At 53.9% G+C, this 70,591-nt stretch overlaps 1 protein-coding gene and 5 pseudogenes across 3 annotated transcripts; all 6 read left to right on the top strand.

Moving 5' to 3' along the window:
- Positions 1-13,305: 13,305 nt before the first annotated feature.
- On the top strand, positions 13,306-13,737 carry LOC144273695 (ribonuclease pseudogene; annotated as a pseudogene).
- Positions 13,738-17,379: 3,642 nt separating this feature from the next.
- LOC144273835 (ribonuclease) lies at positions 17,380-17,811 on the top strand. The gene has a single exon (XM_077832532.1). The coding sequence runs from the start codon at positions 17,380-17,382 to the stop codon at positions 17,809-17,811; it is 432 nt and encodes a 143-aa protein (XP_077688658.1).
- Positions 17,812-23,152: 5,341 nt separating this feature from the next.
- On the top strand, positions 23,153-25,327 carry LOC144273517 (ribonuclease pseudogene; annotated as a pseudogene). Of its 2 annotated transcripts, none has more exons than XR_013347767.1 (2): positions 23,153-23,186; positions 24,005-25,327. The product of XR_013347767.1 is annotated as a ribonuclease pseudogene, transcript variant X1 (transcript). The 2 variants fall into 2 exon arrangements; XR_013347768.1 differs by lacking the exon at positions 23,153-23,186 and adding an exon at positions 23,326-23,363.
- A 4,789-nt stretch (positions 25,328-30,116) lies between these two features.
- On the top strand, positions 30,117-30,554 carry LOC144273858 (ribonuclease pseudogene; annotated as a pseudogene).
- A 4,537-nt stretch (positions 30,555-35,091) lies between these two features.
- Positions 35,092-35,523, top strand: LOC144273622 (ribonuclease pseudogene; annotated as a pseudogene).
- A 6,621-nt stretch (positions 35,524-42,144) lies between these two features.
- LOC144273685 (ribonuclease pseudogene) lies at positions 42,145-42,579 on the top strand (annotated as a pseudogene).
- The last annotated feature ends 28,012 nt before the right edge of the window (positions 42,580-70,591 follow it).

Genomic DNA, 70,591 nt, shown 5'->3' with positions numbered 1-70,591 from the left:
CCCAGAGCCCCCTCCCACAACCTGAACCTCTTATTTCTGGCCCCAACCCGGAGCCCGCACCCCAAGTTAGAGCCCTCACCCCCCACACCCCAACCCCCTGCCCCAGCCCAGTGAAAGTGAGTGAGGGTGGGGCAGAGCAAGCCACTGAGGGAGGGGCAATGTAGTGAGCGGGGGGCAGGGGCTCAGGGAAGGGGTGGAGAAGGGGGCAGGGCCTCAGGGAAGGCCTAGGTCTAGGGTGTTCGGTTTTGTGCGATTAGAAAGTTGGCAACCCTAGAGCTGGGGCTGGAGCAGTCTGGAGTGGGGTACGGTGAGCAGCTGGGGAGAGCGAGGGGGACCCTAGGCAGCAGGCCTAGCACAGGGAGACGCCCCCAGCCAAGAGAGGCCTTGTAGGCCAGACCTGGAGGGGGATCGTAATCCCAACGGGGGCGGGGGTGAAGGGGGCTGACGCTGGGAAGAAGGGTCCTGCCACCTAGACACGGAGGGTGTGTAGCCACCGCCAGAGCAAGTGTCCGACCCGCAGCATCCCTGCAGCACAGCCAGGGCCTGAGAAAAGGCCTGGGACTTGTTAGGAACAGACTGAACTCTCCTGACATCCCAGAAATGCTGGTTGTGACATCCCCATGCCACAGAGCAGGGTGACGGGTTTTCCTTTCACCTTTCCCATTTTTTCCTTATTTTTTTAATTGGTTGCTGTTTAATAAATTGTATTTGCTTTGAACTGTATTTGATGATCGGGGGTCAGGGAAGCATCCAGTGCAGAAAGAGCACCCCGGAGTGGGGACACCCTAGACCCCGCCCTAAGTGACCACAACAAGGTTGGGGGTCAAGCCCCCCAGGACTCCTGGGCCCAGCCTTGTTGGGGTTACGAGGACTCTGCCACACAGGAGAGTGGAAGGGGAGCCCTGGAGGTCAGGCCGGCCTCTGGCTAAAGGAAGTAGGAGCAAGGACTCAGATCCTTTCGCTAGTCCATTTCACTGGAGTAGTGTATAAGCCTGGAAAGTTCCCCACAATAGCGGGACCATTCCCCCGCTTACATAAACATTATTAATTCTTAAAAGACAACCACGAAATTTGAACAGCCATGACTGTCTCTTAATCATAGAATCATAGACTCATAGAATATCAGGGTTGGAAGGGACCCCTGAAGGTCATCTAGTCCAACCCCCTGCTCGAAGCAGGACCAATTCCCAGTTAAATCATCCCAGCCAGGGCTTTGTCAAGCCTGACCTTAAAAACTTCCAAGGAAGGAGATTCCACCACCTCCCTAGGCAACGCATTCCAGTGTTTCACCACCCTCTTAGTGAAAAAGTTTTTCCTAATATCCAATCTAAACCTCCCCCACTGCAACTTGAGGCCATTACTCCTCGTTCTGTCATCTGCTACAATTGAGAACAGTCTAGAGCCATCCTCTTTGGAACCCCCTTTCAGGTAGTTGAAAGCAGCTATCAAATCCCCCCTCATTCTTCTCTTCTGCAGACTAAACAATCCCAGCTCCCTCAGCCTCTCCTCATAAGTCATGTGTTCTAGACCCCTAATCATTTTTGTTGCCCTTCGCTGGACTCTCTCCAATTTATCCACATCCTTCTTGTAGTGTGGGGCCCAAAACTGGACACAGTACTCCAGATGAGGCCTCACCAATGTCGAATAGAGGGGGACGATCACGTCCCTCGATCTGCTCGCTATGCCCCTACTTATACATCCCAAAATGCCATTGGCCTTCTTGGCAACAAGGGCACACTGCTGACTCATATCCAGCTTCTCGTCCACTGTCACCCCTAGGTCCTTTTCCGCAGAACTGCTGCCTAGCCATTCGGTCCCTAGTCTGTAGCGGTGCATTGGATTCTTCCGTCCTAAGTGCAGGACCCTGCACTTATCCTTATTGAACCTCATCAGATTTCTTTTGGCCCAATCCTCCAATTTGTCTAGGTCCTTCTGTATCCTATCCCTCCCCTCCAGCGTATCTACCACTCCTCCCAGTTTAGTATCGTCCGCAAATTTGCTGAGAGTGCAATCCACACCATCCTCCAGATCATTTATGAAGATATCTTCTCCATCATGGTCTTTGGAGAGGAGGCTGTCGTCTTTCCCAGGGCTTGTCTGCACTGGAATCACTGAAGCTGCTCCAGTGCATTGTTTTAAGTGTAGATTCCCCAAGGATGATAAATAGCCCACACTCCAATGGCTTCTTGATTAGACCGCAGGCCAGTAGGGTCATTGGATTCCATGGCACATAAAGCATCCCACCATTGCCATAGCCGTGATATCAGAAGCTTTGCACTTAGGTAAAGTATTTGCAAACACGCATCTCCAAAGAAGCTAGAGCCGTCTTCAGGCATATAAGTAGCAATCAAAGCTTGCACCACTGGGAGGAAACAGGAGTTAGATGGAAATCACCCATATCCTCTGCAAAATATTTTCCAAGCAGCAGTGTCTGTCTTTAGATTGCAGGGATACAGCCTTTGAGAGCGCTCACAGAAGGTTTTACTTTCAGTCAGAAATAGGTAAGGGTCTAAAACAGGGTTGGGCAAACTGGCCAGTGAGCTACCACAGGGAACCGGGTTTTGGGGCCTGCACCGCTCCAGCCGGGGCGCAGGGGCTTGGGCTGCACCACACGGCTCCCAGAAGCCGCGGCATGGCCCCACTCCAGCTCCTACGCGCTCCAATGGCCCTGCTCCAATGGCCCCCTCCAGTACTCCAATGGGAGCTGTGGGGGCAGTGCCTGCAGACAGGGAAGCGTGCGGAGCTGCCTGGCTGCACCTCCATGTAGGAGCCGGAGAAGGGACATGCCACTGCTTCCGGGAGCCACTTGAGGTAAGCGCCGCTCGGAGCCTGCACCCCTGAGCCTCTCCCCACACCCCAACCCCCTGCCCCAGCCCTGATCCCCCTCCGCCCTCCAAACCCCTCGATCCCAGTCCGGCGCACCCTCCTGCACCTCAAATCCCCACCCCAGAGCCCGCACCCCCAGCCAGAGCCTGCACCCCTTCCCGCACCCCAACCCCATTCCCCAGCCCTGATCCCCATCCCGCCCTCCAAACCTCCTCAGTCCCAGCCCAAAGCACCCTCCTATACCCCACACTCCTCATCCTCAGCCCCACCCCAGAGCCCGCATCCCCCAGCTGGAGCCCTCACCCCCCTCTCACACACCCACCCCACTCCCCCATCCCAGCCCAGAGCCCCCTCCTGCATCCTGAACTCCTCATTTCTGGCCCCACCCCGGAGCCCGCACCCCCAACCAGAGTCCTCAGCCCCTCCCGCACCCCAACCCCAATTTTGTTAGCATTCATGGCCCGCCATACAGTTTCTATTCCTAGATGTTTGCCCACCCCTGGTCGAAAAGGAGGGTTATTACTAGAAAGAGAGAAGGAAGAAAGTCATAGATTCATAGATATAAAGGTCAGAAGGGACCATTATGATCATCTAGTCTGACCTCCTGCACAATGCAGGCCACAGAATCTCACCCACCCACTCCTGCGATAAACCTCTCACCTATGTCTGAGCTATTGAAGTCCTCAAATCATGCTTTAAAGACTTCAAGGAGCAGAGAATCCTCCAGCAAGTGACCTGTGCCCCATGCTACAGAGGAAGGCGAAAAACCTCCAGGGCCTCTTCCAATCTGCCCTGGAGGAAAATTCCTTCCTGACCCCAAATATGGCGATCAGCTGAACCCTGAGCATATGGGTAAGATTCACCAGACAGATACCCAGGAAAGAATTCTCTGTAGTAACTCAGATCCCACCCCATCTAACATCCCATCACAGGCCGTTGGGCCTATTTACCATGAATAGTTAAAGATCAATTAATTACCAAAATCATGTTATCCCATCATACCATCTCCTCCAGAAACTTATCGAGTTTAATCTTAAAGGCAGATCGGTCTTTTGCCCCCTCTGCTTCTCTTGGAAGGCTATTCCAAAGCTTCACTCCTCTGATGGTTAGAAACCTTCATCTAATTTCAAGTCTAAACTTCCCGATGACCAGTTTATATCCATTTGTTCTTGTGTCCACATTGGTACTGAGCTTAAATAATTCCTCTCCCTCTCCGGTATTTATCCCTCTGATATATTTATAGAGAGCAATCATATCTCCCCTTAACCTTCTTTTCGTTAGGCTAAACAAGCCAAGCTCCTTGAGTCTCCTTTCAAAAGACAGGTTTTCCATTCCTTGGATCATCCTAGTAGCCCTTCTCTGTACCTGTTCTAGTTTGAATTCATCCTTCTTAAATATGGTAGACCAGAACTGCACACAGTATTTCAGATGAGGTCTCACCAGTGCCTTATATAACAGTACTCCTTATCTTTACTGGAAACACCTCGCCAGATGAATCCCAAGACCACACTAGCTTTTCTCACGGCCATATCACATTGGCGGCTCATAGTCATCCTGTGATCAACCAATACTCCAAGGTCCTTCTCCTCCTCCGTTACTTCTAATTGTTGCGTCCCCAGCTTATAACTAAAATTCTTGTTATTAATCCCTAAATGCATGACCTTCCACTTCTCACGATTAAATTTCATCCTATTACTATTACTCCAGTTTACAAGGTCATCCAGATCTTCCTGTATGATATCCCGGTCTCTCTCTAAGTTGGCAATAACTCCCAGCTTTGTATCATCTGCAAACTTTATTAGCACACTCCCACTTTTTGTGCCAAGGTCAGCAAGAAAAAGATTAAATAAGATTGGTCCCAAAACTGATCCCTGAGGAACTCCACTGGTAACCTCCCTCCAGCCTGACAGTTCACCTTTCAATATGACCCGCTGTAGTCTCCCTCTTAACCAATTCCTTATCCACCTTTCAATTTTCATATTGATCCCCATCTTTTCCAATTTAACTAATAATTCCCCCTGTGGCACGGTATCAAACGCCTTACTGAAATCTAGGTAAATTAGATCCACTGTGTTTCCTTTGTCTAAAAAATCTGTTACTTTCTCAAAGAAGGAGATCAGGTTGGTATGACAGGATCTACCTTTTGTAAAACTTTTGTCCCACTTTTACAGCTTCTTTTTATGGCTTCTGATAAGGATCCTTTCTGATGCTGAATAAAGAGACATTCCTTTCAAGTCAGGACTCTCTTTAAACCACAAACATCCTGCTGGGTTTGTTCTCGAGATAATCTCATTCCTCTACCAGACTGCTGTCCTGGTCTTTGATAAGGTCCAAGTGGTTTGTTTGCCTTTTGACCCAAGTGGCTTTAACATCTGCCATTCACAGTGTATTTACAGCTTGCCACTAAAGACTTCAAGTAATTATTGCAGACAACAAACAATGCTTATCAACCTTTGCAAAACAGCAGAAAAGAAGATAGTCTAAACCGCCAAAGGAAGATACAAGTTATGTTTTAGAGCTTGTGTAAACACACTTGAGTGTCATAAAGATGGTTTTATGACCAGAGACATGCTGTCTTCCTCACACGTGGCTTATCCCTGGGTGACAGTGTGGTGTGGTAGAGAGCTGTCACTTCAAGTGCAAGGGGTTCCCTGATCCTGCTGACAGGCTAGGGAGCTCTGGAGGGGAGCATTTGATCTGGATCTTCAGCACCATCAGTCTGCAGAGAGCCTGCCTGGAGTAAGGTGGGGTGAATTGTTCCTTGGGGAGCAGCCTGTTGTTTCTCTCTCTGTGTTTTTGGATTCTTGTGTGTTGCGGTTCTGGATTCTAAGAAATATAGTTGCTACCTTCCAGCAAGAGTATTGTATGATTTTATCTAATTTCTCTGTGTGTGTGTCCTGAATGTAACAGACAGAAAGAAAAATCCTCTATTGAATTTCTTTATTTACCCTGAGCAATTAAAATCTAGGCATGCCAGTTGTTACATTCTCCAAATATCCTGGATAAAAATAATTGTGAGTGTCTCTTTAGTTCAGTGAAGGCACAGGCAAGTTTGTACTGAGGTAACATTCTAAAAAAATAGATAACCCTTTTTATGTCAGTACTGAGGTTTACCCGCCTCCTTCTGCTGGATATTCCCGCTAGGATTTGGTTCAGAGGGAAATCTGCTGCTCTGGCTGCAATAAAATGTTTTTACTGCAGATCAAAGGCAGATCCCAGATATCTGACAGCAAATAGGCAGATCCCAGATATCTGACAGCAAATATTTACCCAAAGTGGTGTCTACTTTTTATGGCCATTGATCAGGGAGGAGGGTGTAATTGTTGCAGAGCAAAGGGCCAGTGTACGTAAATGGCCGACACTCTGTCTCCTGGCAACTGATGGCCTGGGCCCTTCCCCCCTGCAAGGTGATAGCTAAAGGGTTGGAGAACAAAGGAATCAGGTGACCTCCTGGCCCGGGAAAGGGCACCCATAAGCAATTACTGGGAGATTAACAGGGTATCGCAGGTGGCTCCTTGTCCGAGGGGGGAGAGATTTCATTGCTGTGCTGTAGTCCCAGCATCGCCCGTCATGACTGGGTCCCATGTGCTCGGTGCTGGACAAACACAGCGCCAGGGACAATCCCGGCAGCAGAGACCCTAGAGTATAAAAGCCACCATTCAAGCAGGAGATTGCAATTTCAGAGTCAGCTGGTATTTACCTGGTTTCAAGTGGTGAGGTCGGGGCAGGAGGATTAGAAGCCAGGAGTCTGGAGTTCTAGCCTTCCTCTGGGGGGTCTAGTGGGCTAGAGCAGGGAGGGATGGGAGCCAGGATTTGTGGGTTCTAGCCCTATCTTGGGGTGGCTAGAAGGTCTAGTGGGTTAGACCAGGGAGCCAGGACTCCTGGGTAGAACAGGGCAAAATTTGTATGAATTTATTCACCCCAATTGTCAAGCATGGTGACGCTGAGTAGCCATTGTGCCTGGGACCGCCCTTGAGAATGACTCTGGTTAACGCCTGCACCTCAGATGTGGGTGACCCAGTTTCCAGGCCCTGCTCCAACAGCGATCCAGCCAAAGTGGAGCAGGGCAGCTCCAAGTGGAGCGAGTGAAGAGTCCCCAGCTGAGAGGGGGCAGATCTCTGGTCTAATCTCTTCCCCTTGGCAGGCAGAGGGGGGATTTGAACTGGGTTTTCCCACAGCCCTGGGTGAGTGCTCTAACTGCTGGGCTGAAAGTTACAAGGGAACCCGTCCCCACCGGCCATTTTGTGGCTTTAGGCCTCTGCTTTTGTCCAAATGCCCCAAACTGAAAAAAAAACATTTCCAGTCAGGTCAAACAGAAATCTTTTCTGTCCAGGTGACGTGGAATTTTTTGACTTTTTATTTCGCCAAAAATTTGGAATAATATGGGGTTTGGTTCAACCCAAGACAAAACCACAGTAGGGCCTCAGAGTTACAAACTCTTCGGGAATAGGGGTTGTTCATAATTCTGCAACGTTCGTAACTCTGAACAAAGTGTTTGGTGGTTCTTTCAAAAGTTTATAACTGAATATTGACATAATACAGCTTTGAAACTTTACTATGCAGAAGAAAAATGTTGCTTTTAACCCTCTTAATTTAAATGAAACAATTTAAAATTAACTTAATTGCTTTTAACCCTCTTAATTTAAAAGAAATAATTTCTTACCCTTGTCAAATACTAATTCTAAAACTTTCCCTTTTTTTTAAGTCATTTACATTTAGCACAGCACTGGATTTGTTTTTGTTTTTTGTCTCTGAGGCTGGCTGATTGCATACTTTCTGTTCCAAACGAGGTGTGTGGTTGACCAGTCAGTTTGTAACTCTGGCATTCGTAACGCTGAGGTTCTACTATCGTTTTCAATTGCTCGGAACCAAAAATTTCATTACTCACCCAGCTCTACTCCTGGATTCTGTTTCTGATTGCGGGAGATGGAGATGGAGTCAAGACTCCTAGGTTCTAGCCCAGCTCTGGGAAGAGAGTTGCGGGCTGGGAGTCAGGACTCCTGGGTTCCATCTCTGAGGTGAGGAACGGAATGGGCTGTAGTTGATTAAAAGAGGAAGAAAGGGCTGAAGGGCCCCGCAGAAGGACTAATGCTCACCACTCTGAGCATTAGAAACTTTTCCCTAATATACAACCTACATCTCCCTGGCTGCAGACTCAGGCCATTACTTCTTGTCCTGTCCTCAGTGGACACAGAGAATGGTGGATCTCTGTCCCCTCCAGAACAGCCCTGCACAGATTTGAAAGCTGTTCTGAGCTCCCCCTCCGTCTTCTTTTCTCAGGACTAAACCTGCCCAGTTTTTAACCTTTCCTCACAAGTCAGGTTTTCTAACCCTTTGATCATTTGTGTTGCTCTCCTCTGGACTATCTTCAGTTTGTTCACACCTTTCCTAAAGTTTGGTGCGCAGAACTGGGCACAGGACCCCAAGTGGGACCTCACCAGTGCTGAGTAGAGCAGGACAATTCCTTCCCGTGTCTTGCCTATGACACTTCTGGTAATCCACCCCAGGAGGACACCAGCCTTTCCTGCCACTGCATCACATTGTTAACCTGGCATCATTCCCTCCTCTGCCCCGCTCCCGACACCACAACGACACTCCATGTGGGAGCAGGGCTCTGCCGTTAACAGCGGGGAACGAGCAGCCGTTGGCACATCCCACCGGCCTATGGAGTCACCACCCGTTAGCCCGTTGCCCCATCCCAGGTTTTGAAACTTCCTCTGTACATGCAGGGTTTTGCCACCCTCCCCCCAGTCCCAGGGAGAGCAGCCTACCCCAGACCACACGGAGGGATCCAGCAACGGCCAAACCACCAACGGACACCCAGCATGCCAGCGGGGCTGGGCAGTGCAGATTGGGTGGGGGCCGGTCCAGGCTGACTGGGTCGTGGGCAGCCCTGTTGGGCCAGATCTGGGCTGGCCAGGGGATTGGGGGGTGTCAAAGCCCCGAGCCCATGAGCACCGTGAGACACTGCAGGGTGAATGGGACAGGATCTGGCACAGAGGGGCCTGGCAGGACCCCCATAGCTTGTGCCAGTGGAGACAGATCCCTCCTGGGCTCAGATCCCCCTGGGCCCAGCCAGCCCAGCCTAGCCTGCACCGGATCCCCCTGGGCCCAGCCAGCTCAGGCCAGCCCAGGCCAGCCCAACCCAGCCTGCTCCTGGGACCAGCCAGCACATGGTAGGGCTGGCTAGCTCAGACCTCTCTGCACGTTCCGTGTGATCTGTCTGGGGCATGAGCGTTAGGTGTGTTCGTTACCTGTCATGAGAGCCAAACTCTCTGTCTCGTACCATTCTCAGTTTTGTTCCCACAAAGGGCTAGTGTGCGGCCTGCCCTGTGGGTTTGGGGGGCCCCAAGACCCTGGGGTGATGGTCATGGTCTGGATTTGAGACCCAGCTCAGCACCAAGTTGGGAAATCCAGGCACTTTCAGCCAGGCTCTTTTGTTCAGGGATGGGGAACCCCTTCCTCAAATGACCCTAAGTTTGGGTCAGTCACCCCAGCTTCCCCCGCTCCCTAGGGGCCCACAGCAAATTTCTTGGCAAGCTGTCATAATATAAAGGGAAGGCTAACCACCTTTAAATCCCTCCTGGCCAGAGGAAAAAACCCTTTCACCTGTAAAGGGTTAAGAAGCTAGGATAACCTCACTGGCACCTGACCAAAATGCCAATGAGGAGACAAGATACTTTCAAAAGCTGGGAAGAGGGAGAACATCAAAGGATCTGTGTCTGTCTGGGTGAAGCTTTTGCCGGGGACAGAACAGGAATGGAGTCTTAGAACTTAGTAAGTAATCTAGCTAGATATGCGTTAGATTCTGTTCGTTTAAATGGCTGAGAAAATAAGTTGTGCTGAATAGAATGAATATTCTTGTCTGTGTGTCTTTTTGTAACTTAAGGTTTTGCCTAGAGGGATTCTCTATGTTTTGAATCTAATTACCCTGTAAGGTATTTACCATCCTGATCTTACAGAGGTGATCCTTTTCTTTTTACTGTTTCTTCTATTAAGATGTTTCTGTTCAAGAACTGAATGCTTTTTTTCATTGATCTAAGATCCAAGGGCTTGAGTATGTGGTCACCTATACAAATTGGTGAGGATTTTTACCAAACCGCCCCCAAGAAGTAGGGTGCAAGGGTTGGAGGGAAAGACTTTTCCAAACAACGCTTTCTCAGGAACCCAGATTAACGTTAGGTGGTGGCAGTGGAAAACCAAGGGCAAAGGGTAAAATAGTTTGTACCTTGGGGAAGTTTAAACCTAAGCTGGTAAAAGTAAGCTTAGGAGGTTTTCATGCAGGTCCCCACATTTGTACCCTAGAGTTCAAAGTGGGGAAGGAACCTTGACACAAGCCAAGTACCTGTGTGGATTTTAAAGCACTTAGGAGAGCTGAGGTATGAACGGGGAGCTGGTCTTAACCTTCGGTGTAGCAGGGCTGGCAGCCACTGTGACAGCACAGAGGGCGATGAGCAGGTGCCCCCAAAGGGACATTGTCTCATAACCTCCCAAACACACACGAGACCCCACTGCCCACCCAGAGCTGGGATAGACCCCAGGAGTCCTGGCTCCCAGCCCTCACCAGCAGTGGGCAGGCCCCAGACTCAGGAGAGACGACTCCAATCCCCAAGGCCAGACTGGTGCCGGCTGCCAGGCCCTGCCCCCTACATGTCCTGTCCAGCTCTCACCATTCCCCCCTGGGGGGGCCAGGCCGCGGCTCCCACTGGCTCTGCTGGGCACGGGCATTTCCAGCAGCCAGGCCTGTCCCTCCCCTGGCTGGGTCGCTGCCCCTTGCGATGCCCAGGACTAGGATTGCCAGTCGTCCTGTTTTCGACTGGAACACCCAGTCGAAAAGGGACCCTGGTGGACTGGGCCGTTAAAAGTGCGGTCAGTGGCACAGCAGGGGCCCGGGCCTAAGGCGGGTGCCAGGCTCCCTGCATGCCCTGGCTCCTCATGGTTCCAGGAAGCAGCCGCCAGGTCTCTGCAGCCCCTAGGTGCAGGGAGGCTCCGCGCGCTGCCCTCACCCTGAGTGCCGGCTCTGCAGCTCCCATTGGCCAGGAACTGTGACCAGTGGGAGCTGTGGGAGCAGCGCCTGCAGGTACGAGGGCAGCTCCTGGACGGAGCCTCCCTGCGCCTAGGGGCCACAGAGACCTGGTGGGTGCTTCCTGGGAGCTGTGATAAGTGCCGCCGGACCCCGGACCCCATCCCCCTGCCCGGAGTCCCCACCTGTACTCAAACTCCCTCCCAGAGCCTGCACCCCGGACCCTCCACTCCCCAACCCCGGCTCCACCCCGGAGCCCTCACCCCCAGCTGGAGCCCTCGCCCCCCCTGCATGCCAACCCCCTGCCCCAGCCCGGAGCCCCGTCCTGCACCCCAAGTCCCTCATCTCCAGCCCCACCCCAGAGCCAGCACCCTCAGACAGAGCCTTCCCCCTCCTCTCCCGCATCCCAACCCCCTGCCCTAGCCCAGAGCCCTCTCCCACACCCTGAACCCTTCATTTCTGGCCCCATCCAGAGTCCGCACCCACAGCCAGAGCCCTCATGCTCCCCCTGTACCCCAACCCTCTGCCCCAGCCTGGTGAAAGTGAGTGAGGGTGGGGGAGAGTCAGCGATGGAGGGAGGGGGGAAAGGTATGAGTCGGGGGTGGGGCCTTGTAGAAGGGGGGCAGGACCTCAGAGAAGGGCTGGAGCAGGGGGTGAGGGGTGTGGCAGGGTGTTCGGTTTTGTGCAGTTAGAAAGTTGGCACCCTACCCTGGGACCTGGGCAGGGAACGCACAGAGGGACTTGCCAGGTCTGGCGGTTGTGGTTATGGGGTATCCAGGGCACCCAATTAGGGGCAAAACCTGGAACAGGGCACCAGGACTGTGTGGTTAGAGAGGCTGGGAGCCAGGAATACTGGGTTCTAACTTGGCTCGGGGAGGGGAGTGGCGGCTAGTGGGTTAGAACAGGGGGTTTGGGAGTCAGGACTCCTGAGTTCTCTCCACAGCTTGGGGATAGAGTTGGGCTGAGGATAACAGGGGGAGATGCACTAGGCACTGTGGCTGTGGGGTTCACAGTGTCTCAGGACCCTGCCCTGTGCCCACTTCTCCCCTAACTCCCTGCCACACCCAGAATCTCTGGGGCCCTGGGTGGGAGGAGCTGCCCCATCCCACCCACAGCTGACTGGCCGTGCTCTATATAATGACACCCGAAGGGGAAGGAGACTTAGAGACTCTCAGCTCTGCTGGCAGCTGAATCCATCTCTGACGGAAGCCCCAGGAGTTGGGTGAGCTGAGAACAAACACAGCCAGGGGGAAAATGCAGAGGGAGGGTCACTGCGGATTGACCCCAGAGGGGCTGGGCGCAGAATCCGGCCCTGATCCCACTGCACTCAGGGGTGACTCAGGATTGACCCCCAGGCAGCTGAGATCACAATCTTGGCAAGAGGGTAAAAGAAAGAGGAGGTGAGATCCAGAGTCAGCACTCCTGGGATCTCTCCTGGGGCAGTGGGGTCTAGTGGTTAGAAACGGGAGGCTGGGAGCCAGGACTCCTGGGTTTTCTACTGGCTCAGCAGGGGTAGTGAGGTCTAGTGGATTGGAGCAAGGGGGGCTGGGAGCCAGGACTTCTGAGTTCTCTCCCCCGCTCTGGGAGAGGAGCAGGATCTAGGGTCGCAGAAGGGGGAGAGCTGGGAATGCGGACGAAGGACGCACTGTGGACAAACAGGTAAAGCAGAGAGTTAGTGGCAGGCTGGGGTCGTGGCCAAGGCTCCCCACTGGGGTTTAGGAAACCTGGGTTTCATTCTCTTTGTCTTAGGATGGGATTTTTCAAACCCCCTAAAGGGGTCCTCATGTACCCCCGTGGGACCCAAGTCACCAAATGGGAGCTGAAAAGCTGAGCCTTAACCATTCTGTGCCTCGGTTTCCCCATCTAACAAGGGAAGAACAACCCTTTCTCGGTGTGCGCTGCCCAATTAGACTGTAAGAGTTTCTCACTGGCCACTAGCCAACCAGAATCCACGTGACAAAAAGAGAGAGCTGGCTTAATCCATGGAGAAGGGCAATATCACACACCTGGGCTGCTGGGAAGGGTGTCTTCAGCTAGGCACAGAGATAGATAGATATGGGGAAAGAAAGAGAGAAAGAAAGAAAAGCCCTCAAATCTCTGGAACCTAGTAAATGCAGCCCAGCCCTGTACCCTTAACTCTGCCCTCTTTGAGTGATGGTTGTGGGGCGGAGCTGGTGTGCTCCACTTAATTCTTTAATTAGTGGTTTCAGGAGCATTTGACGTTCTGGCAGAGGCTGAGGCAATTCCGGGTAACTTTAAATGACATTTTGGAGTTTGGCACGAAGCGACTGCCTGCCTGGCAGCCTTAGCCTGCAATCTACAAGGAGCTCCCCGGCGGTGCGGGGGGCCTGGAGGGGATGAGTGGGTGCAGATCCCATGGAGCAAACAGGTCCCCTCCCCTTTGTCCATTCCCCCATTTCCTCCCCACTGCAGGGCGAGCCAGCAGCAGAGGTATCATGGCCCAGAGGGGACCCCACCCAACATTGCTGCTGGTCTTGCTGGCCACGTGCCTGGCTCTGGCCAGGGGGGAGACGCGCTACGAGAAGTTCTTGAGGCAGCACGTCGATTACCCAAAGACTGCCGCCCCGGACACCAGGACCTACTGCAACCAGATGATGCAGCGCAGGGGCATGACCTCGCCAGTCTGCAAGTTCACCAACACCTTCATCCATGACAGCGCTGCCAGCATCACCACCATCTGCGGCTCTGGGGGGACCCCAGCAGGTGGGAACCTGCGAGTCAGCAAAGCCTACTTCGACCTCACCACCTGCCGGCTGCAGGGGGGATCACAGAGACCGCCCTGCAACTACAACGGGGGTACCAGCACCCAACGCATCCGCATCGCCTGTGATGGGGGGCTCCCTGTGCACTACGACGGAGCGATATAGCTCGGGCCCATTGCACAGCACTGTCAGTCCCCCCAGACCCTGTTCCGCTGCTGCCCCAGTGCCCATGATACAGCATAGCCGCCCCTTCCCACCCCCACCCTCTGCTGCCCCCTAGAGCCCATGATACAGCATAGCCGCCCCTTCCCACCCCCACCCTCTGCTGCCCCCTAGAGCCCATGATACAGTATAGCCGCCCCTTCCCACCCCCACCCTCTGCTGCCCCCTAGTCCCCATGATACAGTATAGCCGCCCCTTCCCACCCCCACCCTCTGCTGCCCCCTAGTGCCCATGATACAGTATAGCCGCCCCTTCCCGCCCCTGCCCTCTGCTGCCCCCTAGTGCCCATGATACAGTATAGCCGCCCCTTCCCACCCCCGCCCTCTGCTGCCCCCTAGTGCCCATTATACAGTATAGCCGCCCCTTCCCGCCCCGCCCTCTGCTGCCCCCTAGTGCCCATGATACAGTACAGCCCCCCCTTCCCGCCCCCGCCCTCTGCTGCCCCCTAGTGCCCATGATACAGTATAGCCGCCCCTTCCCCACCCCCACCCTCTGCTGCCCCCTAGTGCCCATGATACAGTATAGCTGCCCCTTCCCCACCCCCGCCCTCTGCTGCCCCTAGTGCCCATTATACAGTATAGCCGCCCCTTCCCACCCCCGCCCTCTGCTGCCCCCTAGTGCCTATTATACAGTATAGCTGCCCCCTTCCCCTCCCCCAGCCTCTTCTGCCCCTAGTGCCGATTATACAGTACAGCCACCCCCCTCCCATCCCGCATCTACTAAATATTGGGGGCAGGTTGTGGGGAGAAGATTGTCCCAGGTGGGGCCCTGGAAGCTCTCCGTGAGTTTTGTTTCCTTGCTGCTTCTTCAAATAAAACACTTTCCTGCCAATGCAGAACGAGTCGGTGTGTTTGGGGGGCTGGGGCAGAGTCACTGCATCTGTAGATCTCAAACCCTCAGCCTATTTGGGAACTTGGCTAAGTTATTTAAAGGGATGAGTGAAGGAGCAGACATAGAATCATGGAATATCAGGGTTGGAAGGGACCTCAGGAGGTCGTCTAGACCAACCCCCTGCTCAAAGCAGGACCAAGCCCCAACTAAATCATCCCAGCCAGGGCTTTGTCAAGCCTGACCTTAAAAATGCATTCCAGTGTTTCACCACCCTCCTAGTGAAAAAGTTTTTCCTAATATCCAACCTAAACTTCCCCCACTGCAAGTTGAGACCATTACTCCTCATTTTGTCATCCGCTACCACTCGAGAACAATCTAGGGGAACCCCCTTTCAGGTAGTTGAAAGCAGCTATCAAATGCCCCCTCATTCTTCTCTTCTGCAGACTAAACAATCCCAGTTCCCTCACCTCTCCTCATAAATCATCTGTTCCAATCCCCTAATAATTTTTGTTGCCTTCCGCTGAATGTTTTCCAGTTTTTCCACATCCTTCTTGTAGTGTGGGGCCCAAAACTGGACACAGTACTCCAGATGAGTCCTCCCCAATGTTGAATAGAGGGGAATGATCACGTCCCTCGATCTGTTGACAATGCCCCTACTTATACATCCCTGTCATGGAGTCCCCGGGTGATGCTCTGGAACTGCTCCCCATGAAGCCAGTCAGGACTCTGGGGAAGTCTCCTTTCTGTGAGCAGCCTGTCTTCAGGACATACAGCTCACACAGCTTCCACCTTCCTGGGTCTGACCTCAGAGCATTCAGCATCCTCTGCCCCTTCGTGCTATTCCCACAGCAAGTCCGCCCAGGCAGGGTCTTGGGGAAGCCAGAGGGTCCTGCACCCCAACTCCGCAGTCAGACGTGACTCTCAGACAGCCAGTAAAACAGAGGTTTATTAGACGACAGGAACATGGCCTAACACAGAGCTTGTAGGTGCAGAGAACAGGACCCCTCAGCTGGGTCCATTTTGGGGGGCTGTGAGCCAGAGAATCACGTCTGCACTTCACTCCTCCTCCCCAGCCAGCCCCAAACTGAAACTCTCTCCAGCCCCCCCCCCCGCCCCCTCCCCCGGGCTTTGTCCCTTTCCCAGGCCAGGAGGTCACCTGAGTCTTTTGTTCTCCAACCCTTTAGCTCTTATCTTGCAGGGGGGAAGGGCCAAGGCCATCAGTTGCCAGGAAACAGGGTGTCGGCCATTCTGTGTCCAGACCCCTGCACACACCTGCCCTCTAGGGCTCTGCAATGATCATACACCCTTATCCCACCACCTAGATACTTAAGAACTGCCTAGGGGAAACTGAGGCAACCCCACAATATTCAGAGGAAACATTAAGAACAGTCCCGCTTCGTCACAATCCCAAAATGCTATTGGCCTTCTTGGCAACAACGGCACACTGTTGACTTATATCCAGCTTCTCGTCCACTGTAACCCTAGGTCCTTTTCTGCAGAACTGTTGCCTAGCCATTCGGTCCCTAATCTGTGCATGGGATTCTTCTGTCCTAATTACAGGACTCTGCACTTCTCCTTGTTGAACCTCATCAGATTCCTTTTGGCCCATTCCTCTAATTTGTCTAGGGCCCTCTGTATCCTATCCCTACCCTCCAGCGTATCTACCTCTCCTCCCAGTTTAGTGTCATCTGCAAACCTGCTGAGGGTGCAATCCACACCATCCTCCAGATCATTAATGAAGATATTGAACAAAACCAGCCCCAGGACCGACCCTTGGGGCACTCCACTTGATACCGGCTGCCAACTAGACATGGAGCCATTGATCACTACCCGTTGAGCCCGACAATCTAGCCAACTTTCTATCCACCTTATAGTCCATTCATCCAACCCATACTTTTTAACTTACTGGCAAGAATACTGTGGGAGACCGTGTCAAAAGCTTTGCTAAAGTCAAGGAACAACATGTCCACAGCTTTCCCCTCATCCACAGAGCCAGTTATGTCGTCCTAGAAGGCAATTAGATTAGTCAGGCATGACTTGTCCTTGGTGAATGCCTTCCAATTGGCAGAGTCTCCTTCTGTTCCCTTCGCTCAGATGTATCATCTAGTCCATTCTCCGCATTAGTACCTGTAGAGAGAACATGAAAATGGTTGTTTACCTGTATGTGCTGGTACATGGACACTCCCCTTTCTTCTTCTGGAGGTCACATGCTGCCAAATTTCTTCACCATTATCCTCTCCCCACTGCGCAGCCTGCTCTGAATCTTCAGAACATTGTGCCCATAGAAGCATATCCTGACGTCCGTCCAGGAAATCTTCAGTTTCTCTTTTGCAACACAGGGTCAACACTTGTTTCTCCAGACCTCGAACCTTCACTTCCAGTATGGAGACCAGCTTGCACTTTGTACAGATAAAGTCGTTTCTGTACTGTGGAAGAAAGACAAACATGGCACATCCAGTGCAGGTCACAACAGCTGAACATTCCCCATCCATATTACCTTCCTTCTATGAGCTTCCTGAGGAGTTGTAGTAACTACTCAGAGAAGCCGGCAAGATGTAAGCCTCTGTAGGCACTCCCCGGGCCAGCTCTAAGGAAAACTCCCTCTGTTAGCCTCTCTGCTGTTTGCCACTTATATGCCCCATTGCTGTGCAGGGGATGAGTAGGTGCAGGTCACATGGTGCAAACAGGTCCCCTCCCCCTTATCCATTCCTCCATTTCCTCCCCACTGCAGGGCGAGCCAGCAGCAGAGGTATCATGGCCCAGAGGGGACCCCACCCAATATTGCTGCTGGTCTTGATGGCCACGTGCCTGGCTCTGGCCAGGGGGGAGACGCGCTACGAGAAGTTCTTGAGGCAGCACGTCGATTATCCAAGGACTGCCGCCCCGGACGCCAGGACCTACTGCAACCAGATGATGCAGCGCAGGGGCATGACCTCACCAGTCTGCAAGTTCACCAACACCTTCATCCATGACAGCGCTGCCAGCATCACCACCATCTGCGGCTCTGGGGGGACCCCAGCAGGTGGGAACCTGCGAGACAGGAAAGCCTCCTTCGCCCTCACCACCTGCCGGCTGCAGGGGGGATCACAGAGACCGCCCTGCAACTACAACGGGGGCACCAGCACCCAACGCATCCGCATTGCCTGTGATGGGGGGCTCCCTGTGCACTACGACAGAGCGATATAGCTCGGGCCCATTGCACAGCACTGTCAGTCCCCCCAGACCCTGTTCCGCTGCTGCCCCAGTGCCCATGATACAGCATAGCCGCCCCTTCCCACCCCCGCCCTCTGCTGCCCCCTAGAGCCCATGATACAGTATAGCCGCCCCTTCCCACCCCCACCCTCTGCTGCCCCCTAGTGCCCATGATACAGTATAGCCGCCCCTTCCCGCCCCCGCCCTCTGCTGCCCCTAGTGCCCATGATACAGTATAGCCGCCCCTTCCCGCCCCCGCCCTCTGCTGCCCCCTAGTGCCCATTATACAGTATAGCCGCACCTTCCCCACCCCCACCCTCTGCTGCCCCCTAGTGCCCATGATACAGTACAGCCGCCCCTTCCCGCCCCGCCCTCTGCTGCCCCCTAGTGCCCATGATACAGTATAGCCGCCCCTTCCCCACCCCCACCCTCTGCTGCCCCCTAGTGCCCATTATACAGTATAGCCGCACCTTCCTCACCCCCACCCTCTGCTGCCCCCTAGTGTCCATGATACAGTACAGCCGCCCCTTCCCGCCCCGCCCTCTGCTGCCCCCTAGTGCCCATGATACAGTATAGCCGCCCCTTCCCCACCCCCACCCTCTGCTGCCCCCTAGTGCCCATTATACAGTATAGCCGCACCTTCCCCACCCCCACCCTCTGCTGCCCCCTAGTGCCCATGATACAGTATAGCTGCCCCTTCCCCACCCCCACCCTCTGCTGCCCCCTAGTGCCCATGATACAGTACAGCCGCCACTTCCTCACCCCCACCCTCTGCTGCCCCCTAGTGTCCATGATACAGTACAGCCGCCCCTTCCCGCCCCGCCCTCTGCTGCCCCCTAGTGCCCATGATACAGTATAGCCGCCCCTTCCCCACCCCCACCCTCTGCTGCCCCCTAGTGCCCATTATACAGTATAGCCGCACCTTCCCCACCCCCACCCTCTGCTGCCCCCTAGTGCCCATGATACAGTATAGCTGCCCCTTCCCCACCCCCACCCTCTGCTGCCCCAGTGCACATGATACAGTACAGCCGCCCCTTCCCCACCCCCACCCTCTGCTGCCCTACTGCCCATTATACTGTACAGCCACCCTACTCCCATCCCGCATCTACTAAGTATTGGGGGCAGGTTGTGGGGAGAAGATTGTCCCAGGCGGGGCCCTGGAAGCTGTCCCTGAGTTTTGTTTCCTTGCTGCTTCTTGCAATAAAACACTTTCCTGCCAATGCAGAACGAGTCGGTGTGTTTGGGGGGCTGGGGCAGAGTCACTGCATCTGGAGATCTCAAATCCTCGGGCTCTTTTGGGAACATGGCTAAGTTATTTAAAGGGATGAGTGAAGGAGCAGATATGACTCATTGCGGTGCAGTGACCATGATCAAATCCCAGATCGGGGTCCTGGCTCACTCAGGGGTTTGGGGACTGGATTCCAGGGCCTCTCCTCTTTAGGGGAATCTGGCTCCAGTCCAGATGCAGGTGGGGAAATGGGACGGGGAATGCAGTACAGGGCCATTCCCCACAAGGGGGCACCAGTCCCCATGGGTTACAGGCTCCAGTGTGGCCCCAGCTTGGGCTGCTCAGTGGCCGCTGGGGAATGGGGCACAGGAAATGTTTATTTCTGGAGCACCAGGTACAGTCTGGGCCCAGCTCTGCAGGGTCTGGCTAGCTGTGGGTGTTTGTCAGGGAGGGGGATCTGGGAGCAAAGAGGTTTCATCTGAGGTTTTCCAGTGAATGGCTCATCTAGTTGTAGCCAAAGTCTGTATGGGGCTCGATGTTTCCTTGGGACTCATGACCATCTACAAGGCTCTGTCCCCAAGGGGTTTACAGCACGGAGGCACAACTGGCATCTCCTACCCCTGCCCCCTTCACCCACTGCCCTGCAGCTCCCCCGAACAGCAGGGCAAGCAGAGCAGCCATAGAAGCACAGAAATGTGGGGCTGGAAGTGACCTTGAGAGAGCATCAAGCCCAGACCCCTGTGCAGAGATAGGACCAAGTAACCCTAGACCAGCCCTGACAGGGGGTTATCCAGTGATACCAACGCCCCACCCCCCTTGGGAGTCTGGTCCAGAGCTTCACCACTCTGAGCATTAGAAACTTTTTCCTAATATCCAACCTACATCTCCCTGGCTTCAGACTCAGGCCATTACTTCTTGTCCCGTCCCCACTGGACACGGAGAACTGGACACGGAGAATGATGGATGTCTGTCTCCTCCAGAACAGCCCTGCACAGATTTGAAAGCTGTTCTCAGCTCCCCCTCAGTCTTCTTTTCTCAGGACTAAACCTGCCCAGTTTTTAACCTTTCCTCACAGGTCAGGTTTTCTAACCCTTTGATCATTTGTGTTGCTCTCCTCTGGACTATCTTCAGTTTGTCCACACCTTTCCTAAAGTTTGGTGCCCAGAACTGGGCACAGGACCCCAAGTGGGACCTCACTAATTCCGAGTAGAGCAGGACAATTCCTTCCCGTGTCTTGCATATAACACTTCTGGTAATCCATCTCAGGAGGACACCAGCCTTTCCTGCCACTGCATCCCATTGTTAACCTGGCATCATTCCCTCCTCTGCCCCGCTCCCAACACCACAACGACACTCCACGTGGGAGCAGGGCTCTGCCGTTAACAGTGGGGAACAAGCAGCCGTTGGCACATCCCACCGGCCTATGGAGTCACCACCCATTAGCCCGTTGCCCCATCCCAGGTTTTGAAACTTCCTCTGTACGTGCAGGGTTTTGCCCCCCTCCCCCGAGTCCCAGGGAGAGCAGCCTGCCCCAGACCACAGGGAGGGATCCAGCAACGGCCAAACCATCAATCGACACCCAGCATGCCAGCGGGCTGGGCAGTGCAGATTGGGAGGGGGCCGGTCCAGGCTGACAGGGTCGTGATCAGCCCTGTTGGGCCAGATCTGGGCTGGCCACGGGACTGGGGGGTGTCAAAGCCCCGAGCCCATGAGCACCGTGAGACACTGCAGGGTGAATGGGACAGGATCTGGCACAGAGGGGCCTGGCAGGACCCCCATAGCTGGTGCCAGTGGAGACAGATCCCTCCTGGGCCCTGATCCCCCTGGGCCCAGCCAGCCCAGGCCAGCCCAGGCCAGCCCAGCCCAGCCTGCTCCTGGGCCCAGGCAGCGCATGGCAGGGCTGGCTAGCTCAGCCCTCTCTGCACTTGCCGTATGATCCGTCTGGGGCATGAGCGTTAGGTGTGTTCGTTGCCTGTCATGAGATTCAAACTCTCTGTCTCGTACCATTCTCAGTTTTGTCCCCACAAAGGGCTAGTATGCGGCCTGCTCTTTGGGGGGTGGGAGGCCCCAAGACCCTAGGGTTATGGTCATGGTCTGGGTTTGAGCCCCAGCTCCGCACCAAGTTGGACAATCCAGGCACTTTAAGCCAGGCTGTTTTGTTCAGGGATGAGGAACCCCTTCCTCAAATGACCCTAAGTTTGGGTCAGTCACCCCAGCTTCCCCCCATCCCCAGGGGCCCACACCAAATTTCTTGGCAAGCCAAGTACCTGTGTGGATTTTAGAGCACTTAGGAGAGCTGAGGTTTGAACGGGGAGCTGGTCTTAACCTTTGCTGTAGCAGGGCTGGCAGCCGCTGTGACAGCACAGAGGGCGATGAGCAGGTGACCCCAAAGGGACATTGTCTCGTAACCTACCAAACACACATGAGACCCCATTGCCCACCCAGAGCTGGGATAGACCCCAGGAGTCCTGGCTCCCAGCCCTCACCAGCAGTGGGCAGGTCCCAGATCCAGGAGAGACAACTCCAAGCTCCAAGGCCAGGCTGGTGCTGGCAGCCAGTCCCCCCGTCTACATGCCCTCACCCTTCCCCCAGGCCCTGGGGCTCAGGTGGTACTGGGGGAGCCAGGCCCCGGCTCCCACTGGCTCTGCTGGGCACGGGCATTTCCAGCAGCCAGGCCTGTCCCTCCCCTGGCTGGGTCGCTGCCCCTTGCGATGTCCAGGGCTAGGATTGCCAGTCGTCCTGTTTTCGACTGGAACATCAGGTCGAAAAGGGACCCTGGCGGACTGGGCCATTAAAAGTGCGGTCAGTGACACAGCAGGGGCCCGGGCCTAAGGCGGGTGCCAGGCTCCCTGCATGCCCTGGCTCCACATGGTTCCACGAAGCAGCCGCCAGGTCCCTGCAGCCCCTAGGTGCAGGGAGGCTCCGCGCGCTGCCCCCACCCCGAGTGCCGGCTCTGCAGCTCCCATTGGCCAGGAACTGTGACCAGTGGGAGCTGCGGGGGCAGCGCCTGCAGGTGTGAGGACAGCGCACGGACGGAGCCTCCCTGCGCCTAGGGGCCACAGAGACCTCGTGGGTGCTTCCTGGGAGCTGTGATAAGTGCCGCGGGACCCCGGACCCCATCCCCCTGCCCGGAGTCCCCACCTGTACTCAAACTCCCTCCCAGAGCCTGCACCCCAGACCCTCCACTCCCCAACCACGGCTCCACCCCGGAGCCCTCACCCCCAGCTGGAGCCCTCGCCCCCCCTGCATGCCTACCCCCTGCCCCAGCCCGGAGCCCCGTCCTGCACCCCAAGTCCCTCATCTCCAGCCCCACCCCAGAGCCAGCACCCTCAGACAGAGCCATTACCCCTCCCCTCCACATCCCAACCCCCTGCCCCAGCCCAGAGCCCTCTCCCACACTCTGAACCCTTCATTTCTGGCCCCACCCAGAGTCCGCACCCACAGCCAGAGTCCTCATGCTCCCCCTGTACCCCAACCCCCTGCCCCAGCCTGGTGAAAGTGAGTGAGGGTGGGGGAGAGTCAGCGATGGAGGGAGGGGGAAAGGTACGAGTTGGGGGTGGGGCCTTGTAGAAGGCGGGCAGGGCCTCAGGGAAGTGCTGGGGCAGGGGGTGGGGCAGGGTGTTCGGTTTTGTGCAATTAGAAAGTTGGGAACCCTATCCAGGGACCTGGCCAGGGATGGGGGTTGTGGTTATGGGGTATCCAGGGCACCCAATTAGGGGCAAAACCTGTAACAGGGCACCAGGACTGTGTGGTTAGAGAGGCTGGGAGCCAGGAATCCTGGGTTCTAACTTGGTTCGGGGAGGGGAGTGGCGGCTAGTGGGTTAGAACAGGGGGTTTGGGAGTCAGGACTCCTGGGTTCTCTCCACAGTTTGGAGTTGGGCTGAGGATAACAGGGGGAGATGCACCAGGCACTGTGGCTGTGGGGTTCACAGTGTCTCAGGACCCTGCCCTGTGCCCACTTCTCCCCTAACTCCCTGCCACACCCGGAATCTCTGGGGCCCTGGGTGGGAGGAGCTGCCCCATCCCACCCACAGCTGCCTGGTCGTGCTCTATATAATGACACCCGAAGGGGAAGGAGACTCAGAGACTCTCAGCTCTGCTGGCAGCTGGATCCATCTCTGACGGGAGCCCCAGGAATTGGGTGAGCTGAGAACAGACCCAGCCGGGGGGAAATGCAGAGGGAGGGTCATTGCAGATTGACCCCAGAGGGGCTGGGCACAGAATCCGGCCTTGATCTCACTGTACGCAGGGGTGACTCTGGATTGACCCCCAGGCAGCTGAGATCACAATCTTGGCAAGACGGTAAAAGAACGAGGAGGTGAGATCTAGAGTCAGTACTCCTTTGAATCTCTCCTGGGGCAGTGGGGTCTAGTGGTTAGAAGTGGGAGGCTGGGAGCCAGGACTCCTGGGTTCTCTCTCCCACTCTGGGAGAGGAGTAGGATCTAGGGTTGCAGAAGCAGGAGAGCTGGGAGTGCGGACGAAGGATGCACTGTGGACAAACAGGTAAAGCAAAGAGTTAGTGGCAGGCTGGGGTTGTGGCCAAGGCTTCCCACTGGGGTTTAGGGGACCTGGGTTTCATTCTCTGTGTCTTAGGATGGGATTTTCAAACCCCTTAAAGGAGTCTTGAGGCCAAACCCTCATGTACACCCCTGGGACCCAAGCCACCAAATTAGAGCTGCAAAGCTGAGCCTTAACTATTCTGTGCCTCAGTTTCCCCATCTGTAACATGGGAAGAACAACCCTTTCTTGGTGTGCTTTGCCCATTTAGACTGTAAGAGTTTTTCTCTGGATATGTGCAGTGCTTGGCACAATGTGGGCCCTGATCTTGGTCAGGTTAATGAGGCTTTAAGGGTAGAATGGACTGGCAGGGGGTGAGGTTTCGGCCCAGGTGGTTCCATGGAGGAGGCAGATCCCCACCCAGCGCTCTCTCCATCCATCTCCCTCCACTACCTACTGCAGGTCGATCCAGTGACAGACACGGCCATGGCCCTGAAGGGACCCCGCCCCTTGCTCTTCCTGACCCTGGTCCTGCTGGCTGCCAGCCTTGCCCAGCTCAGCAAAGGTGCCAGCTACCGGCAGTTCGTGATCCGACACTTCGACAGCCCCAAGACCAGGGCTGCCAACGACCGGCTCTACTGCAATCGCATGATGCAGAGCCGGGGCCTGACCCGCGTCTTCTGCAAGCGCCGCAACACCTTCATCCATGCCCCCGCTGGCCAGCTCCAGGCCATCTGTGCCCATGGAGGGACACACGTTAGCCTCAACCTCTACGACAGCCTGGAGTCCTTCAACGTCACCACGTGCCGGGCGCTGCCCCGCTCCCGTCCGGGGCACTGTAGATACAGGGCTGCAATCGGCAACACCAAGATCCGCGTGGCCTGTGCCAAGGGGCTGCCTGTGCACTTACAGCCAACGTACCTGCCATGAGCGGGGAGCAGGGATCCCCCTTCTTCCCCCAACCCCCGCTTTGATCCTGAGCAGCCCTCTGTTGCTGGAGGCTCCCTGTCCCCATACCTGCCCTTACCTGCCCCTCCTGGGCAACGCCCGCCATGGGTCTCCACAGGGACATTCAGTGCCTCCCCTTATCCCACAGGTCAGCAGCTTGGGGCCGGCGGGGGGGATTTCCCACGCTGGGTGTCCAGTCTCCATCCACACAAATGAAGATCCGGGTGCCAGCCCCCTCAGCTGGCACAGAGACCCTCAGTCTGAGCCCAGGACCCACCTCACTGGGCAGGATCCAAACACAACTGGCCTGGACTTGGGCTGGAGCTGCCCCGAACCCACCAGGAGTGGAAGAGGACGAGCAGCTCTGAAACCTCAGACCATTTCATTGAGGGGCCAGTTTTAGCCCCCCAAATCTGATCAAATTCCCACAACCCCCTTGGATTTGTCTAAATCTGCATGACTGGATCTGGCCCTGTCACTGGGGGATGTGGAACCAGCTGAGCCTTGTGTGGCCAGACACCACAGGACTAAGATGGGAAGGGGGCTGCTGGTCCGGGTAGAAATGGGGGGCACTGTGGGAGAGGTTAACACCTCTTCCGTCGTCCCCCCTTCCCCCTGGAGCTCCCCAGGCAATGAGATTTGCTAGGCCGGAGCTAGGGTAGAACTGGGAGGCGCTTGGGGTCTCGTCCCTGGCTCTGACGTCTCTCATGTGGGTATAAGATGAGGCTGTGACCTGAGCTGAAGGGGAAAGCGGAAGGGGAGGTTATTTCTGCAGTGGGATTGGGTGATGCTGTTGGGGAGTTCGATTCTCTGGCTGCCACTAGCAATACAATGCTGCCAACGCAGAACGGCCTGGCGCCTGTTTGTGGGGCACGTGGCACGGGGTGAACAGCTGCCCCAATGACCTTCAGAGAGCACGGCTGGATTGTCGTGGGGTTATTTAGGGGGCCCAACCTCTGATCTGGCCACAGGCCAGGGGACTGGCTGGCAGGGAATGGGACACAGGGTCTTTCCCTTCTAGGGGGCGCTGGCTCCAATCCAGCCCCAGATCAGGGGGCACTGGCTGGCTCAGGGGGCACCTGCTACAATCCAGCCCCATAGCGGGGGATTGGCTTGAGATCGCCCTTTGAAGGCTGGGGAGCTATTTCCCCCCCCACCCCAGCTCAGCCTATATTTCCCTCTCCCAGTGGGGAGGCCACTTACAGAGGGAGACCCTGGAAGCGTGATCTGCAATGTCACATGCTCTGTATCTGCAAAGCACGGTGCCAAGGGCAGGGGCATGGCTGGGATTGTTGCCAGTTCTGGGTGGAGGGCAACATGGACTAGACAAATTCACTGAAGGGCGACACAGGGCTCCTTGGAGAGTTGAATTTCCAACCCCTGGTTTAGCAGCCCTGGGTGTTAACCCCTGAGCACAGAGCCAGGGCTCCTAGGGTCATTCACCCCTCCCCAGCCGGGTGCTGCCCCACCATGCACACTCGACTCTGGGCCATGGGCAGAGGAAACTCTTGTAGATTTCACGGATTTCATTGAAGATACCAAGTTCCTGAGACATCAGACTCAGTTCCCCCCACCCTGGAGTCCCTCACACCCCTCCTCCCCAAGCCCTTCTCCTGTGGTTCTCTGCCACATTCCCCCCATTTCAGCCCCTCCTGCTCCTGCGACTCCCCTTCTGCACCCACTGCCCCCATAGCACCCCCCATGCTGGGTGCCATCACACCCTAAAGCAATTCTGCATCGCGGACACACATGTGGCTGGTACCCCAGCCCAAGGAGCCAGGCAGAGGAGAACCCGCCCGCTATAGCCAAGTCACAGCGAAGTGGGAGACAAAGGATGAGGAATTATATAAGGCACCGGGGGAGGGGGGGATTGTGCCCACCCCTGGGAGTTGGCATGTGCCACGGAGGGATATGCCACCTGGTTAGAGTGGAGGGGGGTGGCAAGTGGACCTGGTCAGTAATGCCAGCAGTGAATGTGAGTGGGGAGCTCCCCCTACTGAGCCCCCAACCCCGCTCCCTGCAGCATAGCGCCCCCTAGTGCATTGGGGCCAGCACTGATTGCCACAGGAGAACGCTCCCTACTGAGGCCCTGCCCCACTGCCTGTAGCACAAGCACCCCTTAGTGCCATGCTGGGGCATTGGGGCCAGCAGTGACTGCCAGGGGACAGCACCCCCCACTGACCCACCTGCCCACTCCCTGCAGCACAGCTCCCCCTAGTGCCATGCTGGGGCATTGGGGCCAGCAGTGACTGCCAGGGGACAGCACCCCCCACTGACCCCCCTGCCCACTCCCTGCAGCACAGCTCCCCCTAGTGCCATGCTGGGGCATTGGGGCCAGATCTGACTGCCAGGGGACAGCACCCCCCACTGACGCCCCTGCCCACTCCCTGCAGCACAGCTCCCCCTAGTGCCATGCTGGGGCATTGGGGCCAGTAGTGACTGCCAGGGGACAGCACCCCCTACTGATCCCCCCTGCCCACTCCCTGCAGCACAGCTCCCCCTAGTGCCATGCTGGGACATTGGGGCCAGCAGTGACTGCCAGGGGACAGCACCCCCTACTGATCCCCCCTGCCCACTCCCTGCAGCACAGCTCCCCCTAGTGCCATGCTGGGGCATTGGGGCCAGCAGTGACTGCCAGGGGACAGCACCCCCCACTGACGCCCCTGCCCACTCCCTGCAGCACAGCTCCCCCTAGTGCCATGCTGGGGCATTGGGGCCAGATCTGACTGCCAGGGGACAGCACCCCCCACTGATCCCCCCTGCCCACTCTCTGCAGCACAGGCCCCTAACACTGCACTGGGGCCAGCACTGACTGCCAGGGGACAGCACCCCCCACTGACCCCCCTGCCCTAATCCCTGCAGCACAGCTCCCCCTAGTGCCATGCTGGGGCATTGGGGCCAGCAGTGACTGCCAGGGGACAGCACCCCCCACTGACCCCCCTGCCCACTTCCTGCAGCACAGCTCCCCCTAGTGCCATGCTGGGGCATTGGGGCCAGCAGTGACTGCCAGGGGACAGCACCCCCCACTGACCCCCCTGCCCACTCCCTGCAGCACAGCTCCCCCTAGTGCCATGCTGGGGCATTGGGGCCAGCAGTGACTGCCAGGGGACAGCACCCCCCACTGATCCCCCTGCCCACTCCCTGCAGCACAGCTCCCCCTAGTGCCATGCTGGGGCATTGGGGCCAGATCTGACTGCCAGGGGACAGCACCCCCCACTGATCCCCCCTGCCCACTCTCTGCAGCACAGGCCCCTAACACTGCACTGGGGCCAGCACTGACTGCCAGGGGACAGCACCCCCTACTGAGCCCCCTGCCCTAATCCCTGCAGCACTGTGCCCCCTAACCCTGCATTTGGGCCAGGACTGACCGCCAGGGGAGAGCGCCTTCTAATGATCTCCCTCCCCGCTCCCTGCAGCACAGCACCCACTAATGCCATGCTGGGGCATGGGGGTCAGCACTGACTGCCAGAGGAGACTGCCCCCTACTGATTAGAGCCCCCATACACAGCATGTATCCCTACCAGTGCTCATGTGGTGCCAGGACACTCTGGACCACCGGCCTGGCCCTTTTTTTCAGGAGCTGTCCCGCCACCCTGGTACTGCCCTGATCCCTCCCTTGGGGCCCCGTACCCATCTCGGACAGACCCCTGAGCAGCATTAACTACACAGCACCTCACTGTGACAATACAGCCTCATGGCACTGGAGTGAACCCCTGCCCTTCCCTCTGGCACCCACTCCCCCCTTCGCCAATCCTCTACCCGTGACTGGCTCGGGGACTCAGAGCAACCAGACAAAGCCCCAGTTGGACACAGCTCTGCCACATGGCCAGCTATGTCTCAGCTGCTAGAGACCCGTTGTCCCCCTCCATTCTCTAGGCACAGCTGTTCTGTGTCACCGGGCCGGCCCACCCCGGATCCCTTCACCTCCCAAGTGGGACCCACACTCCCCACACAGACCAACCCCCCCAGATCCAGTGTCTTAGGAGGGACTCAGAGTCCTGCTATGACCCCACCATTAATCGCCCCACTGGCGGCTGGACTGCGTTCCTTCCGTTTCCAGCAAGTCCCAGCTCTGGGAAGTTTGGAATTAATTATCTCTGCTTTCTCAGAACACTGATTTCCCGATGGGGCCTCACTTGGCCGGGGGACGAGCCCACGTTGCCAGAGGGCCTCGCAAATAGCAACATTTCCAAACATTTCTTCCCTGTGAACTTTTCCCAGGGGTTCAGAGTGGGCTGATGATCTCTCCTCTGCTGAGTTGGTTTTTACGACAGGCCAGGTGCAGTCTGGATCGGTGTCATGATGGGACAACCAAATATTGGACTGTATGGTGCGAGTGACTCAGTAGGGGGAGCTCTCCCTGAACAATCAGCACTGACCTCAATGCCCCGGAGAGGTGCTATGCTGCATTTCCGGTAGGCCTTCGTCTCTGTTTGTGGCCATTCAAGCTGAGAGTATCCTAGCCATGGGATTTGGCCAGTGGGGAAACTGAAGAACGGTGATTCAGGCTATTTCCAAAGCTGCTACAGGGATTTGGAGCCCCAATTCCTATTAAAATGAATGAGATTGGGGCTCCCAAATCCCCTACACAAAGCCCAGTGTCCTGGCTAGCTCCCAGCTCAGGGCAGAACATTACCCCTCCCCAAATTCCTGCCGTGTTGTCAAGAGGATATCTTCACCTCCAGCCCTGACCTGGGCAGCTGTTCCCCATTTTCCAGGCTCCACCCCAGAGGTGGCTGCAGTAGGAGACCATTACACAGCGTCAAAGCCAGATTCCCATGTAACAGAGAGAAGAATTTGACCCTCATTAGCAGCATTGTTTATTCAGCTTCCCCCTGGGCTGGTGCCTCAGTGTTTCCCAGGGTCACGGATTGTGCAACGCTGGCCAGTAGGATATTTCTCTGAGTGCAGCTGCCCCCGCAGTGTCTTTCTCTCCAGCCAGGCTCGGTATATAACACCCACCCAGAAAGTACGGAGCCTCAGACACTTTGCAGGCGGCTGATCCATACTCCAAGGGAAACCGAGGCATCAGGACTGGGGTGAGTTGAAGATCGGGGCCTAAGCTGACCAGTGTATTTAGGCAAGAAGGCTCAGGGAACCTCGTATTGTAGATGATCCGTAGGAAGTGTGCTAAATAGAGTAATATGGAACAGGTCTAAAGAGTGAAACACGGATCCAAAAGGCCTGTCACATAATATTCACTGTGTGGAGAAGAAACAGCTCCATGAGTTGAAGTTTAAAATTGGTGGGGGCAGATCCCCAGCTGGGGTCAATGGGTTTAGCTCCATTGTACACCTGAGGAAACTAGGGGTGAAAGAGAGCAGTCGCCCCAGATCCAGGGCTCCTAACTCCCCGCCTTGCCCTGCAATCTGACTAGAACTCACTCCCTTCCCAAAGCTAGGGAGAGAACCCAGGAGTCCTGGCTCCCAGCTCCCCCTGCTCTAACCAGTAGACCCCTCTCCTCCCCAAGGCAGGCATACAACCCCGGAGTCCCTCCGATCTAACCCACCAGCCCCCACTCTCCTCGCAGAGCTGGGGAGAGAACCCAGGAGTCCTGGCTCCCAGCCCGCCCTGCTCTCATCCACTAGACCTCCACCTCTGCCCATGCTTCCCCCCACAGACAGCCATGGCTCTGAAGGAACCCCGCCCAGCATTGCTGCTGCTGCTGGTTTTGCTGCCCGCCTGGCTGGCTCTGGGCCGGAGGGAGACGCGCCACGAGAAATTCCACCGGCAGCACGTGGACTTCCCGAAGACCAGCGCCCCGGACGCCCGGCGCTACTGCAACCTCCTGATGCCGCGGAGGAACCTGACAGCTGATGCCTGCAAACCCACCAACACCTTCATCCACGCGGGGCCAGCCGAGGTGGATGGCGTCTGTAGCTCAGGGGGCACCCCCAGCACCGAGAATTACTACGACAGCAACGCGCCCTTTGAGATCACCACCTGCCGGGTGGCAGGGGGCGCTCAGAGACCCCCCTGCAACTACCGCGGGAGAACCAGCACCCAGCGGATCCGGGTGGCATGCGTGGGAGGGCTGCCCGTGCACTATAAAACACAGCTCTAGGGGCAAGGAGGCGAGAGGGGGGAGGGACAGTGAGGTTGGCAATTTCATCTGAGTTTAAAGAAATTAGGACCCAATGGGGCCAGGTCCCTCGCTGGTGCGACTGGGAGTTCAGCAGCTTAAATCCCTTAGATCCCTACCCCACCCGCACCCTCTTCTGCCCCACTGCCCACTTGACACTATAGCCACCCATTCCCCACCCCAACGCTCTGCTGCCCCCTAGTGCTCATTATACAGTATAGCTGCCCCTTCCCCACCCCCACGCTCTGCTGCCCCCTAGTGCTCATTATACAGTATAGCCGCCCCTTCCCCACCCCCAAGCTCTGCTGCCCCCTAGTGCTCATTATACAGTATAGCCGCCCCTTCCCCGTCCTTTATGTGCTGCTGGTACAGTGGCTCAAGGACAAACCTGGGACTCAGGATACCTGAGTCTTATTTTTTATTCTTCCTCTGACCCAATTCTGTGACCCTGCACAAATCACTTGAAGTCTCTGTGCCTCAGTTTCCCCATACGTTGTCCATCAAGTCTCTTTAGCATGGAAGCTCCTTGTGGCACGGATTGGCTCTCATCTTGTGTCTGTACCATAACTAGAACACAAACATGCCTCTGTTTCAGTTGAGGTCTCTAAGTGGTACTGTCATTCAAATCGTATCAGTTATTCGAGAGTGGGCGCATCTTTTTTGTTCTGTGCTTGTTCAGAACTTGGGCCATGGTCAGTGACCAGATCGTCTAGGCACTAACCCACTACAATTAATAAATAATCAGAGAGATGTATCGATCTGAATCCTGGAATTTCCTTTCCTGAGTTGCAGTCTCTTGCTGCTTCCTCCAATAAAGCACTTTGCTAGAAAGGGCTGTGGTCTGTGTTTATGGGGATCTGTGTGTCCTAGGGGAAAGTCAGGAAGTGTAACAAGAGCACTCAGCATGAAATGCCTTGGGGAAATCCTGCAGTGAGATTTCAACCCACAGCCCTTTGTTTAGCAATCTAGTCTCCAAGCTACAGGAGCAGCTGTTTGCTATCATCTCCTGGCACGTGGGGAAATATTGTCTGTGCCAAGACCAGCAGGATCCATTTGGTCTACTCGGGAATCAGTGGAGAGTAAGCCCTTGGGGTACTCATTGACTCAGGGAGCTGGGACTCCCAGCTCAGTTCTCTCCCACAGTCCTGGACATGCTCCCACACCCTGTTGCACCCAGATCCTTCCACATGGGATAAAAAACTGGACAGTGAGCCAGGTTGGTTGAGCCAGTGGAGAATTCCGCTGGCGTCTGGGAGGGGAAAGGGCTGAGCAGCCGGGATTCTAGACTAGAATCTAGACTATTCTCAGTGGTAGAAGAGGACAGGACAAGGAGTAATGGTCTCAAGTTGCAGTGGGGGAGGTTTAGGTTGGATATTAGGAAAAACTTTCACTAGGACGGTGGTGAAACACTGGAATGCGTTGCCTAGGGAGGTGGTGGAACCTCCTTCCTTAGAAGCTTTTAAGGTCAGGCTTGACAAAGCCCTGGCTGGGATGATTTAATTGGGGATTGGTCCCGCTTTTGAGCGGAGGGTTGGACTAGATGACCTCCTGAGGTCCCTTCCAACCCTGATATTCTATGATTCGAAGAGACTTTGCAGCAGCGGGGAGTGTGGATTTAGGTTCCACTCTCTTCAGAGATGGGGGTCCAAGTGCCAAACTTTGGGTTTTCCCTACAGACCTGTGAATCTTCAGGGGTTCCAGGGGCAGTTCTGAGATGGTGATGCAGAGGCAAAGGAGGTGTATTTAGTCATTGGAACAATTCACCAAGGGTCGTGGTGGATTCTCCATTACTGACAATTGTTAAATCAAGCCTGGATGTTTTTGTATAAGATCTGCTCTACGAACTATTTGGGGAAGTCCTCTGGCCTATGTTCTACAAGAGGGCAGACTATGTGGCTGTGTTTGCACACCCCGTCCCCCTGTGGGGTGTATCGTGGGTGTGGTGACACCATGGTTACAGTCTATCAGACTGTTCTGGGCCTCACAACAGTGCGGCCCAATGTCCAGAGACAATACAGCAGCCCTCGAGTGTAGGGCAGCGTGGCCTAGTGGCCGGAGTCAACACAGCGGCCCTCGAGTGCAGGGCAGCGTGGCCTAGTGGCCGGAGTCAACACAGCGGCCCTCGAGTGCAGGGCAGCGTGGCCTAGTGGCCAGATCTGGGAGGCTTCTACCAGAATGGGTGTGGCAGGCAGGATAGCAGGACCTGGGCCCACCTGACTCCACCACTTTTTGACCTTGGGCCCTAATAGTGGCAGAGTGGTCCACCACTGGGTCAGTGGGGAATTCAACTACAACACGCTGACCTGCCATGGGCAGGAAATATTACTCACTCCACTTCCCTGGGCTACTTCCTGCTGTGCTTCCTGTAGCTCTCATCCATGTGGTGTCAGGGTTCCTTGATGCAGGTTACTCCCTGGGATTCCAACACCTGCCAATCATCTGTAGGCAACAGGTGTCCCGTCTAAATCTCACCATCTCCAGCTCCCACACGTAAGAGCTGTAATGGCTCCTGGGCTAGAGCCTCCACCAAGCATCCTTCCTCCTCAGCAGTCAGTCCAGACTGAGCTGGGCTGCTCTTCTTTATATTAGCACAGCTGTTGAAGCATGCCCAGCATGGTCAGAGGGGTGGGACTTCGTCTGCCCAAAGTGTGGGATTAACCCTCTCCTGCCTAGTGCGGGGTATGCACACCCTGTCACAGACTAGATGATCACAATGGTCCCTTCTGGCATGGGAATCTATGAATCTATTAAACCTGCTAATGTGTTAGCAACAGTACATCTTCTCCAACTTGACGGCTATGTGGCTTTTGTCTCTGGAGCAGGAAATGTTCAGAATTTCTTTCAAGTGAAAGTTGTAACTCTGTCTTGTATTCATGTCATCACCTGAGCTACCCTGCCATTTTTACCAGGAGTTGAAACTCAGTTTCCTCTTTTTCATTTAAAAGTATTTCAGCTTTTTTTTTTTTTAAAGACTTTTAAAACTTAAATGATACTTGGACAGGCTGTAAACATATGGAGTTTTCTCAACAATCTTTGGAGAGGTCACTCCTGGCTTTCTGAATTTGTTAAGGAAGTGGCTTGAGAGCTGCCAGATAACTTAATTATTTCCCTGTTTAAGATAAATATTTTTATACTCAAATCATTCCTCCCTGAATAGCAAGGCTTGAGCTAGCTCCAAGCACACCTGGTGCTGCCAGGCTGTATGGAACGAACCCAGATGTCATGGGTTGATCAGAGGAGCTGGGAGTCCAGTGTGACCACGACCTTATCCACACATGGACCTTGGAGAAGTTCCAACTTGTTCCAGCTCATGGGTCAGGGCACGGAGACCAAGCCAGGAAGAATGAGATTGTTTGCAACCCAGCTGGTTCTTCCTGTTGCTCCCGGATGCCTTGGGTCCGTGCCGCCACGTAGCCAAAGGTGCTGCTCCTCCAACCCCACCTGGCCGCGGCTGTATAACAGAACCTGGATAGCTGCAGGCTCAGGGAACTCTCCGCTCTGTGAGCGACTGGGTCCATCTCTCAGGCTCGGGCGAAGGCACTGGGAGCTGAGAAGGTCAGAGAGTCTGTGACAAGGTCAGAACCGCAGGGGGATGGGGCATGGGTCATTGAGGGGTTAAACTAGTGTAAATGGAGGATTCTCTGGAACCTGAAGTTTTTAAACCATGATTTGAGGACGTCAGTAACTCAGTTGGAAATTTGGGGTCTATCACAGGGGTGGGTGGGTGAGGTTCTGTGGCCTGCAGGTCAGACTGCAATGTGCAGAGATCATGATGGTCCCTTCTGGCTGTAAAGTCTATGAGAGGTGGGGGAGAAGAGAGAGGAGAGGGCAGAGGTCTTCCTCTGAAGCAGGTGGTATTGGCCACAGGTTGGGAGGAGATACTGAGCTAGCTGGACCCTCAAGCTGGTCTAATGTGGGAATCCCTCTTCTCTTATTCTCCACTGGCCACTAGCCAATCAGAATCCACGTGGCAAAAAGAGAGAGCTGCCTTAATCCATGGAGAAGGGCAGTATCACAGAACCAGGCTGCTGGGAAGGGTGTCTTCAGCTAGATAGATATATAGATAGATAGATATGGGAAAAGAAAGAAAGAAAGAAAGAAAGAAAGAAAGAAAGAAAGAAAGAAAGAAAGAAAGAAAGCCCTCAAATTTCTGGAACCTAGTAAATGCAGCCCAGCCCTGTACCCTTAACTCTGCCCTCTTTGAGTGATGGTTGTGGGGCGGAGCTGGTGTGCTCCACTTAATTCTTTAATTAGTGGTTTCAGGAGCATTTGACGTTCTGGCAGAGGCTGAGGCAATTCTGGGTAACTTTAATGCTCTGCAAATAAGGTTCTGGAGTTTGGCACGAAGCGACTGCCTGCCTGCCAGCCTTAGCCTGCAATCTGCAAGGAGCTCCCCGGCGGGGCGGAAGGCCTGGAGGGGATGAGTGGGTGCAGGTCCCATGGTGCAAACAGGTCCCCTCCCCTTTGTCCATTCCCCCATTTCCTCCCCACTGCAGGGCGAGCCAGCAGCAGAGGTATCATGGCCCAGAGGGGACCCCACCCAACACTGCTGCTGGTCTTGCTGGCCACGTGCCTGGCTCTGGCCAGGGGGGAGACGCGCTACGAGAAGTTCTTGAGGCAGCACGTCGATTACCCAAAGACTGCCGCCCCGGACACCAGGACCTACTGCAACCAGATGATGCAGCGCAGGGGCATGACCTCGCCAGTCTGCAAGTTCACCAACACCTTCATCCATGACAGCGCGGCCAGCATCACCACCATCTGCGGCCTTGGGGGGACCCCGGCAGGCAGGAACCTGCGAGTCAGCAAAGCCTCCTTCGCCCTCACCACCTGCCGGCTGCAGGGGGGATCACAGAGACCGCCCTGCAACTACAACGGGGGCACCAGCACCCAACACATCCGCATCGCCTGTGATGGGGGGCTCCCTGTGCACTACGACGGAGCGATATAGCTCGGGCCCATTGCACAGCACTGTCAGTCCCCCCAGACCCTGTTCCGCTGCTGCCCCAGTGCCCATGATACAGCATAGCCGCCCCTTCCCACCCCCACCCTCTGCTGCCCCCTAGTGCCCATGATACAGCATAGCCGCCCCTTCCCACCCCCACCCTCTGCTGCCCCCTAGTGCCCATGATACAGTATAGCCGACCCTTCCCGCCCCCGCCCTCTGCTGCCCCCTAGTGCCCATGATACAGTACAGCCGCCCCTTCCCCACCCCCACCCTCTGCTGCCCCCTAGTGTCCATTATACAGTATAGCCACCCCTGCCTGCCCCCGCCCTCTGCTGCCCCCTAGTGCCCATTATACAGTATAGCGCCCCTTCCCCACCCCCACCCTCTGCTGCCCCCTAGTGCCCATTATACAGTATAGCCGCCCCTTCCCGCCTCCGCCCTCTGGTGCCCCCTAGTGCCCATGATACAGTATAGCGCCCCTTCCCCACCCCCACCCTCTGCTGCCCCCTAGTGCCCATTATACAGTATAGCTGCCCATAACCTGCCCCACTCTCAGGCATAGCGCATTACAGTGCTTTTTCAGTCTTTGTCCTGTGAACATGCTGTGGGGAAACGATTGCTTCCAGATGTCCCCTGGGTGCTGTTACAACCTGGATTTTCTTGCTATTTCCTGCAATAAAGCACAGCAAATGCAGCCTGGCTTGGAAGGTGATGCAGCGTAATTAGTCTGCCCTCTGTCTCGCTCTCTGTGTCTCTTCCTCCATCCTCACCTGTCTAGTCTCCTCCAAGTTCTGCAGACAGCAGGGCTAGGAGGTGTTGGGGCATCAGATACAGGTGTTTGGCTCTCTAGTGGGCTCTGGTTCCGGTCCAACCCCTTGTCTGTTGGACATGTGGTTCAGGGGGCCAAAGAATGAGTTAGGGGGGCTTTTCCCCTTAGAGGGCACCAGTGGGGTTGGGGGAAAGGGTTCAGTTCCTTCTGGCTCTGGAACGCCAAGTGTCATCTGGTCCCAGCTAAGCTGGTTCCAGGGGTATGTGTCGGGGAAGGCGCTCTGGGAATGAGATTGTCTGAGATTTATGGCACCTCTGCTTCCACTTCAAGTCTCCATAGGGCTAGAAGGGACCCCCCACACCTGCTTTTAATAAGTATTTAAGTCAGGCTTGGGACACAGTCCCACATGACGTTTTCCCAAGCAAACAAGGGAAATTGGGTCTAGATTTAATTCCTATAAAGTGAGTGCACATCTGGTGGGAAGACCTGGCTGAAAGGGCAGTTATCAATGGGTCACTGTCCAATTGGGAGGGCATATCCAGCAGGGCTCAGTCCTGGGTCCGGTGCTAGGCAATATTTTCATTAATGACTGGGGTAATGGAGCGGAGAGCGTGCTGATAACATTTATGGATGATGCCAAGCTGGCATGGCCCTGCCCCACACTACGCCCCACGACTCCACCCTTCCTTGGCCTCTTCCCCCTGAGGCCCTGCCCGTCATCTGCCCCGAGGCCCTTCCCCCACTTGGCCTCTTCCCCCCGAGGCCCTGCCCGTCATCTGCCCCAAGGCCCTGCCCCCACTCGGCTTCTTCCCCCTGAGGCCCTGCATGAAGGGAGGGGATGGAGAGGAGTGTGCAGGGGGTGAGGCGGGGGAAGGGGCAGAGAGGACCAAGCAGTGGGTGTGGTCTTGGGGGAAGAAGCCGAGCAGAAACAGGGCTTTGGGGTGGAGCAGGAGGGTGGGCCCCAGTCTGGGTGGCGGGGCCCCTTTTGAGTGTGGGCCTGGTGCCACGACCCCTTGGCACCATTGTAAACCCGGTACTGGAAACTGGGAGGAGTCGCAAGCACTGCCCTTATCTCCTGCTGTCCCCCTTACAACCACAGTCGCCTGTGTTTCGGCTGAGCCCTCTTTGCACTCCCACCCTGTGGTGTCTCAGGGATCCCCTGCTGGGGGGGGGGCATGCCCATTGAAATGGAGAGCAGGAACTGGGCTCCCCCAGTAGCAAACTCCTCTGGGGTCGGTGCTGCAGCTGGATGTGCCAGGGAGAGGGGCTGGGGAAGGAGAGACCACCAGGAGGTAGCCCTGAGAACCTGCTGCAGCTGGCGGAGTGGGCTAAGGCAGGAGCTTAACATACCCGTCTCTCTAGGGTTGGGGGTGTGTCTAATCCCACCCCTACAGACTGGAGACAGAATGTCTCAAGGAGCAAAGTGGCTGTTTCCCCATGGAAGAGAGACACACCAGAAGACTGGGGGCAGGTGTTGATCCCAAGGCCGGAAGGGACCACTGTGACCCAGAGATCTGCCTCACAATAATCCCTACAGCAGAGCTTTGAGAAAAACATCTCATCTTGATTGAAAAATCGTCAGCAATGGAGAATCCACCAGGACCCTGGGTAAATCGTTCCATTGATTAATTACCCCCCCCCCCCCCCGCTAAAAATGTACCCCTTATTTCCAGGCTGAATTTGTCTAGCTCCAACTTCCAGCCATCAACAACAATCAAAATGTACAAACAGGTAAAAGTAAGAAAAATGCAGCTTGAGACCTTATTGGGTGTTTGATTTAAGGAGATTTACTCTGTACATTTTCACATGTGATTCTGCCAATTTGTGTTTTAATGGTGATAAATTTGAGCTTTTTGAATCGCAGTGACTTCTGGCATTAAACAATTATTGTCTGACCCCCACCCCCACCCCCAAACTGAATGTCTGACCCCATCTAATTTCCCACAACTGGAGAAATGGAAATGGATAAAAATAAAATCCATAATTTTAAGCAACTGTGAAAATTTAAATAAATATAGAAAATTTGCTAACAAATAAACATTGAGATTATCTGTCAACATTACAGACAAATAAATATAGTGTTTTCTCAAGCCTAACTAAAGCACATGTTGGTAGCTTGCGCCCGGTATCATGCTGTTTTGCTTTAAGCCCCTGTACGCTTCCACCTCTGTGCTCGTCCAAGCCCAGATGGGGCCTGAGAAGCCAGAAAAAGGCAGACTCATTTGGGAATAAGATTGCCCACATGGAGAGTTAGACTGGCAGAGATTCACAGTTCTGCAGGGTTTAAATCCAGGGGAGGCCATTAGATCACCTCGTCTGACCTCCTGTACAGCACAGGCTGTTAAACGCCAGCCAGGTGCCCTTGCATTGAAGCTAAAGACTTTAATGAGAGGAAAACATTCTCGTCCTTGGGAGACTGAAGTGTTGTGAACCAGGAGGAGACCAAGGGGACCCCGCGTGGCAGGGAATTGATTAACTGAGACATGCCCAGATGTCATCCCCCACAGGGGGGAGATTCCTTCCCTAACCCAAAGCTGGCCATCGGTCGGACCCTGTGCATGGGAGCAAAACCCACCAGCCAGTCAGAAGTCTCTGGACCACACCGTCCGAGGTCCTTTCTCCAGCTATGGCCAATCCCTGATGCTTCAGAAGAAGATGGACCCCCCTCCCCATCCCCCCCAACACACGCACTCAAATCCCCAGAATACACCAAGCCTTCCTGACCCCTGCAAGCTGAAGCCCTGAAGTCTGAGATTGGATGATAGTCGTGATCCTACAGCAGTGCTGTGAATGTTATGTGCTGTGAGTGAGGATGCTGTGCTGTGAGTGAGGATGTTGTGGGCAATGCAGAGGTGCTGTTCTCCCCATGGCCCATAACAGAAGGGGCTGAACAGAGAGACTGAGGTTCTCAGATTTCAGAGCCAGACGGGACCCCACAATCACCCAGCCTGACCCCTGGCAAATTTCTTCCAGCAGCTGGATCTGTTCTCTTTCAAGACTGACTGTAGCTGGGCTAACATTAGCCACACTGTGAACGTTCCCTGTCGGTGGGAGGCTGGATGGCTCATCCTCAGGAGCTGGATTTCAAGTGTCCAAGATGCCCCCACACCTATCAGGTGCTCAGCCAACAGCCTATTCCTCTCTGCCCCCATAAATGCCCCAGCCCCGTTGCTTTCATGTTCCCCCATCAAAGGCCCTTCTGACCCAGCCAGGCCTTCCCTGCTCAGTGCAATTCACCCAGTCCTGCTGCCCATAAACCCTGAGCCGCTGGTCCCTGGCCAGACAACACAGATCAAGCTGGCTCCAGTCCCACCTGGAGCTGCCAAGCTGCGTGGAGAGAACCCAGGTGTTCGGGGCAGGTTACAAGACCTTGGAGTACTTGCAGCCTGTTCTGGCTCCTGGGCCAGGACAATAAGACCAGTCAGTGAAGGCAGGGGATTGTTTAACACCCCTCCTGATAGCTCCTTGCTGCCATGTAGACGCATGTGCTGCCCAGTCAGCTGCCCCTACTCCACCCCACTCTGCCCTGCCCTGCTGGGGCCAATATAATGGAGCCAGGAGCAGCAGGAGATTCAGGGGACTCTCTGCTCCATCAGCGGCTGGGTTCATCTCCCCAGCTGGGGGTGAAGACACCGGGAGAGCAGAGTTGATGAGAAGGTCAGAATGACAGGGGGATGGGGTTGGAGCCATGTGGAGTGGACGGGGGATGGGGCCAAAGAGGGGCACAGGGGTGCATGAGGGGGTGATGGGAACTGGAGCAGCTTTGGTACCATGAATGGTGGAAGCAGGTTCCCAGCTCACGTTGTCTCCATGTCCTCTCGCCTTGATTGATAGCGAGTGTTAAACTAGGACATAGAGACACGTCTCCCGGTTTTATTACACAGGGAGAGGAAAATCTGGCAGATGAGGCTCTAGTAAAGAACCCCAGAGGGCAGGAACACAGGCAACCGAGGGACAGTGCCCAATCTGGCTAGAACCCTGGGCAAGGGCAGAGAGAAACAGCCGCAATGTGAATGGGAGGGGCCTGGGGGGAAGCACTGGACCAAGTGGTGCAGGAGATGAGACCGGACACTCGAGGAGTAACAGAACCACGGCGGAATAGCTGGAACACTGGTATTTAAGGGGATGCAGGGATAGAGAGAATTGCCAAAAGGCTGGATGAGTTATACTCGCAATGAAAACAGCTAGTAGCCGGTTCTTCAGCCACATCCATAAAAAGAGAACGAGAAGAGAAGATGTGGGACTGCTCTGCAGGGAGGGTGGACGAAGATGAGGATGTCAAGGTTAGGAACAGTCCAGGGATGGCCCCAAACCAAAGGAAAACTTTGCCTCAGTTTACAGTAAGGATGATGATGCGGACGCAGCCAGGATGGCTAATGGGAATGAGTGTATGAGTGTATCTCCTGTGGAAGCAAAACTCATAGAGTTTAAGACACTCAGGTTGGGGGGACTGGGTAATTTCCATCCCAGAACACTGGCACGTGAGATTACAAGTCCAGTAGCAAAGATTTTAATAAATCTACCAAATCTGGGGTGATGCTGTATGACTGGAGATCAGTAAATGTGCCACCCATATTTAAGAAAGGGAGAAAAGTGATCCAGGCAGCTCCCAGCCAATTAGTCTGACCTCAGGAGCATGGAAGGCTTTAGAACAAATTTTGAAGGAAACAATCATTAAAGACACGGAGGTGAAAGGAAAAGGGGATGTAACACAACATGGGTTTATCAAATGTAGCTCGGTCCAGACTAGCTTGATGTCTTTCTTTGAGAAGAAAACTGATTCATTAGACCAGGGAAATGCGGCAGATCCAATCTGTCTGGACATCAGTAAAGCATTTGACATGGTGTCACCTGGGAAATTATTAACTAAACTAGCAAAGTTGGGGCTCAGTTCAAAACTGTAGGGTGGGTAAGGAACAGGCTGAAGGGAAGATGACAAGGGCTGTTCTGAAAGGGGACAGATTAGGTTGGAGGAGCTCCTCAAGGATTGGCCTTGGGACCAATCTTAGTTAATATTTTCATTGGCACAAAAAGCAGGGGTGTGCTACTGAAATTGGCTGATGACACAAAGTCAGCGAAGAGGAGACTGGAATATCCTAATGGAAGACCTGGATGACCTGGAGGAATGGAGTGACGGAAAGGGGATGAAGTTCAATGGTACAAAGTGCACGGTCATGCATGTAGGGACTAACAAGAATTTCTGCCGTAAGCGGGGGGCTCATCACTTGGAAATGAGAGAGGAGGAGAAAGACCCGGGTGCACAGGTTGATCACAACAGGACTATGAGCCACCAGTGTGATGCAGCTGCGAGCAAGGCAAACGCGATCCCAGGACGTATCCGGTGAGGCATTTCCAGGAAAGGTAGGGAAGTATTAATGGTACACGGCACCAGTGAGACCTCGTCTGGAATCCCACTGACAATTCTGGTCACCCTTGTTCAAGAGAGAAGACCTCAGACTGTAGCAAGAGCAGGGCTGCTAGGATGCTCAGCAGAGCAGAGGGCCAATCTTCTGAGAGGAAACTAGAATACGTTGGGGGCAGGGGGCAGAGAATACCAGGCAGGGAGAGGAGCTATTGCAGCTAAAGGACAATGCTGGCACGAGAGCAAATGGGTAGAAACTGGCCATGAAGCACCATTGGCTGGAAATGAGACGGGTTCTAAGCAGCAGGGGAGGGGGTTAAGGGACAGCCCGGGGACGAATGACCTAACTGGTTTGGAGAGGGCACTTGATCCATTACAACGAGGATGGTACAGTGGGTAGCCTGCGACAGAGACCCCGGCTGTCCTTTCGAGTCCCACCTGCCTATGTCCCCCTCCCTCTCCTTTGCAGGTAGACGCCGGGCCAGGCGCAGCGATGGCTGTGAAGGGACCCCACCCAATGCTGCTGCTGGCCCTGGTGCTGCTGGCTGGCTGGCTGGCCCGGCTCAGCCAAGGAGCCAGCTACCCGCAGTTCCTGAGGCAGCACGTTGACAACCCCAAGACCAGGGCTCGGGATGACCGGACCTACTGCAACATGATGATGCGGCGCCGGGGCATGGCCAGCCCCTGCAAACGCACCAACACCTTCGTCCATGCCCCCGCCAGACAGCTCCAAGGCATCTGTGGCCGGGCGGGCCGGCGCGCCGGCCGCAACCTGCACAACAGCAACAACCGCTATCGCATCACCACCTGCCGACTGGCTAGGGGGTCAACCCGCCCGCCCTGCAACTACCGAGGGGGCAGCAGCACCCGTCGGATCCGTGTGGCTTGTGTCAGGAGGCTGCCCGTGCACTACGACAGGACCCTCTAGAGCGGGGTGGCCAGGCCTGGGGCAGGAGCCAGGGCATCCTGCTGCTTTCACTCTCCACGAACGCTTCCGTGGCTGGGGCTCCCCGGCTCTGTCCCTGCCCCCTCCTGGATCCGCCCTCCGCACAAGGCACCCGGCATGAGACCCAGGAACCGGGGGGGGCTCAAGCCAGGCGTCCGAGTCCACGGTGAGGACCCTGACAGCAGAGTGACCTACCATGGCGAGCGCTCGGCTAGCACGACTTCCACTGAGTCCCCAGTGCAAAAAAAAACCTCCTGGATGTCTAGTGCCCCAGGATCAACTGTAATCCCCATTGATCCTTCTGCAGCTACTCAGGGTAATCACCCCACCCTCTGCCGCCCCTTGTGCCCATTATAGAACAACTGCCCCTTCCCCACCCCCGCCCTCTGCTGCCCCCTAGTGCCCATTATACAGTATAGCCACCCCTTCCCCACCCCCGCCCTCTGCTGCCCCTAGTGCCCATTATACAGTATAGCCGCCCCTTCCCCACCCCCGCCCTCTGCTGCCCCCTAGTGCCCATTATACAGTATAGCCACCCCTTCCCCACCCCCGCCCTCTGCTGCCCCTAGTGCCCATTATACAGTATAGCCGCCCCTTCCCCACCCCCGCCCTCTGCTGCCCCCTAGTGCCCATTATACAGTACAGCCACCCCTTCCCCACCCCCGCCCTCTGCTGCCCCTAGTGCCCATTATACAGTATAGCCGCCCCTTCCCCACCCCCGCCCTCTGCTGACCCTAGTGCCCACTATACAGTATAGCCACCCCTTCCCCACCCCACCCTCTGCTGCCCCCTAGTGCCCATTATACAGTATAGCCGCCCCTTCCCACCCCCACCCTCTGCTGACTCCTAGTGCCCATTATACAGTATAGCCGCCCCTTCCCCGCCCCCACCCTCTGCTGACCCCTAATGCCCATTATACAGTATAGCCGCCCCTTCCCAACCCCCACCCTCTGCTGCCCCCCAGTGCCCATTATACAGTATAGCCGCCCCTTCCCTGCCCCCACCCTCTGCTGCCCCTCGTGCCCATGATACAGTATAGCCGCCCCTTCCCCACCCCCACCCTCTGCTGCCCCCCAGTGCCCAGTATACAGTATAGCCGCCCCTTCCCCGCCCCCACCCTCTGCTACCCCTAGTGCCCATTATACAGTATAGCCACCCCTTCCCCACCCCCACCCTCTGCTGCCCCTAGTGCCCATTATACAGTATAGCCGCCCCTTCCGAACCCCCACCCTCTGCTGCCCCCCAGTGCCCATTATACAGTATAGCCGCCCCTTCCCTGCCCCCACCCTCTGCTGCCCCCTAGTGCCCAGTATACAGTATAGCTGCCCCTTCCCTGCCCCCACCCTCTGCTGCCCCTCGTGCCCATTATACAGTATAGCCGCCCCTTCCCCACCCCCACCCTCTGCTGCCCCCCAGTGCCCATTATACAGTATAGCCGCCCCTTCCCACCCCCACCCTCTGCTGCCCCCCAGTGCCCATTATACAGTATAGCTGCCCCTTCCCCACCCCCACCCTCTGCTGTCCCTAGTGCCCATTATACAGTATAGCCGCCCCTTCCCACCCCCACCCTCTGCTGCCCCTAGTGCCCATTATACAGTATAGCCGCCCCTTCTCCACCCCCACCCTCTGCTGCCCCTAGTGCCTATTATACAGTATAGCCGCCCCTTCCCCACTGCCACCCTCTGCTGCCCCCTAGTGCCCAGTATACAGTATAGCCGCCCCTTCCCCACCCCCACCCTCTGCTGCCCCCTAGTGTCCATGATACAGTATAGCCGCCCCTTCCCACCCCCACCCTCTGCTGCCCCTAGTGCCCATTATACAGTATAGCCGCCCCTTCCCCACCCCCACCCTCTGCTGCCCCTAGTGCCCATTATACAGTATAGCCGCACCTTCCCACCCCCACCCTCTGCTGCCCCTAGTGCCCATGATACAGTATAGCCGCCCCTTCCCCACCCCCACCCTCTGCTTCCCCAGTGCCCATTATACAGTATAGCTGCCCCTTCCCCACCGCCACCCTCTGCTGCCCCCTAGTGCCCAGTATACAGTATAGCCGCCCCTTCCCCACCCCCACCCTCTGCTGCCCCCTATTGCTCAGTATACAGTATAGCCGCCCCTTCCCCACCCCCACCCTCTGCTGCCCCCTATTGCTCAGTATACAGTATAGCCGCCCCTCCACATCCCTTACCCATGCGGTGGTGGGGTTGATGTTGGGAGAAGTGTGTCTCAGGCTTAGCCCTGGGTGCTGTTACTGGGCTCACATTCTCTTGCTGTTTCTCGCAATAAATCACTTCCTGCCCATGCAGCCTGGCCCCTGTGTTTGGGGAGGTGGTGTGCAGAAGAATTGGCTGGCTTTCTCCCCACTGTTAAAAATCACAAGATTTTAGTGAGCTTCCAGCTCTCAATCGCGTGTCAGGCCAGTGGGTCAGCCGCTGAGCTAGCCAATCACCATCTCTGAGTGCTCCGCCAGGGACCAGTTCACTGCCAATCCGATGAAGCAGGGGCTACTTCCCTGCCTGCCTCGCTGCTGGCTTCATTTCTCTAGGGGTGACTGGGGCAATCCCTTGTTTTTCAAACAGACTGGGGAGCCTACAGCTGAGATCCAGACTCCCTCAACCCCCTCCCCACACAGTCTGGGGGACTGTCAGTCTCCCCCGTTCTTTGTCTCTATCCTCTGCTGTGCCCCCAATCCCCCCACCATCTCAATGCCTGCTGGCTCCCCTCTCCTGCTTTTCCCCCTATCCCAGCCCCCCTGCAAGCACCAGCCAGCCCCTTTCAATCCCTGCAGGCTCCTAAGCCCCCTATAATAGCCTAACTCAGGGGAGCTGGGGCCTTGAAAGCTGGAGGTGGGAGCCCAGTGGAGAGCCCTGCAGTGGGACTGGGATCCCGTGCGTCCCACAGGACCTGTTGCCATCATAGTGGGAGTGGGTAAAATGTACTTTGTAGAAGGCAGGTTGGGTGGACAAAAAAAAATCAGACTGTGGGAATTTGCAGGTAAATCTCTCATCAGTTTGTCCTAAATCAACTTCAGCAACGTAACCCCCCCCCTACAGGCTCCCCCCACACTTAGTCACCTCTCCTGTCTCCCAGGGGAGTTGGGAACACACCTGGGGGTGCAGGAGGCCAGTTGGATGGTGCCAGAGAAAGGGGGGATGCAAGAAAGGGTGATGGGAGATGGTGAGGTTGCATGAGAGAAGAAGGAGGCGTCGTGGGAGGGGGGAATTTGGAGAGTGCTCCTGGTTCAGTAGAGAGCTCAGGAGATGGGTTTGGAGGTGCAGGAGAGAGCCCAGGCCTGCACGGTGTCGGGGGTCAGTTGGTCTGGGCCCTTTCACCACAGCTTTAGCCCGGACAAATGCAAAGGGTGATTTTGATCCGATCCATAAGGTTTATTCATTCATCAAGAGTCACAAAGTTTGAGAATCAAGAGATTTGCAGATCTAGTTTGTGGGCACCAAAGTTTGTAGGCATGAACCAGGCACAGCAATGGCCAGCAATTAACATCAAGTGGCTATACCCCAGAGCAACAGATCCCCATGATTTCTCATTCCATTTATTATAATCATTGGTCACCAGTCCTGTATCCCTAACCCCATTCTCACGGGCCAGGCCGCTCCCCAAGTAGCGATCCTGTGCTGTGTCTGAGGGCCTCTCACAAGGCAGCCCCTGTTATTGCTAGTGTTTGCTTTGAAAGCCACTGGTTTAAAGCATCAGAAGAAATTGCTTACAAGTCATTTGCTGAGGTTCTCTCAGACCAGTGTGCTTGGGCTGACGGAGGAGAAACTCGCACCCAGCATCACTCGGTCCGGTCCCTCCAGGTCTCCCTAGGAAGCCTGCAGACTCAGCAAGGGACCACTCAGATCAAATCAAACTAAAGAGACACACACACTCCGCTATGAAGCCTCCCCACTTCTTCGAAGGCCTGGGGAGGAAGAGGCTTGTCTGAGGGCCCAGCAGCACTTTGCCAGTTCTGCAGCTTCTTGGACAGCAAACGGGGATCTACACCCTACCGGACACTTGCTGATGGACTCTGAGATACCTGCTTCCTCTGCTTACCAGCTACTTCCACCGATAGCCGAGAGATGGCGATGGTGAAAGCCATGTTGCATTTGATCGTTTGCCTAGTGGGATTATTAATGCGTTATTCATTTCAGTTGTAGTTGCTTCTGCATTAGCTGGGACTGTTGATAGGTTTCCCCCTTTCAAGCAATTTCTTTTAACATTTCAAAACTAATCATGTTAATAGAATAACAATCCCCAGCTCTTCTCTAGCGCTTCACATCAATAGAGCACAAAGCGCTTTCCAAAGGAAGTCAGTAACAAGTTACAGGTCAGGAAACTGAGGCACAGAGCGGGAATGTGACTGATTCAAGGTCACCCAGCAGGACAGTGGAAAAGCCAGGAATAGAATTTGGGGTCCTGAGTTCCAATCCTGTGTCCTAGTCACTGTTCGTACCTCTCCATATTTCTTCTTCCGCCACATAATTCATCCCATGTCTAGAGAGCAACAAGTATTTAAATGGCGAAGCAAACACAGTGGGCTGTATTTCCTCTAAATATGGTGGCTGTGGCCCCTACACTCTTGGATTAAATCTAATGACTTTCACTGAGCAGCCTTCAGGGTGTGCAGGGGAATAGGAGATACTGAAGAACCGAGGCAGATTATCCACACATGGGGACGGGGACAGATCAACGCACAGGAACGCTTGGGTAGACCTGGTAACCCTGGGCGATGCCATTCACTAAACTTTGGCCCAGTCGCCCCTGTTATGATGGAGGGGCGGCCGGACCAAAGCTGAGCAGAGCCACCTAGGGCCCAGTGATGTGTAAATCCGGCCCTGCATAGAAAGCTAGCAGGTGAATGGCCATTACAGACGATAGGGGTCAGGTCCCCAGTCGGTGGAGATGTACAGTGGTTCCATGAATGTCAGTGGATCCAGCCCTGAGTTGGTGTGGACGGCTCTTGACACCAGCTGGTGATTTGGCCCTTGCTTGTCTGTTATAACCAGGATGATGTTGAGCATCACTGTCCACCCCTCCCCCCACAAACACCTGATTCAGGAAATCACTATTTTTAACGTTGAGGTTTGTCATATTTAATAACCTCTGAATATCTCATAGGCTGGCCTGGCTGTTTAGATGCACAGACTGGCTGCACTCGATGATCCGGGCCTGCTGCGGGGTACCTCTCACCATCTGGTTTGATTCTGGCCAGCCTCTCCTGGCATTCACAGCTGTCATTGCCCACGTGTCCTTCTGCAACATCTCCGACTCCGGGCAGTGGCTCTGGGTACAGTCCAAGCGCTGCCTTCACAGCCCCAATGGCTAGGTCCCCCCCGAGGGCCAGAAGAAGCACCTGCATCGGGACCATCAGACAGGTTACACTGCTGTTGAAATGATTAGCACACAAGTTTCTGCTTCCCAAGAACATTTCCAGCTTCTTGTTGAGACACTGACAGTCCCCAAAACTGAAAAATTGTAGCCCCTACCGGAATACGTTTTGGTTTCTCACTGTTTATGGACAATAGCTATCATTTTTGGGCCAACTATTTTGTTTTGGGTTTTGTTGTTTTCAACCAAAGGTTTTTTTCTGGTTTCAGCTGAAAATTATTTCTGGTTTTTTTGGGATTATTTTGGCCAAAATTTTGATCTGTTTCATGTTTTATTGTGAAAGGTCAACATTTTCCATAGGAGGAAAAAACAACAACAAAATGTTTCCTAGCCAGCTCCAGAAGCTAGCTTTCTTTATGATCCTACACCACCATGCAGATCAACTACAGACTGGGCCTTTCAAGGGTGCTAAGGAGGAGATGAAATCAGGCCCTGACGTTCCTTTCGGCTCAGTCTGGGGGTGGATGCAATGTGTGTTCATGTTCCCAGCAGCTCAGCTGGTCCCTGGGGCCCAACGGACGAGTTGGGAAACCAACCTGTAAGAGGGAAGAGAAAAACAGGGTTGTGTCTTTCCCTGCCCACCTCCCCAGAATTCTGGAGGGGGCTTGGACCAGTTTGGTGATTCTCCAGGAGGGACCCCAGACACTTGCACCCCAGCCCTTCAAGAACCTGGCCCATGGGTTATAGCCTCTGAGTCCCCCTCCTCTCTCTTTAGTTCTCTGTCTCCCCTCCACTTCCCCCTCCTTTCCTTCCCTTCCCTGAGCTCCCTTCCACTCTCCACTCTTAATTATCTTTCGTCTCCTGTTTTTCCCCTTCTCCCTTCTCTCCACCCTCCCCTTCTATCCATCTGCCTCTCCTAGTCTCTTCCCATCTCCCTCCCTCTCTCAGGACCTCTCCAGCACATTGCTGGCAAATGGACTCTAAGGGCAGGGGTACCTAACTGCCCCAATGCAAGGCTCAGGGATAGGACCAAAGAGCCAGAGAGGGACAGATAATAGCTCCCTCTAACCCTAGCTGTTCCCCTTATTAACCTCACCCTGGACTCATCTTCTCCACTTTCCCAGCTGCTCAAACCCACTCCCTGAAGATTCAAACCACCCCACAAAGACTAGCCCCCCGGGCGAGGTTCCTGAAGTTGTCTAGGGGATTTGGACACCATTGGGTCATTTGCTTTTTACACAGCAACAACATGGAGAACACACACGGGGCCAGCTGGGTCCCAAACAGCCGTCTTAACTAACTACACACAAATACGCCCGGTTGGGGCACACACACGCATGTGCACACACACACACATACACAAACGGCTGCTCTGGCTGGGTTCTGCAGCTTCTCCAATACAGGATGCGGTGAGCACCACTAGAGGGCTTGCTGGCCATTTAAAGGGCTACCACCCGATTCCTGTACACTGCACACGCCCCTTTCCCCAGGGGAATTGGGGACCGCAATTCCTTTGGAAATCTCAGCCCAAGGCTCCAGCTCACCTGAGTCCTTGCGCGTCTGCTGCTGCCATCAGAGATGGATCCGGCTTTCTGCCCCAGGGAGGGAGCATTTCTCAGCGCTTAGCTGCGCACCTCTGGGTGGGGTGGAAAGCGAAAGGGAACTGAAAGCCTGGACATGGGTTGGGCAGGGCAACTTCATCCCAGGGAGACATTCTAAGTGTCATTAATAACTGTGGGTCACAGGGGTTGAGCATGTTCTGGGAAACTGGTGTGTGTGGTGGTGGTGGGGGACGGGAGTTACATGTGAGGTGATGCTCAATGCCACTGTAAATCAGGCCCAGGCGTCTTGACATGGGCAATGTGGAAACAGAGGCACTCACAGTCAGAGGCCAGGTGGGATGTTGGGGGCCGGCCCTGACCCTAACCAGCCAGCTCTAGGTCCAACTGGGATTATTTTGGGGGTGTTCTCCGGCCCGTGCTAAGCAGGACGTCAGACTAGCCAATCACAGTGGTCCCTTCTGGCCTTGCACTCTGGCTCTGTGACCTCTTCCCCAGTGAGGGACCAGCAGGAACCTGGGCTGGGATCCCCAAAGGGGCGTACTAGGGGGTTATGGGCCCAACTCCCAGAGAGCTGGGCACCTAACTCACTTGGGAACCTTTGGAAACAATCTGCTGCAGAGATCGGTAGGGGTGTGTGTGCGGAGACGGATGGATGCATGGAAGGTGGGATGACACTGGATGGATAGAGACAGACAGTAATCGGTTGTATATAGCTTAGCCCTGGCTGTGTGGTGGGCGCAGAGCCCACTGTTGTTTGCAGGAGTCAGCTGTAAGCATCTGGTCCTCTGGAAGCGAAAGGAACCAGGTGCCCGGATTGAGCTAGCAGCTGATTTACAAGGAGCACTTTACAAGGGCTGGGCTCAGTCACTGCATCAGACAGCTAGGTGCCCAGGCAGCCCCCACTGGGCATGTCTGCTACACCCTGGATGATCTACCTGGCGAAGGTTCAGGGGCAGCACTGTGGGGAGTTTGCGAGGGCTATAGGCATCTAAAATTTGCATTAGCCCCTCCCTGTATCCTTCCCTCCTGGCACAAATGTCAAATGTTATGCAGACGTAAGGGTAGCATGGTATGGCATTGTCACCCTCACTTCTGAGCTGCTGCTGGTGCTGTCATTGCCTTTAGACCTGGGTGCCCAGCCAGCAGCCGCTGCTGTCCATCCACTCAGCTCTGAAGGCACCTCCAACAAGAGCAGCAGAGAAGTAAGGGTGGAAATGCCTCTCCATTTTTCTGACTAGCCCAGTTAAGCCCCCTCACCGGGAAGAAGCTGGTGCCGCCCCAGAAAGGTCAGTCACCAAGGGCAAAGGGCATCCCAGAATTTGGGGTGCTAAACTTGAGACACCTGGGCCCTGATCCCCACCATCACATTTGACATCCCCAATCTCAGTCAGGGTCTGTGCAGTACCAGGCACAATGGGAGGCGCAGGGTGGGGCAGAATCTAAGGAGATTTCCTGGCAGTGGGGCAGAAGTTGTCAGGGTCGGGGCAGAGCCCAAGATTTCCTGGCAGTCAGGGATGGGCAGTGTCAGGTAGATTTCCCAGCATGGTGGGAGGAGGGGGAAGTCCTGAGGTACTAGGACAGTAAATGCAAATCTAAGTGAACACGGACACTTCCACAGAAGGCAATGATGCATTGGACAAAAGTGGATTTCTAAAGGGACACATGCACCTCGCTCCTTTGATCACACCCCTCCAAATCATGGCAGAGTCACAGCTCTGCCAAGCAGCTCTAGGTAATCTCTCCACCTTTCAATACCGCTATGCCAAACCCAGGGAATGCACTGACAGTGCATGCACCTAATTCCCAGTGGCTATTGTCAACTCCAGGGAGGGCAGAGTTAAGGTTGTGCGGAAGTTCGCCTTAACTCAGTATTTCCTGCTTTTCAGAGGTTTCAGATTTGCTGAACTCACCATTATGGAAGGGCAGGAGATACCCCCGGGCAACCTTAACTCAGCGTTGATGAAGTTTTTTGTCAGTAAATTGCCATATAACTTTACAGGGGGATTGAAACAACTTTATTCCAGGGACCAGCAGGGTGCCGCCCTGTGCGGTGGATTACGGCGCTTTCTCTCCAGCTGCTCGGCTATAATCACCACTTTCCATTGTGCTCATAACAGCACCTGGGCTGGAGAATTTGAGCTCTCAAGTATTTATTTCTCTGAAATATAAACTCCCCCATCCATCAACTGAACATGCATCTCCCCTGTCCCAGCCCCCGCCCTGTTCGTTGTTCTGTCTGACTCCTGGTCAATTGAGGGGGGCCCCCCCACTCCGTCCTTCAAGATGGCAGCACCCCAGGGGTTGAAAAAAATCAAATGCCTCACCCTGGCAGGTGTGTTTATTGTAAGGGCAGCTCTAGAGAGGGCAAAGCCATAGAACAAGTTCTTTGGCTCCTTGTTTGATCCGTGCCCTTGAGCTTTCAGCTGCCTTTGCATTTTTACATGAATTCTTCAAACTATATTTGATCCACAGCGGGCCCAGGTGATTAGCCCTTGGTACAGCCCATTTACTGCAAAAGCCTGTTTATTTGGCAGCGCACTTTGTGCCGCTCTGCAGGGCTTGTACAAGAAACTGTAAGGCACGGAAAGGGCTCTTCTTTGGGCACACATGGTGCAAGGCAGTGCCGCTTCCCGGGGCTGCCCACACAGGCTGTGATTGCTGATCACTCCTCCACCCTCCTGGTAAATAGCAGAGCAGCCTAGCTTTCCTGTTTGACCATTGTCTTTTCGAACAAGATGCTCCTGTGCTTTTGGGGGAAGGGCTCTCCTCAGGGTGACATCCTCCAACGTAGGGACAGCCTGCAGAGGTTCCCATGGACTTACTAACTTCTCCCCACTTCCAGACCAGCATTGGCACAGTGGTTATGGAGGAGGGCCATAGCAGACCTGGGTGAGCTTTGGGTTTGAAATTGAGTTTGGAGCTTATCGTGCAGGATAGGCCCAAAGCATGTGACTGAAAAAGATCATAAGAACACAAGAACTGCCCTACTGGGTCAGAGCAGGGGTCCATCTAACCCAGTATCCTGTCTTCCGACAGCGGCCAATGCCAGGTGCCCTAGAATGAATGAACAGAACAGGTAATCATCAAGTGATTCATTCCTTGTCGACCATTCCCAGCTTCTGGCATACAGAGGCTAGGGACTCCATACCTGCCCATCCTGGCTAACAGCCATTGGTGAACCTACCTTCCATGAATGTATCTAGCTCTTTTTTGAATCCGGTTATAGTCTTGGCCTTCATGAGAAAGAAGAGGTGTTCTGTGTTAAACGTGTAGTGCTTCTTGAAATACCAGAGATCACGAATTTTTAAGGTTGGGGCTGAGATAACAGAAAGAAAAGAAATGTGGTTAACTGGGTACCAGATTGTGACGTTTTGGGGATCACGCAGGCCAGAGGTTTTCTTCTCTTGCAGTCTGAGCTCTGCCATCTGCATGGTGGTACTCGGGTGCCTCCTTGTTTCTGTGGAGCCGCAATCTAGGCAGCTTTACCTGTGCAGCCATCTCCAGTAGGGAAGTAAGGTCTGTGGGGTTTCCCAGCCCTGGGTCATCTCCCTCCTCCTTCCCCTTCTCCTGCTCCAAATATTTAGTGAGTGAGGTTTACAGCTCTGCTGCTGATTTCCCCGTCACACTCTGGGGTGCAATCCACACCAGTGAGGGGTTGTGTCACCGCCTGGCCTGTAACCTTGGGTGTCTCACAATGTTTTACTGTTGAAGCTCTCAACCTGGGCCACGCACAACCAGCCACCAACATGCAGATCACACCCTAAGCATCTATGCATTAGACAGCCCTGGCTCAGCCACACTGACCCCAGCAGCCTATCTGCAGCCCCACTCTGGCTTCCCCCAGGCTTGGTTACTACTTGTAGGGTGGCCCCGAAGACTCCCAGTCCCAAATGTTCCCCAAAACATATGTTGTGCACAGCCCAGCCCTCTCCTGGACAGTTCAGATGCTGAGGTTCGATGCCCCTGTAAGAAGTTGACATTCAACAGTTTGTTACTTTAACTCGAGTTACCAATAGCTGTTTACACACAGCGCAGTTGTTTTAGATTAAAAATAAAGCAAGTCTATTAACAAAAGAAGATGGGATGTTAAGTGAATTCAGGTACAAGAGATAAAGTTAGAAATGGTTGGGAGCAAATCAAAGAGAAAACATGCAGCTAAACATCTAAAATATGATCTAGCAAGTTTTGGTTGTAGACATTGTTCAAAATGGCCTCTCTCACCCACCATAGAATCATAGAATCATAGAATATCAGGGTTGGAAGGGACCTCAGGAGGTCATCTAGTCCAACTCCCTGCTCAAAAGCAGGACCCATCCCCAATTAAATTATCCCAGCCAGGACTTTGTCAAGCCTGACCTTAAAAACTTCTAAGGAAGGAAAAAACTTCTAAGGAAGGAAGTTTTCCAGCAAGATGGTGACAGATGCATTTCTCGGTCAGGATCTCCCCCAGGGTCTACCAGAGGTGCCGGCATTGGTCTTCTGAGGGGAAAGAGAGAGAGAGAGAGGCTGGGGTTCCCTGCCCTTTCCTTTTATAGTCCAGTCAACCCTTGAAGTGGATTCTTTGGAAGGTTACCCCTTCAAGCAAAGTTCATCCAAACAGTGAGGAGTCTGGTGGTGAAGGTGGCTCCGGGCTCTTTCTTCCTCCATTTGTGTTTGTTAAAATGCAAATTGTTCTGTTTCCTGCCACCTCCTCCCCTGCTGTTTTGAGGGCCTTATGAACTACTTATGTGCAAATCAAGGTAAACCCACATTCCCGTGTTTAGGACAGACCTTGCCTAGGTGGGGCTGTCTGGTTTTGACCGTGAGCTAATAACATTCATAGAATCATAGGACATCAGAGTTGGAAGGGACCTCAGGAGGTCATCTAGTCCAACCCCCTGCTCAAAGCAGGACCGATCCCCAATTAAATCATCCCAGCCAGGGCTTTGTCAAGCCTGACCTTGAAAACTTCTAGGGAAGGAGATTCCACCACCTCCCTAGGTAACAAATTGTAGTGTTTCACCACCCTCATAGTAAAAAAGTTTTTCCTAATATGCAACCTAAATCTCCCCCACTGCAACTTGAGACCATTACTCCTTGTTCTGTCATCTGCTACCACTGAGAACAGTCTAGAGACATCCTCTTTGGAACCCCCTTTCAGGTAGTTGAAAGCAGCTATCAAATCCCCCCTCATTCTTCTCTTCTGCAGACTAAACATCCTCAATTACCTCAACCTCTCCTCATAAGTCATGTGTTCCAGTCCCCTAATCATTTTTGTTGCCCTCCGCTGGACTCTTTCCAATTTTTCCACATCCTTCTTGTAGTGTGGGGCCCAAAACTGGACACAGTACTCCAGATGAGGCCTCACCAATGTTGAATAGAGGGGAACGATCACGTCCCTCGATCTGCTGGCAATGCCCCTACTTATACATCCCAAAATGCCATTGGCCTTCTTGGCAACAAGGGCACACTGTTGACTCATATCCAAATTCTCGTCCACTGTAACCCCTAGGTCCTTTTCTGCAGAAATGCTGCCGAGCCATTCGGTCCTTAGTCTGTAGTGGTGCACGGGATTCTTCCGTCCTAGGTGCAGGACTCTGCACTTGTCCTTGTTGAACCTCATCAGATTTCTTTTGGCCCAATCCTCCAATTTGTCTAGGTCCCTCTGTATCCTATCCCTACCCTCCAGCGTATCTACCTCTCCTCCCAGTTTACTGTCATCTGCAAACTTGCTGAGGGTGCAATCCACACCGTCCTCCAGATCATTAAGGAAGATATTGAACAAAACCGGCAGCAGGACCGACCCTTGGGGCACTCCACTTGATACCGGCTGCCAACTAGACATGGAGCCATTGATCACTACCCGTTGAGCCCGACAATCTAGCCAGCTTTCTATCCACCTTATAGTCCATTCATCCAGCCCATACTTCTTTAACTTGCTGGCAAGAATACTGTGGGAGACAGTGTCAAAAGCTTTGCTAAAGTCAAGGAACAACACGTCCACTGCTTTCCCTTCATCCACAGAGCCAGTTATCTCGTCATAGAAGGCAATTAGATTAGTCAGGCATGACTTGCCCTTGGTGAATCCATGCTGACTGTTCCTGATCACTTTCCTCTCCTCTAAGTGCTTCAGAATTGATTCCTTGAGGACCTACTCCATGATTTTTCCAGGGACTGAGGTGAGGCTGACTGGCCGGTAGTTCCCAGGATACTCCTTTGTCCCTTTTTTCAAGATGGGCACTACATTAGCCTTTTCCAGTCATCTGGGACCTCCCCCAATCGCCATAAGTTTTCAAAGATAATAGCCAATGGCTCTGCAATCACATCCACCAACTCCTTTAGCACTCTCGGATGCAACGCATCCAGCCTCAAGGACTTGTGCTCGTCCAGCTTTTCTAAATAGTCCCGAACCACTTCTTTCCCCACAGAGGGCTGGTCACCTCCTCCCCATGCTGTGCTGCCCAGTGCAGTAGTCTGGGGCCTGACCTTGTTCGTGAAGACAGAGGCAAAAAAAAAAATACATTGAGTACATTAGCTTTTTCCACATCCTCTGTCACTAGATTGCCTCCCTCATTCAGTAAGGGGCCCACACTTTCCTTGACTTTCTTCTTGTTGTTAACATACCTGAAGAAACTCTTCTTGTTACTCTTAACATCTCTTGCTAACTGCAACTCCAGGTGTGATTTGGCCTCCCTGATTTCACTCCTGCAAGCCCGAGCAATATTTTTATACTCATCCCTGGTCATTTGTCCAGTCTTCCACTTCTTGTAAGCTTCTTTTTTGTATTTAAGATCAGCAAGGATTTCACTGTTAAGCCAAGCTGGTCGCCTGCCGTATTTACTATTCTTTCTACACATTGGGATGGTTTGTCCCTGTAACCTCAATAAGGATTCTTTAAACATTGTATAGGAAGAATTCATAACTTTACATATAATGTTGCTACATCCAGTCCATCAAGATATTATTGACCAGTGAGTTCTTAGCTTTCCTATGATACCTCCCAGGGCACGTTCTGTACACAGATTGTTACACTAGCGCAAGGGTGGGCAAACTTTTTGGCCCGAGGGCCACATCTGGATGGGGAAATTGCATGCAGAGCATGTATGTAGGGCTAAGGTAGGGGGTTGGGGTGAGGAGTGTGGGACGGGGATCAGGGCAGAGGGTTGGGGTGCAGGAGAGGTGTTGAGTGCGGGCTCTGGCCCGGCGTCATTTACCTCGAGTGGCTCTGGGGTGGCAGCAGTGTGCAGCGGGGCTAAGGCAGGTTTCCTGCCTGCCCTGGCCCTGCGCCGCTCGGGGAAGTGGCTGGCACCATGTCCCTGTGGCCCCTGGGGGAGGGGGGCAGAGGACTCCGTGTGCTGCCCTCGCTTGCAGGTACCTCTCCCGCAGCTCCCATTGGCCAGGAAGGGGAAACCCCAGGGGCCGCAGGGACATGATGCCGGTCACGGCACAGGGCCGGGGCAGGCAGGGAGCCTGGCTTAGCCCCACAGAGCTGGCAATGCCATGGACCGGATCCAAAGCCCTCCTGCACTAGCATGTTGGGTGTGAATACAGGGGTGCTTTCTGGTTCAGAAACTAGGCCAAGTTTCTTTCCTGACAACCCCACGTTAATACTGGTGAACCTTCCATGGAGACCATCCAGGTCTGCCAGCCCCAGGGGGAAATTCCCCTTCCTGTTGATAAAGTCTGAGGCCTGTGGGGGGCATGTGTGTCCCATCAGTAGCCCCAAAATAAATTGCAAACCCCAAGTGGGCAAATACATCAATAACTTCCTGAATGTTGGCAAGCTTTAGGACACGGGGGAACAGCACCTTCTTGACCTGGTGAAGTTGGCAGATGACCCAAAAATAGGAGGACCGGTAAATAAGACGAGGACGGTCACTGATACAGAGTGACCTCAATCATCTGGTAAACTGGGAGCAGGTGAACAATATGTGCTTTAATACGGCTAAATGTAAATGTATACATCTGGGACCAAAGATCGTTTGCTGTACTTACAGGATGGGGAACTCTCTCCTGGGAAGCAGCGAGTCTCTCCTGGGAAGCAATCCACCCCGACACTTGATAACTTGCTCAAATGGATAATTACTCTCTCTGTTAAAAGTTTACATCTTATTTCCAGTCTGAATTTGTCTAGCTTCAACTTCCAGCCATGGGTTGTGTTACATCTTCCTCCGCTGGAATGAAGAGCCTGTTATCAAATATTTGCTCCTTAGTCCCACAGATGTGGGGCCAGATCAGACGCAGCACTTCCTACAGGGGGCAGATGCTTAGGGGACAGTACCTTAGGTGCTGCCTGCCTAAGCCAGCCTGGTCCCCTACACTGGGGCCACATCAAAGCCAGGAGGCCTGGGGACTGGACTTGCAAATCATTTTCCAACACCTCCTAGCCATGCTCCTTGAGAGGTGGTGGTGGGGAGGGGCTTGAAGGGAGGGGAAAGAGAGAGAGAGAGAGACAGAGAGAGAGAGAGAAGTCTGATTTCTCTGCATCAAGTTCACCACAAAAGCACACCAGCCATACTGAATTTGCAATAATATCTTTTGTTGAAGGAAGCAGCAAGAGAATCCAGCCCAGTAACTGCATTCAGGGCTCAGCCTAGTACAATCTTTATCTCACACCCTTAACACCCAGAAAGCGCTGGATTTATTATTATTTATATCCCCATAGCATCTCAGGGAATGAGTACTACATGAGGATCGCATTGTTACATAATGGGCACTAGGGGAAGCAGAGGGCAGGGGTGGGGAAGGGGCGGCTATACTGTATAATGACAGGTTTCAGAGTAGCAGCCGTGTTAGTCTGTATTCGCAAAAAGAAAAGGAGGACTTGTGGCACCTTAGAGACTAACCAATTTATTCGAGCATAAGCTTTCGTGAGCTACAGCTCACTTCATCGGATGCATACTGTATATTGGGCACTAGGGGCAGCAGAGGGTGGGGGCGGGGAAGGGGCGGCTATACTGTATCATGGGCACTAGGGGCAGCAGAGGGTGGGGGCGGGGAAGGGGCGGCTATACTGTATCATGGGCACTAGGGGCAGCAGAGGGTGGGGGCGAGGAAGGGGTGGCTGTACTGTATAATGGGCACTAGGGGGCAGCAGAGGGCAGGGGTGGGGAAGGGGCAGCTATACTGTATCATGGGCACTAGGGGCAGCAGAGGGTGGGGGTGGGGAAGGGGCGGCTATACTGTATAATGGGCACTAGGGGAAGCGGAGGGCGGGGGGAGGGGTGACTATATTGTATAATTGGCACTACGGGCAGCAGGGGTTCCCCGTTGGGGTAGGTCACTTGCACTGGTGGGGGCTGTGTGGGTTTATTACGCCATGTGTCACCCCTTGTGCTGAGCTCTTTGGCCCCAGCTGAGGCTTCAGAGCCGGTCCCCCCTTCCGTCCCGGTGGGTGCGGGGCAGCCCAGCCACGGTGCGGGCCAGTTGGGTTTGGATCCTGCGCCGAGGCGTAGGTGCTGCGTTCAGGGTTTTGTTGTGCACGGGCAGCTGGACGCAGGCCAGGCGGATCTCAGAGATCCAGTCTGTTTCCTTGTAGCCACAGTGCCGGTGGCCGTTTGGAGGCTGCCGATGGCATTCAGTGAGGCTAAAGCGCTGCTTGCTGTCATAGCAGTTGCCTCGGTAGCATGTCCCTCTGTGGCCGCAGATGTCTTTGACGTCAGGTGTGTGGGCGGAATGAAGGTGATTTTTTGTTTGCAGATCATATTGCGCTCCTTCATGTAGTTGCAATAGGTCTGGCTGTAGGTATTGGTGGTCTTGGGGTTGTCAACGTGCTTCTCCATGAACTCAGCGAAGGAACTGGCCGGCGTGACAAAGGCCGTGTCTGTCCCTGGATCCACCTGCCGTGGGGATAGGGGCTGATGGATGGAGACAGCGCGGGGTGGGGATCTGTCTCCTCCATGGAACCTCCTGGGCCTGAACCCCTCCCCCTCCCAGCCCATTCTACCCCTAAAGCCCTGCTCCACTAATCACCCCCACTGTGATCACAGCCCAGGTTGTGCCGGGCGCTGCACATATCCAGAGGGGAACGCTTACACTCGACATGGGCAAAGCAGAAGGAGAAAGGTTTCTTATCCCCTTGTTACAGATGGGGAAACCGAGGCACAGAGATTCACACTGAGCTATTCAACTCCCATGGAGATGCTCGAGTCCCATGGGAATACACCGGGGTTTGACCTCGAGACTCTTCTAGGGGGGTTGAAAATCCAATCCGAAAAGACAGAACGAAACCCAGGTCCCCTAATCCCCGATGGAGAGCCTTGGCCTCAACCCCAGCCTGCCACTAAGTGTCAGTTTGACTAGTTTGGCAATTATGGCCAAGACGTTTGTGGGCTGGAAGCTCCCTTACCCTGCCCAGGTCGCACACCTCCCCCTCCGCAGCGCTCCACGGGCAGGGACTTACCCAGAGTCAGAGTGGGTGGCTGGTGGCACAAAGTCCTCTGGGATCAGCCCCCCCGCCCCCCGCCAATCCATTCCATTCTGTGCCCCTGAAAGGGTCATGTAGGGCTTGGTGTGGGACTGAGCTTCCCGTCCCCCAGTGGTCTCCCCTGGCAGACACCCCCCGCCTGAGAGAGTTAGGCTTGCGGGAGGTTAGGGGTCTAGCAGACAGCAAGGTTAGCTACCCTTTTGGTGATACCAGCTGCGGCCTCAGTATCCTCAGCGACGGCTGTGGTGGGACCCGCTGGCCTGTGGCTAAGGGGGAACCATCCCTTGCTGTTACTGCGCCTCTGTCTCAGGGGATTTCTGCTGGGACCAGCTGCCCTCAGACCTCCCCACTTCAGGGCACCCAGCTGGGTCTGGGGAGCTGCTGGTGCCTTATCTGAGCCTCCTGTCCTTAGGAAGGGCCCCTCACGTGTGACTGAGCTGCTCGGCCTGGCTCGGTGCGTTCAAACTGCTCCCCGGTGGACTGATGCCCCCTGCCCCCCGACTCACCAGCAGGAGCCCCGAGAGGCCGGAGAACTGCCATGGGGAGCAGGAGCAGCAGCAGCGTCTGCCTAGGGACAGGGAGGTTGCTCCTGACGCAGCTCCAGGGTGTTTATAGACCTCACTGGGGGGCAGGAAACCTCAGGGTCACATAGGCCCTCTCTGTGGGGAGCTGGTGTCAAGCAGGGGCCCTTGGGTGTCCTGGACCTGTGGTGAGTAGATCTGGTGTCTTCAAACCAACCCCCTCCCCCAATTCCTCCAACTAACATACATAAGACGAGCTCCCTGTGGGGAAAGGTCTCCCCTCTGCAGCTGTGCACAGCTGGGAGTGGCTCCCTTTGAGCCAGCACACCTGCAGCAGAGCTGTGCTCTGGGTGGAGCTTGCAGGGACTCCCCCCCACCCCCGCTTCATCAGCATGGGTGGGTGCGAGTGTAGCTAACACTGAGTCATCACAGACCCAGCTCTCTGGCCAGGCTGCTCTCTTCCTCCTCTCACCTGCATGTTAGAGCAGAGAAGGGAGCAGTACCCTGCTGTGGCCTCAGCCAGAGGGCAGCCATCGGTCGATTCCCAGCAAGGGGATGTTTTAGATTTTTGTACCTTGGGTTTTATTCAGGGCAGGGCTACAAATCAGGGAGTGAAATTACCCAGCAGGGGCCGGGGATTGGGGGTGTAGCAAGAAACAAGTGTAAGCAGTGTCAGGATGAGCTCCACCCTGACATCTGGTGGTGAGGTGTGGCAAGTTGTGGAAAAGAACTTCAGGGGCCAATCTCATTTGCATAGGCACACCCACCACGCCTAGAATGAGACCATAGCTGCCCAAATGGTCACTTTGGCTGCTGTGGGATCCCCAGTGTCTCTGTTATTGGGGCAGGAAGAATAAATTGTTATTACCCTGATTATGGGAACTGTGCTTGGAACTGTACGTGGCCTTTTGTTATGATGGAGGGATTCACCATCAACTAAGTAGCACTCGCTAGGCAAGGGTCATGGGTTCCAAAACTGTGTGAAGGGAGAGAGGCTGGGGACAAGTATTAATACTTGGTGGTATGGGCCCCTTGGTGAGGGCCTTACATGCTAATGGCACTTCCTTCTCTCTTCACTGTGGAATATCAGAGCTAATTTTGATTTCATTAGAAGTCTAGTTATAGGCTGCTGAGCTCACTTTGGGCTGACAGTGCACCAGCACTGGGGCTCCCCTACTACAAGCTGAATGTACCTAAGAGCTGAAATCACTGAGTGTTGTGTTAAGTAGTGGGGGAGCCTGAAGATATATTGTGGAGCAGTTTGTGGGACGGCTGGAGTGCCTTGCGGACCGGCTGGTGAAGCAGTTCGACGCGGAGCAGTTTGTGGATGGCAGGAGCTGCTTGTGGGCCGTGGAGCTGAGCGAAGGAGTTCGTGGGGCGGCTGGTGGAGCGGAGCGGAGCGGAGCTGAGCGAAGGAGTTCGTGGGGCAGCTGGTGGAGCGGAGCGCAGCTGAGCGAAGGAGTTCGTGGGGTGGCTGGCAGAGCGGAGCGCCGCTATGGAGCTATGGGGCGGTCAGCTTCAGATCATGTAAGGTGTCTCTTACCCCCATCCCATTTCCACCCAGGTTGGGAGGTAAAGCTCCGCAGATAAACTTTCGAACTCTGGGGCTGTCCTGACCAGGGACAGAGACTTTTTGGGGCATTGGACTTTTGGGACTTTGGGTGATTTGGGGTTGCTGGACTCAAGAACCAAAGGGAAAAGGGCATGCCCCAATTTGCTTGGGGTGGGTTTTTTTTGCTCATGGGTTGTGTTATGAATCCTGTTGGTGGTGTTTCCCCAACATAATGCCACATTGTTTCTCTCTGTTATTAAAAGGCTTTTGCTACACTCAGACTATGTGCTTGTGAGAGGGGAAGTATTGCCTCTTGGAGGCGCCCAGCGGGGGTGGTATATATTTGTCCCAGGTCACTGGGTGGGGGCTCAAGCCGGTTTGCATTGTGTTATTGGAATGGATCCCCTAGATATTGAACCCGGCCCTTGTTGCTGCCAACTCTGACGGGCAGAAGGGTTACACAAGGATCTGAGCAGGGGGCATTTGGGTAATTCCTCAGGACACAAACTAACTCCCGACTCAGCATAGCCCTGTGATGTTGTCCAGGGTACAATCTGGACTGATGGACAGAGGTGTCCCCTCAATTCTCCAATGTGGGTTGCCTTTTACACTGCTTCACTGTGAGAGCAACCACTCCTGGTCTGTTCACACACAGCCTCCCCTCTATATGATATATACTGTATATTGTATATACTATACACAGCCTCCCATCTAAATCACTCCCATCTATACTGTATGAATGCTATAGGCAGCCACACATGAGTTACACAACAGGGTAACACCTGCAAACTCCCAGTCCCAGACTTTCCCCCAGAAATATGCGTCTTGTACTGCCCAGTTCCCCCCTGGGCAATACAAACTCATAGAAAGTCTGTCATTTTATTAATAGAAAATGATATAAACAAATCCTGTTACTCCAAATGGAGCTCCCCAAACACTTCAATCCAAACACACTGTTTAGTTAAAACAAAAAACCCCACAAATTTATTATCAATAAAAATATAGACTGTAAATGGGAAAAGATTTTTACGGAAAGAACAAGTTAAAAATTACTTAGACACGTTAGATTTCTTCAAGTCACCAGGGCCTGATGAAATGCATCCTTGAATACTCAAGGAGCTGACTGAGGAGATATCTGAGCCATTATCTTCAAAGAGCGATGATCTTTGAAAAGTCATGGAAGACAAGAGAGATTCCAGGGGACTGGAAAAGGGCAAATATAGTGCCAATCTATAAAAAAGGAAATAAGGACAACCCAGGGAATTACAGGCCAGTCAGCTTAACTTCAGTACCTGGAAAGATAATGGAGCAAATAATTAAGCAATCAGTTTGCAAACATCAAGAGAATAATAAGGTGATAAGTAACAGTCAGCATGGATTTGTCAAGAACAAATCATGTCAAACCAACCTAATAGCTTTCATTCACAGGGTAACAAGCCTTGTGGATAGCGGGGAAGTGGTAGATGTGGTACATCTTGATTTTAGTAAGGCTTTTGGTACTGCCTTGCATGACCGTCTCATAAACAAACTAGGAAAATGCAACCTAGATAGAGCTACTATAAAGTGGGTGCATAACTGGTTGGAAAACAATTCCCAGAGAGTAGTTATCAGTGGTTCACAGTCAAGCTGGAAGGGCTAACGAGTGGAGTCCCACAGGGATCAGTTCTGAGTCCGATGATGTTCAATATCTTCATCAATCATTTAGATAATGTTATAGAGAGTACACTTAAAAAGACACAAGCTGGGAGGGGTTGTAAGTGCTTTGGAGGACAGGACTAAATTAAAAATGATCTGGACAAACTGGAGAAATTGTCTGAAGTAAATAGGATGAAATTCAATAAGGACAAATGCAAAGTACTCCACTTAGGAAGGAACAATCAGTTGCACGCATAGAAAATGGGAAATGCCTGACTAGGAAGGAGTACTGTGGAAAGGGATCTGGGGGACCACAAGCAAAATATGAGTCAACAGTGTAATGCTATTGCAAAAAAGCAAACATCATTCTGGGATGTATTAGCAGGAGTGTTGTAAGCAAGACATGAGATGTAATTCTTTTGCTCTACTCTGCGCTGATTAAGCCTCAGCTGGAGTATTGTGTCCTGTTCTAGATGGCACATTTCAGGAAAGATGCAGACAAATTGGAGAAAGTCCAGAGAAGAGCAACAAAAATTATTAAAGGTCTAGAAAATGTGAGCTATGAGGGAAGATTGAAATAATTGAGTTTGTTTAGTCTGGAGAAGAGAGGACTGAGTGGGGACATGATAATAATTTTCAAGTACATAAAAGGTTGTTACAAGGAGGAGGAAGAAGAATTGTTCTTCTTAACCTCTGAGGACAGGACAAGAAGCAATGGGCTTAAATTGCAGCAAGGGAGGTTTAGGTTGGACATTAGGAAAAACTTCCTAACTGTCGGGGTGGTTAAGCACTGGAATAAATTGCCTAGGGAGGCTGTGGAATCTCCGTCATTGGAGGTTTTTAAGAGCAGGTTGGACAAAAACCTGTCAGGGATGGTCTAAGTCAGTGTTTTTCAAAGTACGGGAATGTCAGGCACTGGGTCACCTTACTGATTCAAATTATAACAAACATTGCCACGCAGCAGCTCTAAAGGGCTGCTGCAGGGACCTGGAGAGGAGAGAGGTAGGGGGTGGGCAGGAACTGGGGATGGGAGCAAGTTGGGGCTTGCAGGGCTGCTGCGGGCCTCTCCCCCGCACCCGGATCTCGCTGCTGCCAGCAGGGAGAGAGGGACCCTTCCCTGGAGCTCAATGCAGAGGGAGAGAGTGGCCTGAAGCTAACTGCTGCTGGCGGGGAGAGGGCTGCGGGGAGTCCTCTGGCCCCAGCCCTGGGGCAGCTTGCCTGCAGTCCAAACTCCTCATCCCTGGCCCCACCCCAGAGCCCATACCCCCAGCCAGAGCCCTCACCCCCCACATCCCAACCCTCTGCCCGAGCCCTGAGCCCCCTCCTGCACCCTGAACCCCTCATCAACAGCTCCACCCTAGAGCCCTCACCCCCAGACAGAGCCCTCATCCTCACAACCCACCCTCTGCCCTACTTTGAGTCACCTCCCACACTCCTTACCATAGGCTTACTAAGGCTAGTGTCTAATGTTAATTATGTAAAGTGGGTTAACCTGGAATGCATAGAAATATTATGAATTTATGAAAACTCTACTCAAAAGATATAGTTATGTTGGATCACGGACATCAACAGTTTTCTTCAACTGGGTCACACGGAAAAAAGTTTGAAAACCACTGGTCTAGATAATACTTAGTCCTGCCATGGGGGCAGGGGATTGGACTAGCTGACCTCTCGAGGTGATTACAAGTAATGATGCATAAAAGTCAGACTTGGTTACAAGAAAATAAAAGTGAAACACAACTAATGCCTAACTTCACAAGCTAAGTGAATTCAAAGCAAAGGTCTCCCTCACCACACATTACCACTGTCTTACTGTTTCAATTTGTTTCAGTCAGGATCTCTCCCCAGTCTGATGCTACTTCCTTTGTTCTTCAGGTGTTGTCGATGCTGTGGGTGAAGAACAAGGGAGAAATAATCTGGGTGTCTGCTCTCCCTTCTTATGGTTTATTCTTGTCTTTGAGAGCCATCTGCAGCTGAGGTTCAGGAGACAGAAAGTCTCTGTGGACAGGAACCCCGAGCTGTTTCTTTGTCAAGATGTAGATTTTTCCCCCCACACCCTCTTTCCCGCCAAAGAATGGCCACTTAACAAGGTGATGGTCCACTTGACTTTGTTGGCACTTGGCTGGGGCTTCAGCTTTCCTTTTGTCTCAAAGAAACTGGTTTGTGGCTGTTCTCCAGACTCAGAACACGTCTTAGGCCTTGTCTACACAACAGATTTTTCTCGACAAAACTCATATTGATGATTAAAAAGCACTATAATTACATCGCTATTGCATCTTCACACTACGCGCCCTCTGTCGGCAGAGCATGTCCAAACTTGGTGCTCTCGCATCGACAGAGAGCAGTGCACTCTGGGTAGCTATCCCACTGTGCTACTCGCCACCTTCGGCAGCAAGGACATGTGGAAAGGCAGAGTGTATCACAGTGCATCGTGGATGCAGGCTTGATGTCCCATGATGCATTATTTTCTGCCCCAGCACTCAATGGTTTTCTGACTGCTTTTCGTGGCATTTTTAACGGCCCCAGTTTACTGTGCACCTGACATCTGTGTGAAAGGATGGACCCTGCACTGCTCTCTACTCTTGTGGTCACTGTCATTAACACAGGGCAGATGGTCATGTAATACATCATGAGCGCCCAATCGGAACAGGAATCGGAGTTGCCTGACCTGCTGTGTGCCATGGAAAGAAAACCATAGATTATTTTTGGCATTCACAGAGCAGCTGCACACGGTGAACTGTCACTTTGGGGCTCTGGAAAGAAGCCCTGAGTGGTGGGATCACATCATTATGCAGGTCTGGGATGATAAGCAGTGGCTGCAGAAAGTCACCTTCCTGGAACTGTGTGCGGACCTCGCCCCAGCATTGTGGTGCAAGGACACCAAAATGAGAGCTGCCCTCTTCGTGGAGAAGTGCATTGCAATCACAGTGTGGAAGCTGGCAACTCCAGACTGCTACCAGTCAGTGGTTAATTAGTTTGGAGTTGGGTAGTTGACCACTGGGGCAGCATTAATGCAAGTGAGTAGGGCCATTAATTGCATCCTGCTACGAAGGACTGTGACTCTTAGCAGTGTGCATGAAATAGTGGATGGCTTTGCAGAAATGGGATTCCCTAACTGCGGCGGGGCGATAGATGGCACATATCCCAGTTTTGGCCCCGGACCATCTTGTGACGGAGTACATCAGTAGAAAGGGGTACTGCTCTATGGTGTTGCAGGTGGCTTTTGGATCACCAAGGTCGTTTCACTGACATCTATGCAGGGTGGTGCATGACGCATGTGTCTTCAGAAACATTGGCCTGTATAGAAAGTTGTAGGCAGGGACTTTCTTTCCAGACCAGAAGATTCCAGTGGGGGATGCTGATATGCCCACAGTGATCCTTGGGGGCCCAGTGCACTCCTTACTCCCATGGCTCATGAAGCCTTACATGGGACACCTGGACAGCAGTAAGGAGTGCTTCAGCAATAGGCTGAATAGGTGCAGAATTACTGTTGAATGTGGAATGCATCTGATGAAGTGAGATGTAGCTCACGAAAGCTTATGCTCAAATAGATTTGTTAGTCTCCAAGGTGCCACAAGTACTCCTTTTCTTTTTGTTGAATGTGTGTTTGGCAGTTTAAAAGGGCACTGGCGCTGCCTTTATGACAGATTAGATCTAAGTGAGGAAAACATTCCAATGGTCATAGCTGACTGCTGCACTCTCCATAATCTTTGTGAGACTAAGGGTGAAAAGTTAGCTCAGGGTGGAGTGCTGAGGCAGATTGCCTGGCTGCTGATTTTAAGCAGCCAGATATCAGGGCTATTATGGGGGACTATTCGAATCTGGGAGGCTTTGAGGCAACATTTTGAGAATGAGAACCTGCAATATGTATTTCTAAACAGCAATCTGTCATGCTTCATTAATCTGAATTTTGTTTGTTTGCCTAACACTTGTGGCGATTCCTGAGTGGGATTAGCAGTATGCAAATGATTAAACTACATGTATATGTTTTACTACCAGCTGCAATCATTACATGTAGGACACAAATAAGAACTGGTTATCTTTCAGAGTGCTTGTTGTTATTAAACACCAATTAACACACACAAAAGTCTTGATAGGAACGGAGGTAGCAGTGTTGGGCATTGAGCGTTGAGCGGCGGCGAACCAGCTGAGCAGCGGGGGACAGCAGAGCAGCTCACAGCAGGAGTTTGCCTGGGAGTTCGCCTGGAGTGAGCCCAGTGAGGCTTACATCTTGCAAACTGCTCTGAGGAAGCTCATAGTAGGAAGGTGATATGGAAGGGGGGGGTTCAGCTGTTGTGACCTGCACTGGATGTGCCATGTTTGTCTTTCTTCCACAGGACAGAAGCGACTTTGTCTGTACAAAGTGCAAGCTGGTCTCCATATTGGAAGAGAAGATTGAAGGTCTGGAGCAACAGATAACAACCCTGCGTTGCATACGAGAAACTGAAGATTTTCTGGACAAAACTCAGGATAGGCTTCTAGGGGCACAAAGCTCTAAAGATATAGAGCAGGTTGCACAGAGGAGCCAAGAGGCCAGTGAAGAAGCTTGGCAACATGTGACCTCCAGAAGAGGTAAGCGGAATGTCCGGGTTCCAGTAACACAGACACAGGTAACTAACCGCTTTCATGTTCTCTCCGCAGGTACCGTTGCGGAGAGTGGACCAGATGATATGTCTGGGGCGAGAAAGCAGAAGGAGACTCCGCTGGTTGGAAGGCATGAGATGCGATGTCCTGAGGTTGGGGGTTCCACGACCACCACTCCCAAGAGGAGAAGGCGGGTGGTGGTGGTCGGGGACTCTCTCCTCCGGGGGACTGAGTCATCTATCTGCCGCCCTGACCGGGAAAACCGAGAAGTCTGCTGCTTGCCGGGGGCTAAGATTCGCGATGTGACGGAGAGACTGCCGAGACTCATCAAGCACTCGGATAGCTACCCCTTCCTGCTTCTCCACGTGGGCACCAATGATACTGCCAAGAATGACCTTGAGCGGATCACTGCGGACTACGTGGGTCTGGGAAGAAGGATAAAGGAGTTGGAGGCGCAAGTGGTGTTCTCGTCCATCCTTCCCGTGGAAGGAAAAGGCCTGGGTAGGGACCACCGAATTGTGGAAGTCAACGAATGGCTACGCAGGTGGTGTCGGAGAGAAGGCTTTGGATTCTTTGACCATGGGATGGTGTTCCATGAAGGAGGAGTGCTGAGCAGAGACGGGCTCCATCTTACGAAGAGAGGGAAGAGCATCTTTGCCAGCAGGCTGGCTAGCCTAGTGAGGAGGGCTTTAAACTAGGTTCACCGGGGACACCAAAGCCCTGAGGTAAGTGGGAAAGTGGGATACTGGGAGGAAGCACAGGCAGAAATGTCTGTGAGGGGAGGGCTCCTGCCTCATACTGGGAATGAGGGGCGATCAACAGGTTATCTCAAGTGCTTATATACGAATGCACAAAGCCTTGGAAACAAGCAGGGAGAACTGGAGGTCCTGGTGACGTCAAGGAATTATGATGTGATTGGAATAACAGAGACTTGGTGGGATAACTCACATGACTGGAGTACTGTCATGGATGGTTATAAACTGTTCAGGAAGGACAGGCAGGGCAGAAAAGGTGGGGGAGTAGCACTGTATGTAAGGGAGCAGTATGACTGCTCAGAGCTCCGGTACGAAACTGCAGAAAAACCTGAGTGTCTCTGGATTAAGTTTAGAAGTGTGTGCAACAAGAGTGATGTAGTGGTGGGAGTCTGCTATAGACCACCGGACCAGGGGGATGAGGTGGATGAGGCTTTCTTCCGGCAGCTCACGGAAGCTACTAGATCGCATGCCCTGATTCTCATGGGTGACTTTAATTTTCCTGATATCTGCTGGGAGAGCAATACTGCAGTGCATAGACAATCCAGGAAGTTTTTGGAAAGCGTAGGGGACAATTTCCTGGCGCAAGTGCTAGAGGAGCCAACTAGGGGGGGCGCTTTTCTTGACCTGCTGCTCACAAACCGGGTAGAATTAGTGGGGGAAGCAAAAGTGGATGGGAATCTGGGAGGCAGTGACCATGAGTTGGTTGAGTTCAGGATCCTGACGCAGGGAAGAAAGGTAAGCAGCAGGATACGGACCCTGGACTTCAGGAAAGCAGACTTCGACTCCCTCAGGGAACGGATGGCCAGGATCCCCCGGGGGACTAACTTGAAGGGGAAAGGAGTCCAGGAGAGCTGGCTGTATTTCAAGGAATCCCTGTTGAGGTTACAGGGACAAACCATCCCAATGAGTCGAAAGAATAGTAAATATGGCAGGCGACCAGCTTGGCTTAATGTTGAAATCCTAGCGGATCTTAAACATAAAAAAGAAGCTTACAAGAAGTGGAAGGTTGGACATATGACCAGGGAAGAGTATAAAAATATTGCTTGGGCATGTAGGAATGAAATCAGGAGGGCCAAATAGCACCTGGAGCTGCAGCTAGCGAGAGATGTCAAGAGTAACAAGAAGGGTTTTTTCAGGTATGTTGGCAACAAGAAGAAAGCCAAGGAAAGTGTGGGCCCCTTACTGAATGAGGGAGGCAACCTAGTGACAGAGGATTTGGAAAATGCTTTTTTTGCCTCTGTTTTCACTAACAAGGTCAGCTCCCAGATTGCTGCGCTGGGCATCACAAAATGGGGAAGAGATGGCCAGCCCTCTGTGGAGATAGAGGTGGTTAGGGACTATTTAGAAAAGCTGGACGTGCACAAGTCCACGGGGCCGGACGAGTTGCATCCGAGAGTGCTGAAGGAATTGGCGGATGTGATTGCAGAGCCATTGGCCATTATCTTTGAAAATTCGTGGCGAACCGGGGAAGTCCCGGATGACTGGAAAAAGGCTAATGTAGTGCCAATCTTTAAAAAAGGGAAGAAGGAGGATCCTGGGAACTACAGGCCAGTCAGCCTCACCTCAGTCCCTGGAAAAATCATGGAGCAGGTCCTCAAAGAATCAATCCTGAAGTACTTGCATGAGAGGAAAGTGATCAGGAACAGCCAGCATGG

The sequence above is a fragment of the Eretmochelys imbricata genome, chromosome 13 (assembly GCF_965152235.1).
Source record: "Eretmochelys imbricata isolate rEreImb1 chromosome 13, rEreImb1.hap1, whole genome shotgun sequence".
NCBI lineage: Eukaryota > Metazoa > Chordata > Testudines > Cheloniidae > Eretmochelys > Eretmochelys imbricata.
Note: the sequence above shows the minus strand (reverse complement) of the source record. Positions and strands in the feature narration are given on the sequence as shown.

Coding starts and splice junctions, on each gene's coding strand:
- LOC144273835 (XM_077832532.1), top strand. CDS start 17,380: ATGGCCCAGAGGGGACCCCACCCAATATTGCTGCTGGTCTTGATGGCC.